At 40.7% G+C, this 70,685-nt stretch overlaps 3 protein-coding genes across 7 annotated transcripts; 1 reads left to right on the forward strand and 2 right to left on the reverse strand.

The window, feature by feature from the left end:
- Nucleotides 1–6,102: 6,102 nt before the first annotated feature.
- Nucleotides 6,103–19,637, reverse strand: Clec9a (C-type lectin domain containing 9A). The gene is made up of 6 exons (XM_055611940.1): nt 19,517–19,637; nt 18,093–18,173; nt 12,215–12,340; nt 8,839–8,990; nt 7,317–7,429; nt 6,103–6,235 (listed from the first exon to the last, which is right to left on the reverse strand). Exons 1-6 carry the CDS (start codon nt 19,605–19,607, stop codon nt 6,103–6,105), a joined length of 696 nt encoding a protein of 231 aa, XP_055467915.1. The 5' UTR covers nt 19,608–19,637.
- Nucleotides 19,638–23,740: 4,103 nt separating this feature from the next.
- Clec1b (C-type lectin domain family 1 member B) lies at nt 23,741–31,271 on the reverse strand. Of its 5 annotated transcripts, none has more exons than XM_055611779.1 (7): nt 31,008–31,271; nt 29,634–29,729; nt 28,237–28,362; nt 27,935–28,086; nt 26,256–26,362; nt 25,828–25,888; nt 23,881–23,950 (listed from the first exon to the last, which is right to left on the reverse strand). In XM_055611779.1, the coding sequence occupies exons 1-7, from the start codon at nt 31,069–31,071 to the stop codon at nt 23,945–23,947; spliced, it is 612 nt and encodes a 203-aa protein (XP_055467754.1). In that variant the 5' UTR covers nt 31,072–31,271; the 3' UTR covers nt 23,881–23,944. The 5 variants fall into 5 exon arrangements, with proteins under 5 accessions (XP_055467732.1, XP_055467740.1, XP_055467754.1 ...); XM_055611771.1 differs by lacking the exon at nt 25,828–25,888 and adding an exon at nt 26,057–26,153 and having other exon boundaries at nt 23,884–23,950; XM_055611757.1 differs by lacking the exon at nt 25,828–25,888 and having other exon boundaries at nt 23,741–23,950.
- Nucleotides 31,272–54,331: 23,060 nt separating this feature from the next.
- On the forward strand, nt 54,332–64,911 carry Clec12b (C-type lectin domain family 12 member B). Its single transcript, XM_055611535.1, has 6 exons — nt 54,332–54,422; nt 56,091–56,189; nt 58,027–58,242; nt 58,694–58,848; nt 59,124–59,239; nt 64,761–64,911. The coding sequence occupies exons 1-6, from the start codon at nt 54,332–54,334 to the stop codon at nt 64,909–64,911; spliced, it is 828 nt and encodes a 275-aa protein (XP_055467510.1).
- The last annotated feature ends 5,774 nt before the right edge of the window (nt 64,912–70,685 follow it).

Raw genomic sequence — 70,685 nt, forward strand, 5'->3', positions numbered from 1 at the left:
CACAAAGATTCTTACTCATGAACCACCACCTAGCCCCAGGAAGCCATACAATTGTCCTCCTTAATTTAAAGAAGCTTTCTCCCTTCTCAGTGTCTGTTATCAGCCTCTGTTTCATGTCTCCGTTACACTTGAAAAAGTGAGAGACACGAGAAAAGAAAGGAGTTGCTACAAAGCCACTCACTGGTGCTTTACGAGTCTCAGAACTTGGAAGGCGGAGGCAAGACATGAGAAGTTCAAGGCAGCCTCAGTTACATCCTGGGGTACGTGAGAACATCTCCTCAAGTGACAGAAGGAAGGAACAAAAGAACAAGAGAGAAAAAAGAAAGGAAGAAAACAGAAATGTGAAAAGCAAGGCAAAAGAAAGAACAGAAGAAAAGAAAGTGGCTTCCTTTTTTCCTAACAGGCAGTTCAAGAGAAACTGGCAGTTGTCCCCACTCCTGTGGGCTATACACAGAGCCACTCCTTATTTCCAGTTCACCCTTTGCCTTTCCTAGGCTTTCAGAGCTGACTTCACCTGCTACACCCATGGACAGCCTTCCAACTGAGATGGTTCTCAATATGTCAATCTTCACTCCTTCATTTGTCTTTCCCCTAATTATGTCTCCTAGGAAAGAGACCATCTCAACTCTGATCTAAGTTAGAATTAATGTCCCTGTACCCCAACACAGAGACTGAAGCACGGGGAAAAAAATAACAAAACAAACAAACAACAACAAAACCCAAACAGTCTTTTTATATGCACAGATGACAGTTTGATTTTTTTCCTCCATCATGTTTGAACCTTGTTAATACCTTTCAGGTACTGAATATTTAATAATCATAAGTGGAAATAATGTGAAATGGGTGAGGTTTTTTTAGAATGAATTTTTGATTTGAGGGGAAAATCAGAAAAGGAATGCTTTTCACACTATGGTAACAATTGCGCTTTGAACACTTGTTCATTGACAATTGGTGGGGTCACCATAAAGATACTGCCTATGAGATTATTTGGGGATGAGAAAGCGTAAAAAGACTTATTGTTTTTCAAGAAGATGGCTTTATTAGTGAAATATCTGAGGAAAAATCACGACATTGAGGTGGATACGTTGGCTAACCGAGGTGTGGTAGACCTCATGATTTCTAAACAGGCGTGGGAAGAGAAATAGAAGAAGTGACATTCACACAGCCGGACCCTGGACGAGACGTAAGTCTCTCTGCGTGATGCCACTCAAGGCTACAAGAGCATCGTGATAGCACCATGTCAACTGGCTTCGCTGGTGAGAGATGAGCCAACAGTAGAGGGCTGGCCCCACCGGCATCAGATTTCACAAAACTGGGAAACATCTATTTTGTGGTGAAATGACAATTAGGTTAACACTTTGTGAGGAAAAACAATTCCGTATTTATTTATTTTCATAAGAATTTGATGACTGTCACTTATCTAAAGGTCACTGGCAGGTGACTTGAGTTTTCTTTTAGATTTCCTTCTAACTAGCTGGAGCATTTCTTCAATGGCAAATGAATCCTGTGCAGGTTTAGTCTGTCAAGCAAACAGAAGAGCATTTGTGGTTTTAAAGCTTGAGGGGTTTGGGTCTCTCTTGTTTTGATTTCTTTACTGAGCAAAATCACCTCGCTTCAGGTAGCTTATTAAAAAGTGGAAATATTTATAAATTCCTGATGCTGTTACTCAAAGTGAAGTAAGTGTGACGTTAGTCTCATAATGCTAATTATAATAGAAAATGTATTGGAAATAAAAAAATATTTAAAAGGGTTTAGTGATCCTTATTTAAATACAAGGAGAAACAAATACAGCATCTGTGTTCATTAAAGGGTGAAAATATCCTCAAAACATTTCCCATAATTAACAAAATAATGTCTGCTCAGTTAAAGTCTAATACAATATTGCAAAATAAGAAATAAAGATAAACCTTCTGCAGAAGGAAATGGTAGTCAGCAAGAGAAAGTCAATAACATTTTGTACTTAATTGTAAACGAGGCCCATGACTCTCATTTACGCCTGGCATTCTGGCCCCCAAGAGGGAAGGCATGTGTCTCTCTAACTAGCATTGATTGGAAGAGTCTAGCTATCTATTCTCATTTGCAGTCTGAGACCTCAAGCAAAGTATCATTTCACATGGAAAAAAGAAAAATAGCATTTGTCTGATATATTTTCTTTTCTTCAGCTTATTCTTTGTCGTTGCCCTTAATCCCCCTTCCCACATCCTAACTTCATACTGTTGCTTACATCATAAACAAACATTTCAAAAGATGAGAGAATGGGTGAGGCATGACAGTGTCTCCACAAACACTTAAAACATAAAAAGTGATCATAAAATGAATTTGAAGGAAAGGCTTGCTGATAATAAAAATTGGCAACCACAAGAACTGGCTTTCCCAGGATGAGGGGGATGAGAAGAGCTTTTTCTAGTCTCTGCCCTGAAGGTAATTGTGAAGAAAGTGCAGCAGGAAGATTCAAACAGAGAGCATGGCCTTTCCCATAGAGTGCGCTCCCTTGGGTACACAATGAGCTATTTCTTTTCCTGAGGATATTGAACACTCTCAGGACTTATCAGCAGGAAACAGGTCAGGAGCCTGGTGACATCAGGAAGTTTGAGAATGGTAATGGGCAGCTTTCACTTGGGGAACACAAACAGATTACAAACTAGGTACAAGAGTTGAGTGGTTGTCCTGGGGCCAGCCTCAATGTTTGGGGGTCAAGTGCGGTGTTTGTAAGATACCCAAAATAAAAGTAGCATGTGACTTAAGATACACAAAACCCATTTATGGAAAGATCTTTAGACTCTAACAACAAGCTTATTATTCCACCAATACTATTATTTCAGTATTTTATTGGTGCATTTACTGTGCCATAATACATAGCAGAGTCAGTTTTCAATTGCAGAGGAATTATTATTATTGTTCTCCACTTAAATGTTGACTCAATAAGATGGATTGAAAGTACCCAATTCTTCATTGGTAGGATTAGGATATGAAACCGGTCCTCTTATGGCTAATTCGCATAAAGAAGGACAGCTATCCTGGGTCACTAGCATCCTGCAGTGAGCACTCTCCCGACTGTCCCATCTGTAGGCTCAGCCATGGCTGCCTGGGAGATTGCATGCAATTGGGTCAGCTTCACTGTAGATAAATCTCTGCCTTGTAAGGACAGCACTGTATACACACAGGCTGGATAACATCTGCGAGGGATGTTTGCATTTGGTTTCCTTGTACTTTTTTGAGAACTGTCAGTGCTTCCCATCCTTTCTCTAAACATAGCCGTGCGACAAGCCTTTGAAGACTCTCAGAGACACAGTGTTTACTGCTAAAAATCACCATTGTTTCTGTTTTCCAGATTAGTATATTTAGCTACCAGCTGCCACCTGTGCGAAAACCAAGCCACCTACAACTTTTACGGTCTGTGGGCTATTTGTTTTCCCAGGATCAGGCAAAAACCAGAGGAATTTTTTTCCTTTTTTGGAGCGTGTGTGTGTGTGTGTGTGTGTGTGTGTGTGTGTGTGTGTGTGTTGCTTCCACCTTTTAAACACCACTTCAAGGTAAATAAACAAAAACAAGAGAAAGACATGATCTTCTCATTGCTACCATAGCCATTGAGAAATGACCTTCAGGTTAAAGGAAGCTTAGTTGCATTTAAATAATTTCAGCTGCCTCTGTAAATTAGGTTTTATTTTTTTAAAAATTATTTATCGAAGTTATGTCTTCTTAATGGGAAGGGAATGATGAAATTCTTGTACCTCTCAGCTTCTTCTTGTCAGAATGAAAGATTAAATGTAGTTCAGCAAATTTTTATTGAGAGGGTACTATGTAGTAAGATTTAGAAATGACACACGGTAGACAGGACTATGATAACAATAATTTGCACATTTTTTCTTCCTGTGAGCGGCAAGCATTTTCATTTTAACTTTCTTGCCTAAAATGTCATTTTCTATAGTTTGCATGTAACATTAGCATAGCATTCTTAAGAAGTATTTGGAAGTGAATCAGATTACAATTTTATATCAGGGAAGCTGAGGCACAGAGAACAGACAGTTGAAAGTCTAGGTTGTTAATCTTGGCAGTGCAGACTGTTTCATGAGCAGCAGGATGGAAAGTCCCACATGTACTGTAGGACATGCTGATACTTATGTCCTGACCATCCCTTCACCTACATGAAGCTCTAAGAGTTCCTTTCCCAGCAGAACTCGGCAGCCCAACGCCACAGACAGAAAGAGGCCTTCATTCCTTCTGAGATGGATCGGAGGAAATCAATGACTACAGCTTTGGGGCAGGAGTTAAACCCTGTTAAATGCTAATTTTATTAAATACGATTAAGTGTTATTGTTAAGAATTGTAATATATTGGGCTTTTATTAAGTCTTTTTTTGTAAGCGTGCTTTTAAATGTTTGTGAATGAATGATTCAAGCTGTCAGCCAAGCAGCCTCTTTACTAACAACTGGCCAGACTGTCCTCACAGCAGTCCAGCAGTTTGGGCACCTTACTCTGAGGACACTCCAGCATCGTCGGACTGTCTCCATCCACCAGCTACCCAAGTAAAGACACAGAGACTTCTTATTTATGTGAAAGCCTGGTGTTAGCTTAGGCTTGCTCCCAGCTAGCTCATAAAACATAAATCAACACATTTATACTAATCTACATAGTTTTTTCCTCTCTGTCTGGCTGGAGAGTCCCGCATGCCTGATTCTTTCCAGAAGTTCGTATCTCTGGGGAAGTCCTGCCTATCCTCACCTGCCTTGCCAATCAGAAGGTGATGGAGAAGGGTGTTTACAAAGCACTGAGACAGGTAATGCTTCGTGCAAATAACAATACCAAAGTTCCATGGCCTATACTCAAATCTCTGCTGGTACAGAAATCAGAATTTGAATAATACAAAAACAGCCTCTACAAAGCGCATAAGAAGATCACCCCAACACTCTAGCTGCTGAAGAATACGACCAACCCATGGCTGAAAACAGGCTCCAGGTTCTACTACTCCCACAGCTGGACCAGCCTGTGGAAGGCAGCATTCTAAGCAAGACAGGTCTTGGAAACTGCAGATAGCCCAGCCTATTCTGCAACTGTGCTCCCTCCGGCCAGAAAGGGAGCACTTCCAACCCTTGGCCCTTGTCTGTTAAAAGAGCTGTTTGGTTCAATGGTGGAGTGTGCCAGGAAACCCCCTCCCTGACATTCCTGATGTTGCAACGTTAGGACCAAGAAAAGACTTCCCGAGTGGTTCTTTCTCACCTCCTTTGCTTGTTATCGTTAGAAGAGTGGGCTGAGCTGGTAACACACAGGGAAGGTACAGAAGCCCGGGGTGCTAGCAAAGCCAAGCAGCACTGGAAGCGACTACTGCTCTGGTGGAGGCAGTACAGACACCATGGCGGTAGAGATGGACAAGAGAACAGCTGAAGAATTCCAGAGAGCAGCCATGGCAGAAAGACTGGGCAGCAGAAGCAGGGAGACACCGAGGAATGGTGCAGTCAGAGACAATAAGAGAGAAGGTAGAAGAGCAAGGCTGTTTAAAGACAGAAGGCTGTGGCAAATCAGAGAGGACAAACAGTGGACTCAGGGAACTGGAAGAACCAAGGAGCTGCCGGTCTTTAGGACCCAGGATCACAGACTACCTACGCTGGGAACTGTAACGCTAGCACCCAACAGGGGCTGATGGGATAGTTCCACATTCTAGACAAGAGGACTGTAACAGTCACTGCAGAGGTGAGTGTCCCATCTTCCTACAGCCATCCAAGAACTATGACACTAGTGGGAGATACCTGTTGCGACTGGACTCCTGTGTGGTGCTGCTTTTACTAATGATCGAGGATTATGAAATCTGCCAAGAGCTGGGGCCGGTGGTGACTAAGACCCAGGGCTATAAGCATTCAACCTGAGCTCCCAAATCCTAGAGCAATAGACTCCTAGTTCCAAAGGTAAGACACTGCAAACCTCTATGTCAGAGGAAAATTACAAACACGGGAGGTCCCTATGCTGCTCACTTCTCTCTAAAGAATATTGCCAAGTGTAAATATAGAGCAAATCTGCTTTCATGGGCCACACAGCAATCTCCTCCTGCCTTTGCTCTTGGCCTCTTTCAAACACTCATGTAACAGAGGAGGCTTTGAGTTACATCTTTCAGACGCAGGACCCAAATGCATTCTTCTCACAGATAAAATATTTCCAGCTCTTGCAGTTATCTGAGAGGAAGTTACGGTCTTTGAGGTATCCACAGAGCTGCTCCGCTGAATGCTTGCTCTTTGTTGGCAACCTGAAAAAGTTAACTTCCCAGGTTAGAGGTTAGACTTGAAAACGACAGTGGTACTTGAAAGGGAAACTCTCCAAAGACGCTGTTGGAGTCACGTTAACTTGCTTTAATGTGTCACCCTCTTGTGGTGGTTTTATCCTCCTTTTAGTTTTACTAAAAAATACGTTGCTGTAATTTAAGCAAAGGTCTTATAAAGAAAACCAAGCCATGTTTACACAAAGCTATGTAATTATCCAGTGTGTTTCTATTGATTCCATTCTCAAAATGCTAAGGTACCTGATGGTGCCCACGAATCTCCACTCCCATCTGGAAACCTCAACATAGAAAGTGCCCAATAGTCACTAGTCTTTTGACCAGAAGGCTCTCTCAGCATTAACAGTTAGAGAAAGAATGTTCTTGATACTTGCATTATATTGCCTGTTTAGACACTTGGATTATGATAAGAATTTTCTAAGGGATAATGGTAGGTGGACTGATAAGGAGGGAGATTTAGAAGCTGTGCAGGATAGTTTTATGTCAACTTGACACAAAAGCTAAAGTCATTTGAGAGGAGGGAACCTCAATTAAGAAAATGCCTCCATAAGATCGGGTTGTAGGCAAACCTGTAAGGCATATTTTCAGTTAATGATTAATGGGCGAGGTCTCAGTCCATTGCGGGTATGCCATCACTGGGATGGTGGTTGTGGGTTCCATAAGAAAGCAGACTGAGCAAGCCATGAGGAACAAACCAGTAAATACCCTTCCATGGCCTCTGTATCAGTTCCTGCCTCCAGGTTCCTGTCCTGTTTCTGTTCCTGTCCTGACTTCCTTCGGTAATGAACAGCCATGTGGATATGTAAACAAAATAAACCCTTTCCTGTCCAAGTTGTTTTTTGGTCACTATGTTTCATCACAACAATAGAAACCCTAACTAAGAGAGAAGCAATAAACCCAAGTCTTAAGTATGTTAGTTATAATTCCAGTCAGGAGCCTGTAAAAGTATCATGCTCCTATGCCTTCTGGAGGAAATACAAGGTACAAAGTAAACGTTTAAAATGTCTTCACATTTCTAGTTTTCCTTGTAATGTCTCCTTCATAGACTTACAAGTCAGAGAGAGAAGAGCTGTCTTGCCAGAACCAAGATCCACTGAGTCCATCTTGAAACAATCCCACCCAGTATTCAGCTTCTCTGAGTGTCCTCATGCTGTAGATAAAATCCTATTGAAAAGAAGATACAAACTGCCAATGAAGAAAAATAAATAACAACCTAAACTACTATGCAATATAAAGTCTGATATTTTGCCTGGTTAGAAATCAATGAGAAATAGTGCTGAAGAAAAAGAGATTACATTGAAGCGCACAGACACACACGCACCCCCCCACACACACACACAGAGGAGTCTTCTTCTGTGTAGTCAGTATGGTGTGTTAAATACTATGGAAAATATATCCAAAATATTTGAGTTTTAATAAATTCAGAGACTGCCAGATAGTATACATTAGAGCAGAGTAAATCTTATGCTGATCCTTCATAATCAAAAGTAAAAAAAGTTCACCCACTTCACTCACCATGTGGATTATTTTCCTCTATATTACACTTTAATATTGTGACATTTTGGAGATTCCAGCCACATCTTATTCTGAGCACTTTTTTTTTTTCTTTCCGGATGAAACATATTTTATTTTGTCATCAAATTTTTTGCAGAAAGTAATTTTGAAGTATTATAATAATACAGTCTAAAGCTTTCTGGTTTGCTGCATAATCTTAACATTCCCCGTTGTTCTTATAAAACTAAACTTCAGTTGGTGACAATTTTGCTAGGGTGAGAAAGGTCTAGCCATGGATCCCACTTTAGATATTCTATTTAAGGGTAGAAATGCTTCCGGAGACACTGCACTGTTTATTTGTCAAGATCCTAGTAAGCGAGGCCAGTAAACTGAACATTTAATAAGAGTTAATAATAATAATTTAATAATAATTATATATTTAATAATAATATATTATTAATACTATATTCAAATAATTATTTAATAATAGCATATATTTCCCTCTATTAAGCCAATGTATTTCATGACATCAGCTCAGGTTTTATTCTTTGTAACTTCTGTTTGTTTTTGAGACAGGATCTTAATACACACGCCTCAAACTCAAGACTCCCCTGTCTCAGCCATCCGTGTACTGGAGTTTCTACATGCATGTGCCATCACATGCTGAGCAGGACTTCAGTTTCCATACTTCTATTTCTTCCTGTGAATTATAAATTATTTTGTTCCCTGCAGCATCAAACATAGTAACTCTATTTAAGAACATCCACAGTTAGGATGTATATGATAGCGGGAGCCTGTCTCAACTCAGTAATCTCTGCGTCCTTCCTCCTGGGTTAACTAAGGCGTAAACAGTCTGCTATCCTCACTTTCTGGAAAAACCAACCTCATTTTCAGTTCTCCAACTGAAAACAAAGGGAAAACAAATTATATGAATCTCTACTTTGTCTCTTTGATATTTATATTAAAAATATACCACTGCTATGGAAAAATTAAGGAATCCTATTTTATGAGAATCTGTACTATTTTAATGAGTAACGTGGTATTTTCTGAACAACATGAAATCATAGAACAGTCTTTACCATTTCTTCTTTGCTCTCTATTTGAAGGAGACTAGCATCCTCTTTTAAACAGCTCTCCTTACTGCCGTTCCACATGTTCCAACTTTTAAAGGCATAGTAACAACTTTTTCCATTCTGAATCCAGTTGAGTGGGCAAGGGGTGCAGTTACTACCTTCAAATAGAAACATTTCCTTAAATGTCAGCAGTCACAAAATTGGCATCCCAACTCCTCCAAAATAACAAAATGGTACCCATGATACAGCACCTACCCCTCCATCTTCTCTGAGGCTGGGAACAATGAGACTTATGTAATTTTCACCTGAAATAGTGCTCTAATAATTAGTTTCAGTTAAAATCAGCATGGAGATGGCTTTACCCAAATCGTTCCTCCTATAGAAAAAAATGGGTCTATTTTTTTTCCCCATGGAGCCATTGGCTGGGCTGAGAAGTAAGCCGTGAGTTTATGTTTTAATTCTGAGACCTAAGCAAGAAAATATTTCATGTATAAAGAAAAGAGTGGCTTGAAACAAGTAGGTATGAAGAAACATGCCTATATAAAGAAACAACGTTTTAGAATTTCACGAGAGCTAAGAATCAGACTTTAATGGTAAGGTGTTCTTTTAAGGAACATGTTGTGGGAAAGAATATACTCAAAACAGCGCAGAGCTGACTGAGAGCTTCTAGCATGGCGTTTAGGAGGAAGGCAGGACAACTCAGAGAACACTGGGTACTAAAGAGTAGCATTCCATGGGGGTTAAGAAACACCTCACTGGTAGTTTTTCAGGACTGAACACTGAGTCCTTTAAGGCTTTTCAGCAACCTGTGTTTGGAATCAGTGCTAATCAACATGCTGAGCCCATGAAGGTCACAGAGGGCTTAGTGTTGACAGGGCATTTGGAAGGCTGGAAAACGGGATGGATTAGCAGATCTCCAAAGCAGGTTATCCCTGTGTTCAATGTGGATGGCTCAGAAGTGGTACTGACTCATGCTTACAATAAATTGCTATAATAAGAATACTCTAGACACTCAGTGACTCTGCAAACATTTTTTTCCTTAAATGTTCAGTTGGAATAAACTGTGAGGACCTTAGTGATGGCACTGAAGTAAAAAGTGCACATTGCTCATGCCAAGGACCCAAGTTCTGTTCCCAGCACCTAAGTTGGGTGGCTCACAACTACCTGTAAATCCAGTTCCAGGGAGAGGTGATGTCTTTGGCCTTCTCTGCCACTTGCACTCACACGCCCCCACGCAGATACCTGCGCACACATACATACTCTTTAAAAATTAACCAATTTTTAAAAGAAAAAATGGTAGATTTTTCTTTTCACATAACTCAAAATGCAACGGTATCTTCTAGAGGAAATTTAACATTCTGAATAAGTCACCATTGAATACTTAACAAACTGTAAAATCAGTAGTAAAACAATGTTAGGCTTAAAAATAATCATAAAAGATAAAACTGAATTAACTTTTTATTAATGAATTTAGAAGAAAGTGAGTCTTGCATTTTATAATAATTTTTATGATAGTCTTATTCCTGAGATCAATTTTTATGCTTTTATTTACAGTAAGAGTCTAAAGCAAGAGCCAAAGTAAATGAATTGCCCACTTTGGAGCTAGAATTGAAAACAGGCCTAGATTTGAGTGACTGGGTGAAATATATTGTTGATTCTTAAAAGCCTAGCCTAGGAATCATACACATCCTGCTGGATCCTGCTCTAAGCTTGGGATAGGTGAACTTTTCAGGAATGTCAATCTTTTTAGCATTTCACTGGAAGGTACAGAAGAGGCTGTCCTACAGAGCAACCAAAATTGTGTCAAGCTTTTCAGCTGTGAGGGGTCAGAGAGTGTACTAGCCTTTAGCAATATGAAGGGTTCAGCTAATCTTTTAGGGACCTGAACTGTGGCCAAACTGGGATTTTTTTTTTTTTTTGACAGAAAAGTATTTCAAGACAGTCTGAAACAGAGCAGGAGATTGTGAAAGATATTCTAATATAGAATTTAATAAGCATGAGGGCTAGGAGTATGGGAGGCACTGGAGAAAAAAAAATGAAGAGCCACCTGAAAGCATGGGTGTGGACTTCCTTGAGGCTGAGCTGCTGAAACTAAAAGATCCAAATGCGGGGACCCCTATATAATTATGGGTACAGGCTCCTCAGAAACAGCCACGAGCAAGTGTCCTTGCATTGGCCCTGCATGCCGTTCTGCTGGCCCTCTAGATTTACATCTCTAAGAAATCTTTGCCTTTTGATAAGGGAGACTATCAGGAGAGGCTTTGGAGGGGCCTTGGGCGGAGTTACAACCTGATAAAGCAAAAACAGGATCCACTAGGCTTGCACAAGGAGTTCAGCACATGTCCTTGCCCTGAAAATTTCTGGTCAGGTTCCTAGAAAACTGTAGGTTAACAGCTGAAGGGAGAAAAGCAGTAGTTAATGGCCCCGGAATCCCGCTTCCCTGAGGTCGAGAGGTTATGATCAAATCCCTGAGTAAGGACCTCTTTGCTCTTTTCATGTGCCCATTATTTTCCATCTTTCAGAACTGTCTTAGCACTCACTCTAAACCTTAATAACCCATAGAGAATAGAATACACAGAATCAAATCTTTTGTGCAGCTGCGGCAGACATTTGGATCTCTACTGAGATCACCTGTTCTTAGCTGGGCATGATTTTTCATGACTGTCATCCCAGCACTCAGGAGGCTGAGGCCAAGGAGTCACTATTGGATTCGGGGTGGAAGCCAAGAAAAGTCACTTCAGAGACACAAGCTTAAAATGCAAGCTTTATTTTCTGCTTGAGCAGGGAGGCAGCCAGTTCAGGATCTGAACCTCCTCTTGGAAGGGAGATTGTACAACATTTTTAAAGGATGGGAACAGGAGCAGTGTGGGCTGTTGTATTGAGCAATCATATTTTGACACTAGGGGTCGAGCAAGGAAGAAAACATGGGTCTTTCCAGATCACCTGATTTCAGGACCTTCGACTCAGCTTTCTGCAGTAATGTCTTCTTGGACTCTGGCCTGGAATCTAAAGTGATAAGGGAACAAGGGAGTGGGCCAGCTACACTTAGTTAACTAAGTCAAGACAGGCAACGTAATTATGACTTGTGTGCCTTAGCTTAGATAACGGATAATCGCAACTTCTCTCTTTACATTCTTTACTGGTTAACAGACAAACATAAAAAAACACCTGAAGAAGTAGGACAGCAGTTGGGTTTCGAGGTCTGGGAATATGAACTCAGTTTTGACCCTGCCAGCAAGATGGAACTTGTTCCTGAGATGGCTGGACCCGGGAAACTGTCCCCTAACAGTCACCACACATGGGAAACCAGCCATACTGAGTTCTGGCCAGCCTAGGCTATATGACCAACAATGCAAAACCACACTGATCCTCTGTCAGTTACCTGAGTGGAGCCATTTTTGTAGCAAGGCTTGGCAGTTTTCCAGCTGCAGAGTTTGGTTTCTCAGTGCTTTGTCCTGTTGGGTGAGTCTTTCCTGCTGATCCGTTACAAGAGAGGAAACCTGGAAAACTGGCAATGGCACATATTCTACGTCAAATACTGATGTATTGCAGCAAAGAAAACTATAAATGAGGTGTGATTTCCTGGTTTTGGGTTTCTGTTTGAAATTTACATTGTTCAAGAATCAAGCACTATGAAGGACACCTAGCAAAAACAAAACAATCAAGAACAAACAGCCTTGAGGCCATCCCTTTCCTTTGCTCACCCAGTCCCACTCCCAAGAGCAGATAAATTTATCAAATTCTTTTTAAAAAATCAATTAATAAATGGGATGAGAGTCTGTTCGTGTGATGGTGAATGTTTGGTTTTTTTTAACTTAAAGTATATTTCAGTGTTCATTCCTGTGCGTACACAAACATCTCTCACTCACCCATTGTAATGGGATAGAAAGTCACTGTGTGGCTGCGTCACGATTTCCTTCAGTAGTTCTTTGGTGCCATTTAAAAAAATTAATTAGATGATTGATTTGTTTGTTTTGCAGGGCTGGGAATTGAGCCTAAGGCCTCGTGCATGTTGGGCAAAGCACTATGGCTTTATTCTCAAATGGCTCATCCTCTTGTATGACAAGGGGGAAAACACTGTTTAAAGGATTTTGGTCTTGGGGCTGGGGAGATAGCTCAGTTAATAGAAATCACTTACTGTGCCAGCTTGAGGACCTTTATTCCCAGAGCCCATATGAAAAACTGGGCATGGTGGTGCAGACTTGTAATCCCAACACTAGAGAGATGGAGACGATTGGATCTCTGGACTGACCTGGCTGGCTAGCATTCTCCAGTGGGTAAGCTGCAGGCCAGGAAGACACCATGTGGCAACAGACAAGGTGGAGGGCTCCTGAGTGATGACACTAAATGATACCCAAGGTTCTCTGTCCTCCACACACATGCAGCCACACGAAGATAAACTGGTATGAGTGTATACACACACATAAGCACACACACAAATCCACACACGTAAAAGAATCTTAGCCTTACCTCATTTTACACATTTGAAAGACATTTTTAAGATGAGTGGCTAGATCAAAAGTTTGCAGACATTTAAATTCCATTCAGTATTTCTAAGTTTCCCCTCCATCTAGACCCTTGTACAGTGTTTCTAGGTTATCTACATTTACAGCCCTTTCTGTTCTTCACAAATGAAAAATAGGTCGGATGCATTTTCTTGTCTGTGAAATGTGTGATTACAGTTTTTAAACACTATGCCCTTCATTGGCTTTCTAGTACTCTCCTTTGTTTCCTTGTGCTGTGGGAATTACCTAGCATGGGCTGAGTGGCACATCTGAAGTTCACACAAGGCACTGACCTTCAAACAAGGTGTGTTGCAAGCTCGTTAATGATTGCAGCTTGTAACTGTCGGTCTGAGAATTAGGAGACCAGAATGTGACTAACTTGTCGGCACTGCTTATTGACGGCAGCATGCTGGATGATGCGCCCCTGGTTTTAATGAGACCCTGAGAGATGCCTTCTGCTAAGTCTGGTTGCCTAGTCTCAGCAAAATTTTGACTTTATGATCAGCAAAATATAAAAATCCCCAGGCAAGACTCCCGTGGCTCCTTAATAGCACAGTATCCTGTGCAAACATCAGCGATTCCTAAACCAACAGAAAAAGTCTTGCTGGGAACAGACACAGGGATCCACACCGTCTCTCTTATTCCCCCTATTTATCTTGAGACAGCACCTCATGTATCCCAGGACGGCCTCAAACTCATCACGTAGCCCAAAACGACCTTATGCTCCTGATGCCCATGTCTCTTCCTCCCATTTGCTGAGGATACAGGTCTGGATCACCACCACTCCTCGCTCTATCCGGGTGGGAGCCTGCTGATGAGAAGCTTTACCGGCAATATCTCTACTTCAGTATTCTTAAGTTGCATTCTTGTTGTATAACAAAGTAAACTCCTTAAATTTCAACAACATGTTAAAGCCCGCTGTTTGTTTGGGTCCTATGAGTCTCTTTTAACAACTAGAGATATTTGTGCCTAGAGTTATTTGTTGGCATATCACATTGAAAATTGATTTTTGGTAAGCTATAAGCTACTGTGTACATTTTGTTAGACGTTTGGCTTGATTTTGGATAATTTATTTGAATGGCTGAAAAATTTTAGTCTTTTTTTTTTGAGACACCATTATTTTATATTTTAGGTTGCACATTCTAGATTAAAAGACTAGAAAGGATATACACAGTGGTGTAGCAGTTAAGTTGGAAAAAAAAGCAGTGGGGTTGTTAGCAAAGATATTAGTGTGGATCTAGCCAGTACTGTTAATTTAAAAATTATAAATAAATACCTTTATGCTAAAACTCCTGGCAATTTTAGTTTTACATGTGAAACTATTGTCTCATGTCCATATTGGTTCATTTCCATTTTGACGTATTTGGGATTGATGTCATTGTAACTATGAGAAATGATGTCAGCACTTTCCCAGATGTTTATGCAGTTTCCCTGTGACATTTAATGAGGAACTCTCACCCACTCTCTCTTAGTTGCCACTCAAAAGTGGCGCAGTAAACTTAACTCACAGTAAACTTCTCATGAACTGACAAAGAGGAAGGCATTGGAGGAACAGAATGGATTACATCAAAGCACCCAGGAAGGGAGTAGAGAATGCTGACACAGGAGGGCTCTCTTCTTCTCCATCCAGGCTTTCCAGACTAGGTGATGCTGCTTCTCACAAGGAGAGCTTCCGTTTAATTAATCCTCCTTGGAAACACGTTACTGGTCCCAGACTAACCAAGAGGACAAGTTTAAGCACCACAACACATAGCTTACCTAGTCTTTTTCATGTAGCTCCTGTTTCATGTAGCTCCTGTTTGCTCCTATTTCAGTGTTTTGCTATCATCTTTTTCACACTTTAAAAAAATATATGTATTTCTTCTGCTTTATTTTCTAGTTCACTGGATTTTTGGTGGTGGTGGTTTTCAGTGCTAGATACAAAAGCCAGATGTGCTCACTAGGCAAGAGCTCTACCACTGAGTTAAAGCCCCAACCCTTAACCTCTTTTCCAGCAAGGTGGATATATTAAAATCTTGGGTTCTGGGAGGGCAGGTAACTCCTGTTGCAAGTTGTTAAAACACACACACACACACACACACACACACACACGAATAGGTGCCATGTGTCTCTATGATTTCAATGGTAGAACCAGATACATTTCACGCATGCATTCCTGTAATAAGACATCTCTACAACAGTGATAATGGATAAGTCCACCACGGAAGCTGCCTGTCTTAATTTTTAAATGGAATTTTGTTCTGAGGCAGCTGAAGATTCATATGTAGCTATAAGAAATAATAGATTCTGTCAGCCCTTAGCCCAATTTCCACCGTATGGAACCATCTTGAAAACTATCTATTTAGGGTCATAACTAGGATATCAGCATTGATAATACTACAACACGCCATTTCTCCATCATCATGTTGATCCTGCCCATTGTCTTTTTACGAAGGTGGCTCATTCCCCTCCTGCCCTTTCTGCTCTTTAACACTGTGCTCTGGTTCAGTGATTTTTGTCACTACCTTGATATTATAGAAACAATACATTTTAAGGCCTCCCCACACCCCACTCAGGATCCTCACCAGGAGATTCATCTGGACAGTTGGCTAATTTAATAGCTGATTGAATTTTTGTTGTTGAAAGGATTTCTTTGATATTGATTACCACATTTATTTAACTATTCATTCACCAAAGGGCACCTTGGTTGTTTTCCTGCTTAGTTCTTACAAGTCAAGATGTGATACCCAGGTTATGTTCAGGTTTTAGTAAACAGAAACTTCTATTTTTCTGAGATGGGTGTTTGGGGGTGAAATTGTTGAGTTGTAGAAAGGTCATGTTTTCATCACTCCCCCTTTCCCCCAGGGGCTGTAGCACTGTATAGTCTTACCAGGGGTGACCGATAATTAAGCTTCCCAGACCATCAAACCTGTGGTCTTTCCGGTTTGTACTTTTAGCTTTCTGGTGTACTGCGCCTCACGGTGGCTTTAACTTGTTTTTCAAATGGCTAAAGATATCGAATCCTGTGTTCATGCTTGCTTGACACTTCCATAAATCCTTTGGAGAAATGTGTCATGTCATTTTTCCATTTTACAAATGAATGGCTTGGTTTTTTTGTTGGGTTCTTAGAGTTTTATCAACTTTAGGTTCACGTATATGATTGGGAATGTGGTTTGCAAGTGCTTTCTTCTTTTGTCTTGTATATTCAGGCATTTTTATGTTGAAGTAGATGCAGCTCATCAGCTTTTTCTTTCATTAATAACTTGGTAGGTGTTAATCTAAGAACTGTGCATATACTTGGAGAATGAATTTTATTTTAATTTTTAGTAACTACTTGGTTTGGGCACTACCTCCAGTTAGGAGTAGAAAACCAAAATTCTTTGTTTTATCATATAAATAACCTGGTACATATAAGGATTGAAAAATATTCTTATTTTTAGAAAGTTGAGCTATACTTTTCATATTCTGATGAACTTTACTGGATAAATGATATTTCAAGTCATTTCTTTGTTTCTTTGTTTCTTTGTTTCTTTTTTTTTTTTTTTTTTTTTTTTGGTTTGTTTGTTTTGTTTTTTCGAGACAAAGTTTCTCCTCTGTAGCCTTGGCTATTCTGGAGTCACTTTGTAGACCAGGCTGGCCTCAAACTCACACAGATCCTCCTGTCTCTGCCTCCCTGAGTGCTGGGATTACAGGCGTGCGCCACCAACACCTGGCTCCAGGTCACTTGGGCTTTGCTTATTACACTCTGGATGGCACGGACTGCATGGGAACAAGTCAGGGAAAGGGAAAGGAGACGTCTTCGTAGAGTTTCACTTTACATAGGAAGCAAACGCTTGACTTTTGTTAGTGTTTGAGTCGTAATCAACTTGCACCAAGTTAGGAATGATGACTGAACAATGCAGTTTTCCAGGGAACTGTACCAAAATACTTGTAAATCTCCCAAACAAAATTATTGAGTATATGATGCCGCATACTGCACTTAAATAATGAGTTAGAAAAAAACAACAACAACAAAAAAAAAAAAAAAAAAACAGAAAAAGCGCAAAGAAAACTGATCTCTCTAGAAGTAGTTTGTAGTAGAAAGTTTTCAAATCAATACTTAATTAGCACATGACATTAAAGAAAATCCAGAAACACAAAAGAATGAGGGGAAAGTTTCAAGTCCATACAGCTTGCACATGATTACTCAAGCAGTGCTGGCTGACATTCAGGTTACATTTGCTGAAATCCTTGTCTACACATGTGCAGGGCACATGTACATATGTGAATCTAATTTGCATATTATTTTTCAAAACTAATGGTTTGAACCCTATACCTGATCTGTTAACCTTCCGCTTTCTTGAGAAAGACCACACAAGTATAGCTCTACATTTATACCAGCAGTTTTAAATAGTATATACATTAATTAATTGCATTCTTTCAGGTGATTAATTTTTTTTATTTTATTTTTTTCTTATCAGTTACATTTTATTAACTCTGTATCCCAGCCGTGTCCTGATCCCTCATTCTCTCCCAGTCCCTTCCTCCCTCCCTCCTCTCCACCATGCCCCTTTCCATCAGGTGATTAATTTTGTCAGATTCTTCTATCTCACTTGTGGCCTTTCTCTTAGTATAAATCTAAATGCCTTTATAGCATTTATGTGCACTCAAATAGTTCTTAAATGATTTATTCATCTATTTACATACATGGACTTTTTACATAATAATGCAGCTAAACATAATTCATAACCCATTTATGTTAACAGGTTACGTTGAAGTTGTGTTTTTGTAACTTACACTTGATGCCCAAGAAAATAGATGTTGCTAATAAGCCCACACAGATCACACAGGAAATCTTCGTCACAACACACCATGTTCCTAAATGTGGAATCAGAATAATGCCATGAGTTAGATAAAGCAGTTGGAAGGAATGGGAGGAGATGATGTCAGAATAAGTGGAAGAAAGATTAGTCCTTCCTACTGGATAAATACAAAGATTTGAAACTCTAATAGGAAAAGAAAAATCTTTGCTTAAATTCTCTCAAATGAACCTTATAGCTAGGGATAAATCGGACTTGGGAAATACCAAATTCAATAGACTTAATAGCATATCTCTCCAATCCTAATTACAATATTATGGCTTTAATAAGCAATTAGATTTATCTATCTATCACCTATCTATCATCTATCTATCTATCTATCTATCTATCTATCTATAATCTATCTACCTATCTAATCTTTTTTAATGATTAAATAGTATCAACCAGACAATGTTGAATTCTTAACATCACATCTTGTCTTTCTTAGCAAGAAAAAAAGACTCTCTTACCTGTTTTTAACATCTGTTGTACATGATTCATTAAAGTATTTTTAATTTTAATGTGTAATTTAGAAAATGAGCAAAAAATTTCCAGCTAATTTTACAACTCTTCCAGGAGGAAAAGTGAATGATGTGGCTTATTACATTCTTCATACTAATAAAAAATAAAATGTATCCTAAAATATCATGATAAGCCAGATAATGTCTTGCCTGTGATGATTCTGGGTCATTCCTGGGACTTTGAAATGATGCTGTATGTGACAAAAGAGATTCTGATGCTAATATTGTATTGGAGAACTGAGATGGAAAAATTAGCCTCAGTTACTTACTTTGTAACAAGTCAGGACTAAAAACTAACAATGTAATTGCTTGGGAAAATATAATAAAACACTCTTAAAGCCCATCCATTTATTTGCTGTAGGATATTATATGTGACATTTAGTTGATTAATTAAAGAAATGACAATAAACATACATAAAAACTTATCTCCTGGAAAATGTTTTGTGCTGTAGAGTTTTAAAAATAAAGAGTAGCCTAAGATGTAAAAACAGGTATTAAATAATGAAAACGTAATTGTAGCAGCATGAGGAGATTTTTTCCAGTTTTTCAATTTTTTCTACATCTCTTAATGTTTGTCAGATAATTTGCTAAGTGTTTTATTCAAAAACCAAAACAACTTAAATTATATGGTTTCTTTTACTTTTTTCAAATTTGAAGCAGAGGATATATCACATTTTCCAAGCCCAGGGCCCTTTACTCACTCTTCCCTGTTGCTGAATGTGTCAGGCCTCCTAGAGTAGTCCAAGGAGGCTATCTCAGTTTAGAAGAAACACCTTGGGGTCATCACAGAAAAAAAAAAAAAACAAACCCAGTTTTCTACTACAAATTTTGAATTTATTACCTGAACATTTGCTAGTAGACAGACACTTCTGAGAGGCCTCTGAGGTTGGACTGTCCCACTGAAGAGAGGTGTATATTTCTTCCTCGTGCATGCCGAAGGTGTTTAGAGAAGTAAAGCAATCTACCTAGGAGACTGACACAAAGAACTCTTGTGATGAGGGGTAAATGGGAACAAGCAAATGAACTGGCTGCCTTTCTCACAGGGGGAAAATGCACCGGGTTTAAGGTACAGCATCATCCAGAAAGTGGAACTTTTGAAGTTGGAACTGAAACATAACTCCTCAAAGGAAGAAATGAGAATGTACTGAACTCAAAATAACTATGGTCAAATTATACTGTTGCTCGGGTTTTCACATGGTAGCAGATGCCGAAGACGAGGCAAACAGGGTGAACTTCTATCTGGTGTAAGAGATGAAGCATGAAGACGAAGCAGGGAATAAAGATAAACACCATCAAACCTAGGCAACCCAAGTTGGACATAGCTTTTGGGTTTCCAAACAAGAAAACTTGGAAGAGATTTCATACCTAAGTTCATTTCCAATCAGCCTATTGATGAGGATGATACTGACTGCTAAGATAAGTAAACTTCAAAACACCGGTCAACATTGTAAATGTTTAGATCTTCCTCATAGTTTGTTTCCAGGGATCCTAGCTGATGGAGCACTTTCTCCGAAAAGGAGCCTTGGTTTCTTTTGTCTTCTGGAACATTGGAGCCATGATGGAAAACGAAAAGAGAAGGTGATGAACCCACGCTTGCTTCTTGGAAGCCATAACTTGAAAGTGCTATAAATCACATTAGCACGTTGGACATGAAGGTTGAGTTTGCTTGGGCAGCAGCATCCAGAGGTGGCTTTACTTTTGGATGAGGAATCAGTTTTTAGTGGACAGATGACCATTTTCATCACATCCGGTGACCACAGCACTGCCACTGAGAAATTTGATCTCTTGGATATCACTCATCTTTAGGCCACGTGTCCTTATGTCCAAAGGCCATTTCTCAATAATTTATAGTCCATACAACTTGCAAAACTGCAGGTTCTGTTTTTATTTTAGCATCTCACTGGATCAATCGTTATTCATCATAAACGGCACACTTAGGAGGTAATGTAAGGGAACTCACTAATAGAACTACAGTTCTGAAAAAGGTTAAGAGAAAAGACAAAGGGGGGAGGGGGAAGTGTGTGACGAACTATGCTCTGCAGGGCAGCTATTAGCCTAAAGCACAAAGGAAGGTCGTCACTGGGACTTGGTGGCCCGCCTCCCTAGAGCCAAAGGCTTGGATGCAGAACATCGGGCTTTACCAAACCAAGGCATTTCGAGAATCTGAATTATACTTCTGATCATGTCCCTTGTGCTCAGAGGCTGTTTGTCCAGAAAATGTATCCATTTGAGTTTAGCGTCCTCAGACACAAGGAGTAGCTAGTAGGGTCACTAGGGACAAACGAAAAATGACCAGCACATTCTCCCAACATTTTCCGTGTTCCTAAACTGAAAACAGAATGACTGGTCTCCAGACAACCCTCTGCATATGCTAAGTTCTATCAGGAGGAGAAAAAGGGGAAGGAACCACCACAGCAAATAATATTGCAATTAACCTCGGCAGTCAGAACTCCATCAGCTGCTGCTCATTTCCAGTTTCTCTTCTCATTTTATCAGCACTGAAACCTAAGCTTGGATAGATCCAGCATGTCCTAGGACAGTCCAGAAAAATTTCTGCGAGGGAGCCATTGGTTTCTCCCAACAGAAGATCCCTGTAGTGCTGTTTCTCCTTTGTTTTAAATATCCATTGTTTATCATTCACCGAGTTTCTAACAACTATGTTAAAGCCAGATCACAAGTATTACCCCCTCACTATAACTCCCTGAAGCAGGAGGGTTAAGTTGGCTGTAACTTGTGGCATAGAAAAGTAGCTAGTTTCTTGCTGAGTGTTTGAAAAGGCAGCGCTCCGGTCATAGAATCTGGGCTGTTCTCATTTCACTATGTGCTTCAGGCGCGAGTACAAAGGGGAAAAGGGGCTTTGTAGATGCAGTCTGACTGGTTTCACCGGCCATGTATGTTTATCTGGGCATTAAATAAGACCCCTCTCAACCCGTGTGTGTGGTAGAAATACATAAAGTTCAGGCAGAGGGTTGATGTTTCGATAGTTTCTGAAACATTTAGTTCCCACTTGGAACTAATTGCAGTTCTGCAAATGAAGGTTCCACACAAGAATCTCAGCCCTGAATCCCCAGCTTCAAAGAAAAAGAGAAAAAAGGCATGACTTCTCATCTTGCACAGCCAAGATCTGGGCATTTAAAATAAAAAAACGCTGAATGAATTCTGTTGCATTTCTGTAGCTCAGAATTCTATTCCCTTATGGACAAGTCTAAAAGAAAGCAAGGTGAAGATTTGCACGTCCACGCTCAGGGCTGTAAAACTAACATTTTTGAGCATCACACAGTTGATGCTCTGATCAATATTTTATATAATTGCATCAAAGATAATCACAGTTCTCTTCTGGATAGGGTAATCCGCCCCATGCATTGGCGAGAAAACAGTGCTCAGGAGACTAAGCCATTTGCCCCAAACCACAGGGGGAGTGAGCGCTAAAGTAATGCTTATGAGAAGGTGCTAAGAACAGACTGCTTACAACAGGGTTCTGAGAAGTGTTTAAAAAGTAGATTTCTGTATCTCTTCAGCCTTCCGAGTTCCACCTAGTGTCATGCCGGCACGTGGTCAGTCTCCACAAAGACCTCAGCTGAGATGAACTGTATTCATGATCCTGCTTTCTCACTAGTTAAACAAAGGAAGCGGTGCGAGGGGCGGGAGCAGGGGAGAAAGTCTGACTTTTTTCTCTTATCCTGTTAGAGGTGCCCGACCACAGACCCTATAAATAACTTCTGGGTTATTCAGCAAACGCCAAACATAGAACTGTCAGGGAAAAGAAGAAACCAGATACAACACTTCTGTTTCTTCTTCTGCCTTCTGGGCACCCTGTGTTGCCAAAAAATATTTTATGGTTTTACAGACCCTGTGAGGTCTCTCTCAAACCCGGTTTCCCTGCGTTGTGCAGGGGGTGACCACTGTTGAGTGTGAAAAGAGGTGAACTGTTGTCTCCCGGAGTCAAGAGCACATAGTGAAGAGCACATAGAATCAGGGACATGCTTGGTGCTAGTCATAGACAACGAACCAATGAAATCCTGGGGACTGTTTCCATACAGTTTCCAGGATAGTTAGTTTTCAGAAGTTTTCTCGTAAGCATACAAATTATACAGATAATTTACTGTTTTTAAAATTTATTTATTTTTTATTCACTTTACATCCTGATTGTATCCCCATCCCTCCTCCTTTCCCAGTCCCACCTTCCCTCTCTCCCTTATACAGATAATTTAAATAATATGGTCTTTGTATAGATACCATAAAATTCTGAAGTTAATTTTTGGCAAGGTATATAAGATAGGTAATATCATCCCATTTTATTTTATTTTAGTATTCTCATATAATTTTATAAAATATATTTTATATATTTTCATGTATTTTGTATTGTTCATATATCTCATATTTTTTTAGTAATTTCATATTCATTTATAGGTATACACACACACACACACACACACACACACACACACACACACACACTTTGGTGTATTTTCCAGCCCCCAAACCATCCTATTTTAAGTATGAGAAAAATGGGAGTTAAACAAAATATAAAATGGCCTCGTTAGCCAGGCACATGTCTTTAATCCCAGCATTTGGAATGCAGAGAAAGATATCTACTATAAATAGTGAGTTCCAGATCAGATAGCATTTCTCTTTCAAAAGTAAATAAATAAACAAACAAATAAATAAATGGAAGATAGGGAAAAGAACTGCTTCATGGTTGCTTTTCAGTTAGGAGGTCATAACATTTAAACTATTGTGCAGATTCCTATCTTTATTATTTCTACCATCCCATGATGTCCTTCTTAACTTAGATATTTTGCACAGTGTTAAGTCCCCTGTGTCCTAATCTAATTTTAATTTTTTTTGTGTGCATATTTGAAGGTGCAGTGGATTACGGCATGCTAAGAAAATTAGGAATGGATGATAAAAAGACAGTTTATGGGAAGTAAAATACTGAAAAGCTGGTGAGCCACTCATGTGCTTTTTTTTTTTTTTTTTTTTTTTAATAGGCAGAAAAAGAATCAGTTATGTGGTCTAAGCATTATACAAAACAACAACAAAATAAGCAGTTTATGGCTGCGGATCTTTTGTCCAGATCTTTTATTATGTGATCAAGCACTCATCTGACATCCTGTCTGTCCTTCTGTTTTAAAGCAGTTGGTCCACTCTTGTTAAGCCAGCCTTCCTCTCACACATTAAATAATGTCTGTCCTCACAGGAAGCTGGATGGATTCTTCTGTTATAAAGATAAGCACAATTCATGTTTTCTCTTGCATTTCCAGAAAGATCAATCCTACAAATGAAAAAAAAAATTAGATTGTACGTTTTTTTTAGAAGTACAAATAGATAAGGAAACACAAGACATGCATGTTTTATTGCTCAAACCAGAGGCTTAGGGTGGATGAAGAAACCATTCTAATCCTTGAGACCCCCCCCCTCTGTCTGTGTCTGCGTGTACAATCTGAACCTGAAAAACTCAGCAGCAATTTGATACAGTGTAAGACAAGGAAGAGGTCAATGCTAAGGACATGGGAGTCCAGAGGGGAAATGCTCATCATGACCAGGCATGCCAAGCAAAGCTTTAGCTACAATTCACTTTGCCAATATTGAATGGAGAGTAGGTCTTACACAAACAGAGAGGAAGTAGGAAGTTCTTATAGAGCCAGCAGCTAGCTGCACAACACAGAAAAACTCTCAGGGGAAAGTAAGGTGACTAAATACTGCAGAGCTGAGAAATAACAGCACCAAGTAATAGATTTAAACCAGACAATTGGAGGGCAATTGTACGCAAGTTTGCCTCTATTCTCTGAATCACTGTTTACAATGAAAGACAAGGAAAATACACTTAATCTGTTTGAAAGAAACCTATAGATACCAACTAATGACTGAAGAGGAGGCAAGACAAGGTTTATTCTGTTTTAAAACCCAAACTTCAATAAGGATAAAATGGTAAGGTGCTCACAGATAAGCAGATGGGAAAATAGCAGGAAGACACAAGTGTGCTGAAATGAAAACAATTTAGTGTGAGCCATTAGAGTTGATTTCACTGAGGAGGCAGCCTTCAACTGGACTTGACCAGCATGGAAAAGTTAGTCACGGAATCTAAAAGGAAAAAGGGAATTTGGCTCCTTGAGAATTTAAGAGAGAACACCTGTTTCCTGAAATATTGTGAGCAAGGCAATAAGGAATGGCTAAGGTTTACAGGAGGTTTGCATGTATTTGTGCGTTCTGGGATTCTATCCAAAGTAAATGTTAAATACCTGTAGGCTTAATTAGTTATTTAAATAGTGATAGTGGTCATAAGTTCTGGACAGAGAGAGTGCAGGATTGCGTAAGATAAACAAAGGGTGTTGAAATTGGTGGTTCAGGGGTCATATTACACACACACACACACACACACACACACACACACACACATACACTAAATAAAATTGAAAATTTAAAAATTAGAGAGAGACAGATCCATACTGAATGAGATAACTCTTCGTTGAAGGCTGCTCTGATGTGTGTTACTGGCCCTCAGGATCTGGTTACACCTATCTCTGTTTTGTAAACCTGCCTAAGATATATCTGATTGGTTGATTAAACAGCTTATACCTGGCCAGGGCAGAATGGGATAGGTGTGGTTAAGGTTCCTACGCTTTAGGGGTTCAAGAGTGGATCATGGCAAACAGATGGACGGGGCAAGAAAGGAGGAGGACTCCAGGATGGGTTCGCCTGGGGAAAATGCCCCATGGGCTGAGGAAGGACTCCAGTAATGATGTGAAAAGGCCCAGATGGAGACTGGGATTATACAAGTACCATGGGATTATGGATGAAAGGTAGCCCAACTGAGGAGGATTAAGGTGGATGGCATTGGATGGGAACTGGGAGATGGAGATGGATGATGAGGTTATCGAGACACTGTAAGTGAAATATCTGCCCAGTACAAGGTAAATAAGGCAATTATAAATCTAACAGGTATCTGTGTCTCATTATTTGTGATAGCAGGTTAAAGAGTACCACTGTGAGAATCTTAGGGCAAATAATAAATAATATGTAGCCAAGAACCTTCCCATCGATTACTTATACAGCAACTGTTAATGAGATGAGGCCATTTGCCCACAATGACATCGGAAGTGTGGAGCCTCATTGTACAGCATTAGAACTGTCTCGTGATCTACAACATACCTGATTGGTGGAGACGCACAGGACAAAAAGATACTGAAAGTAACCCCGACGGTAGTCACTTCTACCTTAAAATAACAAAAGGGTTAAGTTCAAAGCACACAGAATCAGCTCAGGTTATACACACACATACACACAGTGAGAGAGAGATTGAGAGAGAAAGAGGCTGAGAGAGAGATTAGTCAGAAACGAACGGGGGAAATATCAATAATAAAAATGAATCATTACTTACATAAGAGGGTGGGAGGGAGGAGAGAGCAGAACTGCCTGTGAGTGCTCGCTCCTTAGGAAGAAGGTACACAGGACTGACAGCTACAACCCACATTAGGCTAGAGAGACATTTCAACTTTCAGGCAACTTGTATTCAACAAGAAAAGACGTGGGCGTCAAAGCTTTGAGTAATGTCTTTTGGCTGAGCTTCAGACACTTACATATTCTTGTTAAAAACTGAGCTATCTTCCCACATCCAGTCCTTCCTAGAGTTCTGGCGTGACAATCCAATCCAACGGACTGAAGTAGTTCTGTCTGTGATGTAGTCCTGTTAAAAACATATATTCACACAACAGTAAGTGTCTCCACAGCACCGTGGGATGACAGAGACACAATTTCACGATAAAGCCTCAAGCAAACAACTGGGATTACCTGTTATTATCTGTGTCACTAATGGGCTGTTTCTTGTCTAAGATTTCGTTAATTTGAGTTGCTTTGAGATGTTGAAAAGTGGATAGAGTGCATGAGAAATTGTATTAAGCAGTAATATTCTCATATTTCTAGGGTGTTTATAATGTATGTTTGTATTTCCTTCCATTTGAAGATCTGAGTCCCAGCGAGACTTCTAAATACGATTTAAGTGGGGTGAATGCAGCAGCTACAGGTGGCAAGAAGAAATATGTTGTCGATGAGCTCTGCAATCCCCAATATTAAGATCTTGGATTTAATTGACTATCTTATACTTGGAAAATGTTAATTTGTTTGAGTTGGAGAGTTTGAGAGTCTTTTTCAAAGGAGTTAGTAAATAACATGCTTCTATGGGGCTCCCTTTCTACACTGTCTACTTTTAGATAGATTCTCGCTGTGTAGCCCAGGCTGGCCTCAAACGTGTGATCCTAGCCTCAGCTATGACTACATAGGCACGCACCACTGCATCTGGCTCTGACTTACTGTTTCCTAACTGGTTATAATTTATTTTTTATTTAAAGTTAGGGTCTTTCGTTTTGATTGAGTACATAGATTCATGACTCGGAGTGGTTCTGTGTAGACTATTAGATGAATGAACAATCTCTTGGAAAGAGAAGTGAAAGGAAGTTATGTGTTCATTATGCCCTCATGCACCCCAGAAGAGCACATAAGAATCCACTCTTAGAAAGCATCAACAACAACAATTGGTGCGAGCTTGTGGACAGGCCTGTGACACTCAGAACACTCCCTGAAGTGTGAGCCAGCCACCACCTTTCCATTAATTCATTAACCGCTGGTCTTTTCTTTAAAACATAGCCACACAAACATGTATCTACACTGTACAGAGACGCCTCTCTGTGGGATGTGATAGAAAAATCCAACCAATATTTAACTTTAATTTCTTCTTTAAAAAATGATATCACTTCTTCGTTATGTTACAGACATTTCCAGGTGGTGCTGGCCTGGAGTGATGAGGGGAAGGGCATGCTTCATGTCTCCAGCTGATCTCTCAATGGAGTTGATATGCTTGGACATTCTCCTGTTTCAACTGAGTACATTTATTTGATTAATTTAATCTTCAAAGTCCTCTGTGGACCTGGGCTTGCAGCAAGAGGCGGCCAGTCATGCAAACTAGAGTAAGTGTGATGGGGGCATCCCAGGCTGATGCGTCCTGTCTGACCCAACATCCACTTCCTGTTAGCGTGGTACACACAAGTCCAATCCTACTAAGAAAACATTCTTAGAGATGTTTTGGAATATGACTGGATTGAATATTTAAGCTCTGTAGGGGCTTAAATATTCCCAAATTTCTCAGGGGACCACAAAGTGCAAGCCATTAAGAAACACATGAGAAAAAAAAAAAAGGCTCAGTGTCTCCTTTGAGATCTTTCTCCCTGGAGTCCCCAAATGCTTCACAAGGGAGCCTCCTTACCATGGTGCTCTGGCTGGCGGTCTTCACAAGTGTTGCGTTCTGCTGGGCGCAGTACTGCTTGCTCTCTTCCCACGTCAGGTTACGTCGGAAGAACCCATAGCAACTATCTCCATGGTATCTCCAGTTGGTGGCGCAGGGGCTGCACTTGTGCTCTGAAGGGGAGGAACACCGAGTGTGGGGCTCTCAAAAGCTGGCCAAAGCTTTCCCTACGTGGGCAGCGTTCCTGCTCTGGTGCGCCTCCCTCTAGTTATCACGACTGACGTGAAGGGCTTGGAAGGATGAGGTTTCCAAGCCAGGCTTACCGAAACTGCTCTTTGTCTTGAACTCTGCGTGTTTAATCAACTCTTGGCAAAATTTCTTGGCCAGTTGTTGCAGAGTGGCTGAGAGATTTTCCTTTTCGGCTAACAGGTACTTTTGCTGTGTGACCGCTAGATGGAGGGATGAGGTAGATTACACCTGGGTCTCAAGGTCAGAAAGATGATGGTGGGATTCTTCGCTGAGCTTAAACGCAATGAATACTGAACAGGGAGCTATAAAGGGTTGCATTAAAGAACATGTGAATCAACTGGCGATGGGAAAGTCCCGAGATGAAAGACAGACCAGGGCAGCTGTTGGGATAGTTCTTGGACAGGTTTCTAAGCAGGCTTTACAGAGATGAGGCAACGCAGGGTTTTGATTCTGTTCTACGCCTAATGCCATCTAAAAATGCACATTCAGATAACCGATCTAACTGTATAGAGCAGGGCTCTTCATGACCCCTCAGGTCGAAGGACCCCTTCACAGTGATAGCCCAGTAGATAGCCTGCATATCAGACATTTGCATTACAATTTATAACAATATAAAAATTACACTTACGAAGTAGCAACAAAAGTAACTTTATGGTTGGGTGTGACCCCAACCATAAACCACCACAGCCATGAAGAACTGTACTAAAGAGACGCAGCATTCGGAAAGTTAAGAAACACTAGTATAGAAGGTCATTGAGAGGCACAGACTTTCAGTCTGGTTAATTTTGCTGCATGGTTTCTTATTCGCAAGTTCCTTTTACAACATTTTAAATTAAAAAAAATATAGTATCCTAACTAAAACATGAAAAAGTGCATATTATATTTTATAGTGTTTAAAGTGCTTTTGTGTCCATGTGAATGTAGTATAAGAAGTGAAGGCTTCTAAAATATGTTAAAAGCAGGAAAATAAATTACCAACACAAAATTATGACGTGACCTCACAAAGTCTGATGGTTAGATATTCATGAACAGAAAACCAATGTGTCAGAAAACAAAATGGGATGAAAGAGATTTTAAGTATAGAGACTAGAACAAACAAGAGTTCACACAGAAAGACATAGGCTTTATTTATGAAATTAGGAAAGTTGGAGATTGCCTGGGCCTCAGATTAAGCACAGCAGAGATGGAGAAAGAAAGATAGCTTGGATCCATAGCTAGGAGGATCTTAAATGCCAGCAAAACTTTCTGAAGGTAATTTTAACTAGGGAAATTTTAAAAGTAATTCAAATCAGCCTGGGGTACTCTCCCAACTGCACTTTGCTTTGCTGAGGTTCTATCAGCAGCCGCGCCCAGGACAATCGGAGTCGGTGACAGCTGTGCAGAGACAGTTAGGAAGTGTCATATAATATACCAGAAATGCTCGGGTGTTGCTTTCCTACAATCAAAACCCTGGCAAGAAGCCAATACTTACACATGATCCCCAGCGCCACGAGCCCGACCACCAGCCCCAGGGATGAGATCAGCAGAACTAAAGCCATCACACGCCACCAAGAAGGGGTAGGATCACCTGTGGAAGTGAGTGCACTAAAGATGCAGAAGAGGAGGCCGTCAGGCCACCCTGCTTCTGCCTCTCCAGGTTTTCCGAGTGTCGTAAACAGCATTGCAAGCTCTGTACAAGAGAGCAAACTTACATACCCATCTTCAGACATGGAGGCAGGAGGATCAGGAGTTCAAAACCAGCCTTAGCTACAGAGCAAATTCAGTACCAGTCTAGGCTACGTGAGATCCTGTCTCAAACCCCAACAAAACTAGGGCTAGTGAGATGGCTTAGCAAGTAAAATACTAACCACATAACCCAACGTCTGAAAACCGTCCTGTGACCTCCACCAAGGGATCATGGCACATTTACACCTGGTAGCACATACACGCGCACACACACAGATAGATAGAGACAGAGAGAGAGAGAGAGACAAAGACAGAGACACACAGAGAGAGACAGAGAGAGTTAAAAGCAACAACAATCAGTATTGGTGGAGATCTTGCCTGCATTCCCTTGGTGACCACCCTCAGTGAGAATGGCCCACTTTATACCATTCATCCATCTCCATTTCCGATAGCATATTTTCTGTCCATTCTAAAATATAACTGGCTGCCAACGCCACATGTATTTGGGGTTTTTTGTTGTTGTTGATGTTTCTTTTTTTTTTTTTTTTCTTTTTGCTTCAATGTTCACATCAATAATTCCCTTCAGAGGCAACAAGTGAAGAATTACCTCTTTGGGTGGCCAGAAATTTGATGTTTTTAAACAGGTTAAGAAAATATTTTGTTTTTTATTATATAAATGTTTACTTATAAAATGTTTACACTTGGACAACACTATGACCCATTGATTTTTATATCATCTTAATCAGAAAAGAAAGATTTCAGATTACAAAACACTTCCCTTCAGAAAATTTAAAAGCAAAACAAAACAACACAAAACTCATTTTTCTCTAAGCGAGTCATGCAAGAGATTCATTCAGTGACTGCAATTCCTATCATATAAATGGCCAATGGAATTTGTCAGACATTTTAATTTTCAAACTGTCCTTCCCTTAGTCCCAATATCTTCTCAGCCCCCAGCATTACATTCTAACAGACTTAGTACAATGTTCCCTCTTCTGTCTTTACTATCTGTATTCTAGCTATGTCTGTAGAAGCCTCTGTAAGCCACACTTGCATGCTTCAGAGGAAGAATATCATCCAGGAAAACACAAACCAATGTAAGCACCCTGTCACTAGGAAAGAGACAGAGTCGGAGCGACCTGTTTCACTAATGTCCAAATTGCTGACTGAGCCCTCTTACCTGAGCTGAGAGCTGGTTTTCGGGGCTTGATGTTTAAGGTGATATACCCATCTTCATCCTGCATGGCTCCCCTTGAGCTGCAAGAGAGCTCCGAGCTCAGTGACTTCTGCAGAACTCACCCCGTTGTCCACTCTTATCATTCCAGTGCCTGCCACGTGGGAGCCTGCTCTCCCGGTGGTGTGGAGCCCATGTGCATTGGGACACTTGGGTCTTGTTTTCTTTTGTCTTGTTTTTCCAGGAAACCCTTTCATGGAGGTTCAGAGATACGTGGACTTGAACCTAAAAACAAAAATAATAATAACTTGTGGTGAAAGAGTAGATGCGGGGCTCGTTTCCTGCTTTCTTATCTTCAACTCTGAGAAAAGGGATGTTCCATCCTGAATATCCTGTCAAAGAACAAAAGTTCTTGCTTCGTCTTAACCCCAGGAAAGCTCAAAACATATCACGTAAGTGAACTGATTCCTTATGCAAACTCATGAAAACACCAGTAGATTTTTAGCATATACTCTCACTTTAAATCTAATGTCATTTGATTAGATCTGACACAAAATAGATGCTTATAATCCTACATCAGAATGGCCCACTCCGCATTATGATCTAAAAGTCACTCAAGTTTTAACATCAAATATAAGTCATTTTCTTTTTTGAAAAATTGAGGGCTGCACACGAGACAGACCTCAGACTGCTTAGTCCTAGACACTGAAGGAAAAAAAAAATCAAGTAACTTCAGAACTTGTGACAGTATATTTTTCTTAGATATCTGTATTTTAAAATGAGTTTCATGGATTAAAAAAAAAAACCACCTAAATTTCAATTACAGTCTTTAATTTTGAATGTGGTTTTGCTCATCAAAAGAACTATTTACAGAAGGGGTGACGCTGGTTTCGTTTCAATCACAAAGTAACAAGTAACCCATTATTCAACTCTAAAGAAATGGGCTTTACATTGGCTTACACTGACATGAGCTACCACTACCGGAGGCAGAGCTTGGCTAGCCTTGACCAGGTGGTTATTATAAGAATATTGGTGTGGATGTTACCTGTCTTGTCATTAAGGTGGAATTTATGTAATTCTATAGCAGGAATTTCTGCTAAACCTCCATGGCCAGTACAGAGCCTGGCACTTGGCATTTATCTTAGGAATGGTCATATCTCTTCTGGTTTGTTAAGAGAATCCAGTCTCCATGTTTCAGCTTGGGAACATCCAGGGCCTGGTGGCAGGTTGTTGTTTGCCTGTGATCCCTTTGGTGTCTTCCACATGACTTTATTTTATTTTCTCCTTTATCTTTACTTCAATCTGAGTTCTTTGCAATTTACTGAAAGGATTCTGCAGTTTGAAATGCCTTTCCCTCATACCCCAAATGATTTCACAAAGTCAGCAGACTACTCACCCATGGCTGCTGTTGTTTGCATAGCTCCTATGTCAGCCTAACACTCTTGTTCTTCCTGGCAGAGGGTGATAACTCCGTTTTCCAGCAAAGTCTAGGATCAGTTTGACCTCTTCCTTCCGTTACCCATATCTACTTACAAACTGAGTTCAAGTGGGCTTTCTTCCTCTACTGCCTTATTTCAGTGTTTTGTTTACTTAATTATATATAGAAACAATACAATGTAATTGGATTAATAATTTAATTTCAACTTAATGGAGAGAAAAAGGTGTGTAGAGCTAACACTTCCTCGGGAAAGTTTCACTTCACTTTCTTAGAAAGAAAATTAATACCATTAGCAAATTTAATCAGGTGAATTTAATTGAATAGGGACTGTGAGCTCCAAGGTCATAGAGAAAATGTTTTCTTATAAATTAATGTAAGGCTTCAGAAGTAATTAAACCATTCTGGGGTTTTTGTTTTTCTATATGAAGTTAAGAATTGTTCTTTCAAGATCTGTAAAGAATCGTGTTGGTAATTTGATGGGAGTTGCATTGAATCTGTAGATTGCTTTTGGTAGGATGGCCATTTTTCCTATGTTAGTCCTACCGATCCATGATCATTGGACATCTTTCCGTCTCCTGATATCTTCTTCAATTTCTTTCTTCAGAGACTTGACGTTCTTGTTACACAGGTCTTTCACTTGCTCGGTTAGAATTACAGCACAGCAAGACACTATATATAATTTGTGGCTATTGTAAAGGGTGTTTCTTCCCTAATTTCTTTCTCAGCTCATCTGTCTTTTGTGTATAACAGGGCTATTGTTTTTTTTTTGTTTGTTTTTTTGTTTGTTTGTTTTGTTAGTTTTTTTATTTAGCCACCAAGAGTTTCATCCAGCTATAGAAATGTAGAATTTTGGGGGTCACTTATGTATACTATCATATCATTTAAAAACAGCAATACTTTGGGTTTTCCTTTCCAATTTGTATCCTCTTGATCTCCTGTAGCTGTCTTATTGCTTTAGCTAGGACTTCAAGTACTATATTGAAGCGATATGGAGAGAGGGGAAAGCCTTGTCTTGTCTCTGATCTCAGTGCAATTGCTTTAAATATCTTTTTGTTTGGTTGGATGTTGGCTATAGGCTTGCTGTACATTGCCTTCATTGTGATTAGGTATGTGCCTTGTAGCTCTGATCTCTTGAAGACTTTTTAACATGAATGGGTATTGGATTCTTTCCAATGCTATTTTGGCATCTAATGAGATGATCATGTAGTGTTTTTTTTTTTTTCTTTCAGTTTGAATGGTGGATTACATTGATGGATTTCTGTATACTGAACCACACCTGCATGCCTGGGATGAGGACTATTTGGTCATGGTAGATGATGTTTTTAATATGTTCTTGGATTCAGTTTGTGAGTGTTTTATCAAATATTTTTATATCAATGTTCAAAAAGGAAATTGGTCTGGCTCTTTCTCAGAAAATTAGAAATAGTTCTACATCAAGACACAGCTATACCACTACTGGGCATATACCCAAACGATGCTCAACCATACCGAAAGGACATTTGCTCAACTATGTTCATAGCAGCTGTATTTATAATAGCCAGAAACTTAAAACAACCTAGATGCCCCTCAACTGAAGAATGAGTAAAGAAAATATAGTACATTTACACAACGGAGTACTACTCAGCTATTAAAAACAAAGAAATCATGAAATTTGAAGGCAAATGGATGGAACTAGAAAGGATAATCCTGAGTGAGATAACCCAAACTCAGAAAGACACACATGGCATGGACTCACTTATAAGCAGAAATTAGCCATATATTATAGGGCGGCCGCACCATTATTCAGACCTGAAGAAGCTAAGTAAAAAGAAGGGCCCAGAGGAGGCCTTCCTTGAATCACCTCAGATGGGAAAACTGAATAGACAGTAGACGTAGATGAAGAGGGGGAACTTGGTAGGAGAGGATGTGGGGAGAGAAAAGAGTGAATAGGATCAGATGTGGGTGGAGTGGGGAGGGGAGGTGTGAATGCTTGGAGAGAAAAGGAAAACTGAAAGTGGGAACAACTCTGAAACAAGCTGGAAACCTCAACAGGGTAGGTTCCAGGGAGGATGTGGGGATGACTCTATCTGAGCTTCCAAGTAGATGGAGACTGAGGAGGCCACCTTCTAGCCAGGCAGGACTTATAGTGGTGGGAGGAACACACCAATCCACCTATGAAACTTTTAGCCCAAAATTTACCCTGCCTACAAGATGTTCAGGGATAAAGGTATATCAGAGACTGAAGTAATATCCAACCAATGCCTGACCCAAACCTGAGACCCACCTCATGGGAGAGAGCCAACCTCTGACACCATTAATGATACTCTGCTATGTTTACAGACAGGAACCTAGCATAACAGTCCTCTGAGAGGCCTCACCCATCAGCTAATCAATCAGATGCTGAGACACACAGCCAAGCATTAAGCAGGGCTTGGGGAGTCCTGTGGAAGAATAGGCAGAGAGAGTGGAATAGAAGAACCTGGAGAGGACAAGAACGTCACAAGAAAACCAACAGAGTCAACTAACCTAGGCCCATGGGAGCTTATAGAGATGGAAGCACCAACCAAAGAGCATGCATGGACTGGACCTAGGCCCCCCTACACATATGTAATCAATGGGCAGTTTGATCTTCATGTGGGTCCCATAGTATGCTGAATGCATGCTGTCAAGGACATGGACTCTGTTTCCTGCTTTATGATCACTTCCTCCTAATGGGGCTGCCTTGTCTGGCCTCAAAACATGAGGACAAGCTCAGTCCTGATGCAACTTTAGGTTCTGTCACAGGTTGGAGGGGAGGATCTGATTTACTGAGGAGAAGGGGAGGGAGGATGGAGAAGAAGGTGGAAGACTGGGATGGAGAGGAAAGGAAGGAAGGAAGGGCTGGCAATGGGGATGTAAAGTGAATATATAAATTAAAAATAAAATTTAAAAAGTAATTAAACATAATCATTACCTTGCTTTGTTTAAGTTTCCAGACTTTCTGAGTCTTGGGCAGCTGGATTAACTCTTAAAGAGTCCTGTTTATTCTTGTAAACCACCAAGAGGCAAGGCACACTTTACTCTACGGTCATGGAATCATTTAGCATTAGAAGAGGATACATCTGTGGTGGGTAGTCTGGGGCCTCAGAGCATAGGATAATACCCCTTCCGATAGCTGGGGCTAAAGTATTTCTCTTGTTTCTTTCTTCTTTCTCATTGTAATTTGTCACTGCTGTTTGGTTCCTCAGTTACTCCAGCTAAAACCTCTTCTCTCTAGATTTATAGTCGTGTGTGTGTGTGTGTGTGTGTGTGTGTGTGTGTGTGTAGCCTTTATGTGTATTCTATCTTCCAGGCATAGCATTTGGTGTTGTGATCATACAACACAAATATGAGGGACTGGAGGGTCAAAAATTCTCCAATAGCATTTAACCTTAATTTTACTCTATTACATATACTATGAATGTAAGCTAAGCTGTGCTAAAAAAAATAAATAAATAAAACCAAGAAGTGCAGATAAAAGAGATTAACCAAACTTTTCTTCTTTCTTTTTCAAAGTTCAGGGTATGATTAGACATTTCTTAACCACATTACAAAACCTCTGTTTATATGGCTTATTTCCACTTGCATATTTATTTCTTTTTCATTAAAAAAGGCAACAAAAACAAAACAACCAAACCAAACCAAACCAAAACAACCAAGCCAAGTGAAACCAAACCATACCAAAATTTTGCCTTCAGTGTTTCCTTTTGAGACAAGTTGAAATAAAAACTCACCTATTTTCATAATGTAAGAAACACAGTTATAAGGATTGTGTTTATTTTCAGTCATATAGCCAATCCGTATCTCCAGAACGATATGCTCTAGAGGATGATATGCAACTCTGTCAATAGTTGTTAATAAGTAAATTATATATTTTTTAAGAATTGGGGGCTTTTCTATTGTCACATTTCATTCAAAAAGCAGCAGCATCTTTCCAGGTTTTAAATTCTTTTAACTCATTAAGATGTCCTTCAGCATTTTAGTCAGGGTCCTCTCTCTTGATTAGTTTCTTTAGATGTACAGATTTTAGTAGGTTTATCCTATATTACATGTCTATATGAGTGAGTATATACCATGGGTGTCTTTCTGCTTCTGGGACAGCTCACTCAGGATGATCCTTTCTAGGTCCCACCATTTACCTGCAAATTTCATGATTTCCTTATTTTTCATTGCTGAGTAATATTCCATTGTGTAGATGTACCACAATTTCTGCATCCATTCTTCAGATGAGTGGCATCTGGGCTGTTTCCAGCTTCTGGCTATTACAAATAAAGCTGCTACAAATATGGTTGAGCAAACGACCTACTAAAATCTGTACATCTAAAGAAACTAATCAAGAGAGAGGACCCTGACTGAAATGCTCAATCCCCATCCCAAAAAGCAAAGAGGAAGGACATCAGAAGAAGAAAAAAACAGGAAACAATCTAGAAACCTGCTACAGAGGGCCTCTGAAAGGCTCTGCCCTGCAGACTATCAAAGCAGATGCTGAGACTTAGGGCCAACTGTTGGGCAGAGTGCATGGAATCTTATGAAAGTGGAAAATAGTAAGATCTGGAGAGGACAGGCACTCCACAAGGAGAGCAACAGAACTAGAAATTTGAACACAGGGGTCTTCCCAGAGACTCATGCTCCAACCAAGTAGCATGCATGGAGATAACCTAGAACCCCTGCACAGATGTAGCCCATGGCAGTTTAGTGTCCAAGTGGGTTCCATAGTAATAGGAAGAGGGACTGCCTCTGACATAATATGATTGGCCTGCTCTTTGATCACCTCCCCCTGAGGGGGGAGCAGCCTTACCAGGCCACAGAAGATGACAATACAGCCACTCCTGATGTGATCTGATAGACTAAGATCAGAAGGAAGGAGAGGAGGACCTCCCCTATCAGTGGACTTGGGGAGGGGCATGCGTGAATAAGGGGAAGGGAGGGTGGGATTGGGAGGGGAGGGAGGGGCTTCTGGGGGAATATAAAGTGAATAAAGTGTAATTAATAAAAAAAAAAAAAGACGTCCTTCAGGTTTCACTGCTGTCCAGACCTGTGTTTATGGAAGAAGAGGTAGCAGAGCCCCAATTCTCTGTGACAGGGTATGGATATGAAAGGAAGGTGTAGTGGAACAACCTTGTGGAGGAGACTCACCAAGACACAGTAGCGGCATGGGGCTGTGGGAAGGAGAAAGACAATAAATTAGGATGTGTTGGCCACTGTGGACACTACTACATTGTCTTCAAATGAAAATAAAATGAGGGTTTTGCAGCTGATGATCAGGTGTTTTCACTGCCAAGTTAAAGGCCTTTCTTTCCCTGGTGCATTCCCATCCACCATCGTCTCCAGCCCCACTCCCTATCCCTCACCCCTCAGGCTGCAGCACTAAAATTGCCGGCCCACCTTTGTGTTTTGAACTTTGTGCACACACATGAAAATGTTGCTTATCTTGGGGAAATGACAGGATTTCCTGTGTGGGAAACAAAGCATAATTAACAGTCATTCCTTCGTTTTCAGGAACCTTAAACATGGGGACTTTTAAAAAAGTGAGTGTTGTATTAAAAAGTTGCTGAATTTATACTAATTATCAGGCCACTGGGACAGAGCACTTGGTTACCTACACAGAGAAATGAAGAAAGTGCAGTCACCACCTTCCCTGGCACATGCCTAAAAATACTATGTATAGTGTCAGCTGGCAATCAAATGGGGGTGAACAATAATTCTAAAGAAAGGGAAAAATCACAAAGTGTAGAAAGAAACGGAGAGCAATTAATTATCAGCCAAAGAAACATCTGGATAAAGATTTGAGAAGTTGAGTAAGTACGGTGTAGTTGAATAAAAAGTCCATGGCCAAGCCTGCTTTGGGTGGCGCTCCGTGCCAGACTGTACTGAGAGTCAAAGCGCTAAGTCTGCCTTGCAGAGATGATTAGCCAATGCGTTATCCAAACCTGCATTTATTCATCAGTGTGAATGTCCTGTTTTCTGGGGTCGAATGGAAGGCGCAGGTTGTGTGTGAAGGGCGATTGGTGAGCACGCTGATAGACCAGGAGAGGAAGCAGAGAGCATTTCCAGCCTCATCACGTTGTTGTGAAGAGGGCTGGGGAGGTGGTTCAGTGGGTAAAGTCCCTGCTGCCCAGACGTGAGGACCTGTGTTTGATCTCCACTTAAAAACCAGGAACTGTGTGTGTGTGTGGGGGGGGGGGGTGATAGCTGCTTCTATAGGTTTTCATCAGTTATCTTTGCTGAGATATTACATGTATGCAATTTTTACTAATAAGAAAATTATTCAGGCTTGAGAGTGAACGCCTGGGATTTCATGACTGTAGAGTGAGACAGAAGGACGATAAGTTTTCAGGCTGTCTGGACTACACACTGAGATCTTCTTTCAAGCAAAAACAAAATGCACAGAGTTGATTACAGCATAAGTAACTCTGAGTCAGGATTCATGAGTATACCTTGAGAATCAGGTTTCTGACGACAGTCAGGTTTCTAACTAAATTCCATCCTATATCTCCATCCTCTGTCTCCTCCTGGTGGCCATTTTGACTTCTTTCTGATTTTATTTTTCTGTGCTTCCTTTGGGTCTTTGGCACGGTTAGCTGGCTTTGATGTGTTGTTTTCCTTATGTAATTCTGAATTCTTGTGGACACTGTCCAAGCACTAGCTACTCTAGTCTGTTCCCCAGCAGCCTTCTCTGCCGTAGAGTCAACAGAGTGTGGGAATAGAACGACGGCTGAAGAACACAGAGAGGGTGTCACTTCCCACCACAAAAGCTCAGCATTTATTTTAACGCAAATCAGCTTCTAATATTCACCCAGGTTCTGTTGATTTACGCATTGAGTAGGACCTCATGATTGATCGAATTTATATAAAAGAAGCAAGACAAGTCAAAGGTGACTCCAAGTTGTTCGGGGGTTTGTGGCAGAGTTTTAATGTGTGTTGTGTATGTCTCTGTGTGTGTGTGCAGGTGCCTACGGAGTCTCTAAGAGGGTGTCAGATCTCCTTGGAATGGAATTGCAGGTAACTGCCACACAACATGGATTTGAAAAACAAACCAGGTCCTCTCGAAGAGCAGCAAGTGCTCTTAATCACGGAGCCATCTTTCTGGCCCTGTGGCAGAATTTTTAAATTTTTTAAAATTTGTTTTTGTTTTTGCTTTTTTACCATTCATTCATTTATTTAATTATTTTTTAATTATTTATTTATTTATTCATAAAACAGGGTTTCTTTGTGTAGCCATGGCTGTCTTGGAACTAGCTCTGTAGACCAGACTGTCATCAGACTCAGAGAGATCTGCCTGCCGTTGCCTCCTGAGTAAAACCCACCACTGCCCAGCCCATCTAACACATGTATATCATATATTCAAATCATCCAGACTCCTACATTTTATTATCTCTCTCTTCCCCCTTTTTAACCTTAAAATCCTCCTCACAGATACCCTTTCCATATTCATGTCTCTTTGTTTCATTTTTTGACCCACCTTGTTCCACCAGGGCCAGTCATACGACCTTGGGCATTTTAGCTGAGGCTCTGTAGGCACAGAGTTCTTATTTATTGAGATGAAGAAACACACTGGGGAGGGATATTCATTGTTGAGAAATTAAGTTTGAAATATTTTTTTTAGGAATTAAATGTGTTTTCTTATATAAAGTACCGCAATATTTTTTGAAACTGCTCATTTTGTTTTATAAAGTGGTTACAGTGCATAAAATATTTTGTTTTTTTAATTAAATTTTAATTTTTTATATTAGTTACAATTTATTTACTTTGTATCCCAGCTGTAACCCCCTCTCTCATTCCCTCCCAATCCCGCCCTCCCTCGCTCATCTCCTCCCTGCCCCTCTCTAAGTTCACCGATAGGGGAGGTCCTCCTCCCCTTCCATCTGACCATAGCTTATCAGGTCTCTTCAGGACTGGCTGCATTGTTTCCCTCTGTGACCAGGTATGGCTGAACCCCCTAAAGGGGAGGTGATCAAAGAGCCCGCCACTGAGTTCATATCAGAGACAGTCTAAGTTTGAAATGTTAATATATCTAACCACCCTGGAGATAGGCACCAGGACAAGGTCAATGGCTGATGGAGATAGGAAAGAAGAAATGGCCAATGGCTGATTGGAGATAAGCACCGGGATATAATCAATAACTGGATGGAGACAGGCACCAGGACACGGTCAGTGACTGGATGTTCTATCCCTCATCATTGGTCTAAAGTTCATCTAAGAGTGTGTGTAACAAAGAGGGCCAAGAGGTGAACGCTGGCACGTAACACTTCAAAGCCAATCAAAGATGTGTCTTAATTTTCTTCCTACTGCTGTGATAAAATACTCTGAGAAAAAGCAACTTAGATTACAAAGGGTTTAGTTTGGATTTCAGTCTCAGAGGAATAGAATCCATTATGGTGGGAAGACAGAAACAGGCAGAATGTTGGGAATGAGCCAAAGAAACTTATCATCCGTATTATCATTTCAATTTTCAGATTCCATGTAATAGGGAGAAACTAAGTTCAAGGTCCCAGACCCTAGGTGAACTGGAGGTTTCCCAATACGTGAACAGCTTCTGTTGTAAAGAAACAGTTGTCTTAGTCCAGACACCTCAAGAACAACTTTTCCATCTTGCTGGCAGGTCAAACATGTTCATGTTCCCAGGCCCAGGGAGATACTTTTATCCTTATTTATGGAAACTCCCTTGTTCATTCCCTTATGTCAAAATATGATGGGACAATGCTACAGCCCACCCTGCTTCCCCTTGCTTTATGGTTTTCACCCTTTAAATACAATGGAGTCTCCCCTCGGGGGACACAGTTCAGATGCCAAACTGGCTGCCTCCCTCAGCTCAGAAAATAAAGCTTTCATTTTAAGCTTCTGTATCTGAACTGTGTTGGCATACTTATTAAATATTGTTTTATTTACATTTTTATATTCCTTTCTCCCTACTCCACCCCAATCCCTTTCAACTCCCAACATCAGATAAAAGAAAAGGTTAGTGGGAGAAAGGGTGCAGTTCTCTTAGTTGTCCTGCTGGTTAGGATAATCGGTTCCTTGGAGCCAGTCAATTCCTTGTTTCAGAAGATCTTCAACTTCTTGTATCACTGCAACAACAGCAAGAGGAGCCGCAGGGGGGAAGCAGCAGCCGCCTCGTTCTTTCTAGGAGCTCCTCCACTCATTCTGGGCTCTGGCATTTATTCTCTCTCCAGAGTCCGCACAATTAAACTATCTGCAGCTGGCAAAGAGCGCCTCTCAGCGCCCACACGAGGCAAATAGTCTGCTTCTGTGGACCGTCTGAATCAGTCCCACACCCCACACCCGAGATTAAGATACAAGTGAGTTTTTTTCAGCTTCCACCCTGAACACAGCAAGCGTTAGAGAAATGATGAGGTAGTATGTGGAAGATACAGATGAGATTTGTTTTTGTTTTGGAGATAAAAGCTACTGTGCCATATGTACCGAATAACTAGTAGATATGAATTCTTAAAAACTAGAAAATATTAGTGATCACTTAGAGAGAAAACTTACACATTTAAGATCTTTAAATAGCTTGACAGATGAGGCATGATTTAAAGCACATATTGTCATGGATAAGAGCTGGTGTGATTTAACCGTTGTGGGAAGGGGTCCAGCTTATGAGCAGGTGCAGATGCTTTGGTGTATTTGGCACAACAGGCGCAACACTCTTCTGGGTTTTCTAGGATAATAGCAAAGTAGATTAGCAGTGAAATTCAAGGAGAAAGAAAGTAAGTTTGATAATTAAGAAATAGAAGTAGTGAATAAGTTTCTTAGCAAAGATATCACTGAGTAATAAAAGTTTTGAAAATTCTGATTCTAAAATCAGTAGTTAATGTGGTCACCTTTAGCCACCATTATGCAAGAAGGGTGCAGAGAGAAGGGGGTTGAAGGCATGTTGCTCATCTGGGTGCTGATGATGAAGAAGAAAATAAGAAAATGTATAAGAAAATGGTTACTTCCGTCATGGTCTAAGCAAAATTAAGTAGACAGTGAGAATAAACAGTGCTGACAATAAAAAAGGTAGCAGGGTCATGAACTTGATATCCCAACAGACATCAAATCTTATGGCCATCAAATCACCACTGGAGTGAGATGGAGCGATAGGAGTTGAGGATCAGACAACACTGGTCGACGTAGATATAAAGGGTAACTTTCTAGTGGGTGGCTGATTGGTGGCTATGGATGAAGTTACAGGAGATGAGACCCAGTGTATCGATTTAGCAACTCCACAGACACTGAAACCGTTGAGTGACATGAAAGGAGCAAGGCCAACAGGAGATTTAAGGCATCTGGCAAGGTAATAAGGAGAACATGGGATATAGCTCAGCAGAATAGCTGCTCCTCTAAAATGCTCAAGGCCCTGGGTTACAATACCTCAAAATAAACAATTAAGTTAATTAACAACAAAGGAGTAAGGAAGGTTATCGTAGCACTGGGTAAACGATTGCACAAGGTGTTTTGAAAATGTAACTTCTTTCTTTTGTCATTTATTTATTTATTGGTTTTTCGAGACAAGCCTTGACTGTCCTGGACTCACTTTGTAGACCCGGCTGTTTTTGAACTCACAGACAACCGCTTGCCTCTGCCTCACACAGTGCTGGGATTACAGGCATGCCCAGCAAAATGTAACTTTTAAAGTGATCAACAGAGATGCTGAAAATTTGTAGGTTAGAAAGTATGTACTTTCTAAATTAATAAAATGACAAACTAAGAACGGATTATATGGATTTATGGGGTCATAAAAACAGAATGTCTTCAGGAGGCAGGATTCATTTTCTTTCTGGGAGAAATTACCAGGGAGCAGGAGATTCCTCATCATTTTACTAAGCGTTATTTCATGTAGGATAAATGAAAGTGTCTTTCTGTCTCTGATGACTTTAAGGTATGTGAAAGAGTCGTGTCAATGAGAACAGACACTCAGTCTTTGTAACATTTAATGAAAATAAAAGACCAGAACAGAGACAAAAAAAAAAAAAACAGTTTCATATCATATCTATAGTCACTTATTTGACTTAAATTTTCCCCCTTTTGCCATTACCTTTTTACATAGAATAGTAACACATATTTGTTGTTTCTGAGCAGTTTGTGGAGTTGTGTATTTTTCTTTGTATTGTGTGTGTCCTTGTGTGCTGGTGCAGGTGTGTGCGTGGTTGGGTAGGCTTGTGTGGGTAAGAGGTCATCCTTGAGTGTTTTTTTTTTTTTTAAGACAAGGTCTCTTACTTGGAAATGGGGCTCCACGGTTGAGGATCTTCCTGACTCCTTCTCCTCTGTGTTGAGATTATAAGTGCACACCCCCACACACCAGGTTTTACGTAGGTACGGACAATCAAACTCAGGCCCCTGTATTTTGTAACTCAAAAGTTTGTAGACTGAGTTACCTGTCCACCTCTGTCATGCAACTTGGAGCCTCCAGACACTTTGATTGATCACCCCATCCATTTTAAGGATACACCGGAAAAATCATGAATGAGCAATGTCTGAACATTCATGCCTGGAGACTGTGCATAGATGTTGCTGACGAATACAGTATAGCTGTGTCTTCCTGTTCCCCCTGGGAAGTGGGTAAAGCCCATTCTGGAGACCTTTTAACTAATCTCATCTTTACCCTGTCACAGGTCCTGGAAAATCCTAGATCACCCCAAATCACCTGAAAATGTAAAACACACACCAAATATAGACCACATATTTACATAACAAAAGTGTCTGGTATAGACACTTTATCTAATCTCCTCATGCCTCTGTATAAACAAAAACTTTGGATAAGATTTTTTAGTCTCTTTGCTCAGATATGGCTGCTCAGTCTTTTCTTGGAAGGGCTGGAGCTGTGTCTCAGGGGTAGCGCTCTTGGATGGCCTAATGAAAGACCTGGTTAGCAATAGAAAGAAACAATATTTTCTTGGTTTCTGTGGTGGTTCGAACAGGAATGGCCCCCACAGGCTCGTACATTTGAAGGCATCGTCACTACAGAGTGGCACTACTTGAGCAGGAAGAGGAGGTGTGGCCTTGTTAAAGGAAGTGTATCACTGGGGGTGGATGTTAAGGTTTCCGACCAGTCTCTGCTTCTTCGTCTTTCTCTCTCTCTGTCTCTCTCTGTTTCTCATTGTCTCTGTCTCTCTCTCCTACCAGTAGATCTGCATGCAGAACTCTCAGTCTCTTGAGCACAATGTCTTCCCATGGGCCACCATGCTCCCTGGCATGACAATAATGGACTTAATCTCTAAAACTGTAAGCAAGCCACAATCAAATGCTTTCCTTTAAGAAGAGTTCACATGGTCGTGGTGTCTCTTCACAGCAATAGAACAGTGACAAAGACAGGACTTATATGAGCTTTCTACTGCTGACAAGTGACCATATGCTTAGCAGATTTCCAGTGCAAATGTATTACAGATCTGTAGATAAAAGTCTCACTTAGGTCTTGGTCAAAACTCAAGGCTGTTGATAGGAGTGCACTCCTTTTGAACATCTTTAAGGAGAATCTGCTTCTATACCTCCCTTCTAGCACATGTTCTTTGGGTTCTCACTGCCTTTCTCTTTCGCCAATCAATAACTTATTTAATATTGTCAAAAAACTCACTGATTATCCAATAAAAGTTCGTCACTATTTGAAATGCTTAAGGATTTGTGATTTCATTAAGTATATTCAGGTAATAGAATATAAATTCCTTCATTTTTCTTATAAATTGTCACATTCAGAGAGACGTCCTTAGGGAATATTATACCCAACACAAATTGCTAATAAAAATTTATTTCCTTATATAATATGCTAAGTCTTATATTTTTTAAAAGTATGGAATAAAGGCGGGGCAAGATGGCAGCACCAGGAGGACTCTCATTCTGAGGAGCAGCACAGCACGATTGTCACAGTGACCAGCAATCAGAACTCGCGGCCATAAAACACAAGTGATTGTGTTTCACAGGTGAGAGGATACCCCACGGTGGGGGATTCAATCAGCTTTAACTCACCCAGCTAAACCGCGGAAGAGATCCTGGTTCCGCCAGGCGCTTGGTCGCCAGCCCAGAGCTACACGCCAGCATGATCTGGTCACTGTCCCAGACTGAACTGTGGGCCCACATCACCACAGACTGGATTTTCCAGTCGAGGGATAACCCCACGGATCAGGAAACGATTGGGACTGACCTTAGGTCACCCAGACATCCCCTGGAAAAGACTCAGGTTCCGCGGGCGCCCCAGGAGCCAGAGCAGGGGACCCAGGCACCTGTACAGAGCCCTGCCTGCGTGCCTGATTCGCCGCCTCAGATAGAACTGTGGGCACCAGGGCACCAGAGACTGCGTTTCACTGTCAGGTGCAAACCCACAGGGAGGGAAATGGCTGGTCTGATCTCAGAGCACTCAGCCGACACCCCCACCCCCAAAAGGTCTCAGGAAAAATAACCCAGTTTAGGCAGCTGCCAAGGCTCCCAAAGGCCAGAAAGGCGGAGCCACAAGCGGGCATGTGTGCCTGTGGGTTCTACTCGCCACCCCAGACAGAACAGCGGTCCCCAAAGCAAAGACTGGGTGTCTCTGGCAGGAGAAAACACCCAGCGGAGGGGATCATCAGGTCTAACGCTCAGGACACCCAGCACCAAAAGACTTCTGGATTCACGCAGACTCTAGGCTCTAATGCAGGCAGGAGCGCTGTGCTCAGCCGCCATTATTCAGTTCCCCTAGGGCACTGGGACACACAGCTGCATCCTCAGACCTACAAAAGCCAGAGAGCCATTACAGCAGCCCTCAGATACTGTGCCAAGGATCAACCAGTTATCCCTAGCTAGACTGACAAAACTGTGGGAATCCCTGGTCCTTCAAGAGGGCTGCACCCACAGCGTCTGGATCAGAGCAGTGCCTGTAGCTGCCATCCCAGACAGGGACACACAGCTTCTGGTCCAGAGTGAGGCACCCAGCCTCCGGACCAGAGCAGCGCCCCCAGGCGCCAACTCAACCTAGGTGCACATTCTCCAGGCCCAGAGAGGAGCAATCAGCCTTTGGCCCAGAGACTTGCTGGGCGCACCTCTCACTTTCCCAGACAGAACTGTGTGCCCCAGGATAACAGACTGAGTTTCCCTGTTGGGAGAAAACCCCACAGCTAGGGAATCAGCAGGTTCTTCAAGAGGACTGTACCTGGAAATTTAGTGTGCAGCAGCACACTAAATTTATAACAAGAAACCCAGCAGTGGGGCAGCTGTCTTGAGAACTTCTATGGGTAAGAGGAGATCCCCCCTGCCTAACAAAGACCAAAGCTACTACTCAGGGCTATAAACCTGAGGTGAGCAGTAGCAATTCCTGAGAAACACTGGCCATACAGTGACCATAACCAAAAAAGCAGAGGAGGACTCCTTCAGGAAAAATCATCTTCTGGCCAAGGGGATTCTCCCTACCTCAGGACTCCAGGAAGCACAGAAACTAACAGCCAACACCTAAATCAGCCCAATGGGTAGAGGTCAGCGTAAAAGCTCAACCAACAAAAGACAGCAATATGGCATCTCCAGAACCCAGACATCCAGGGGCGAACAGCCCTGGACAACGCAGCATAATGGAAAGTCAAGAAGATGACCTTACATCTATGCTGATAAAGAGGATAATAGAGGAAACAAATAAAATATGTAAAGAATTAGAGGAAGATAAAACCAAACAGATCATGGCTATCCGTAAAGAAATGGAGGAAGTTAAAGACAAGCAGATTATGGCCATCCATAATCTGAAGAAATACGGGAAGATGCAGCCAAACAGCTTGTGGCCTTCAGAGAAGAAATAATTAAATCACTGAAAGAAATAAAAGGAACAGAGTTGAAGGAACTAAAGAAAAAGAGGAAAATACAATCAGACAGGTGAAGGAAGTAAACAAAACAACTCAAGACCTGAAGATAGAACTGGAAAAATTAAAGAAAACACAAATGGAGGAAATAATGGAAAGGAAGAATTTAGGGAAGAAAACAGGAACTACAGAGGTAAGCATAACCAACAGACTACAAGAAATGGAAGAAAGAATCTCAGGTGTAGAAGATACAATGGAAGAAATCGATGTATCTGTCAAAGAAAATGTTAAATCCAAAAAATTCCTGACACAGACCGTCCAAGAAATCCAAGACAATATGAAAAGACAAAACCTAAGAATAATAGGAATAGAGGAAAAAGAAGACTCCCTTCTCCAAGGCCCAGAAAATATTTTCAACAAAATCATTGAAGAAAATTTCCCCAAGTTAAAGGAGAAGCCAATAAGGATACATGAGGCCTACAGAACACCCAACAAATTTGACCAGAAAAGAAAATCCTCCCGCCACATAATAATCAAAACAGTAAGTATACAGAACAAAGAAAAAATACTAAAAGCTGCAAGGGAAAAAGGCCAAGTAACATATAACGGCAAACCCATTAGAATCACACCTGACTTTTCAACAGAAACTATGAAAGCCAGAAGGGCCTGGACGGATATCATGCAGACCCTAAGAGAACACAGATGTCAGCCCAGGCTACTATACCCTGCAAAACTCTCAGTCCTCATAGATGGAGAAAACAAGATATTCAATGACAAAAACAAATTTCAACATCTACACACAAATCCAGCATTACAGAAGACACTGGAAGGGAAAATACAACCCAAGAAAATTAGCTTCTGTCAAGAAAACACAGGAAATAATTAACCTTACTACAGTAAAACAAAAACTAACCAAGCACACAACCTTATGAACACAGCCAACATCAAAATCAAAGGATCTAACAGCCACTGGTCATTAATCTCTCTCAACATCAATGGACTCAACTCTCCAGTAAAAAGACACAGATTAACAGAATGGATACATAAACAAAACCCAGCAATCTGTTGCATACAAGAAACACACCTAAGGCACAAAGATAGACATTACCTGAGGGTAAAAGGTTGGAAGATGACTTTCCAAGCAAATAGACCCAAGAAACAAGCAGGAGTAGCCATTCTAATATCTGATAAAATAGACTTTCAACCAAAATTAATAAAAAGAGATGGGGAAGATCACTTCATACTCATCAAGGGAAAATTCCACCAGGAAGACATCACAATCCTGAACATCTATAACCCAAATACAAGAGCACCCACATTTGTAAAAGAAACATTGATAAAATTTAAACCACATATAGATCCCCACACATTAATAGTGGGAGACTTCAACACCCCACTCTCAACAAAGGACAGGTCAACAAAACAGAAATTAAACAAAGAAACAATATCTCTGACAGAGGTCATGAATCAAATGGACCTAACAGACATTTGCAGAAGTTTACACCCAAACAAAAAAGAATTTACCTTCTTCTCAGCACCTCATGGAACCTTCTCCAAAATAGACCATATAGTTGGTCACAAAGCAAGCCTCAACAGATACAAGAAGACTGAAATAATCCCTTGTATCTTGTCTGATCACCATGGAATAAAGCTGGACTTCAACAACAACAGAAATAGCAAAAAGCCTACACACACATGGAAACTAAACAACTTGTTACTAAATGACAGCTGGGTCAGGGAAGAAATAAAGAAAGAAATTAAAGCCTTTCTAGAACTCAATGAAAATGAAGACACAACATACCCAAACTTGTGGGACACAATGAAGGCAGTGCTAAGAGGAAAGTTCATAGCACTAAGTGCCTTCAAGAAGAAATTCGAGACAGCTCATTCAAGCAACTTAATGGCCCACTTAAAAACCCTAGAAAAAGAAGAAGCAGACACACCAAAAAGGAGTAGACGGCTAGAAATAATCAAACTCAGGGCTGAAATCAATCAATTAGAACCAAATAAAACAATTCAAAGAATCAATGAAACCAAGAGCTGGTTCTTTGAGAAAATCAACAAGATAGACAAACCCTTAGCCAAGCTAACTAAAAGGCAGAGAGACACCACCCAAATCAACAAAATCAGAAATGGAAAGGGGGACATAACTACACACACTGAGGAAATCCAAACAATAATTAGGACTTACTTCAAAAGTCTATGTGCAACAAAATTTGAAAATCTAAATGAAATGGACAATTTTCTTGATCGATTCCACTTACCAAAGCTAAATCAGGACCAGGTATATCAATTAAATAGTCCTATATCCCCCAAAGAAATAGAAGCAGTCATCAAAAGTCTCCCATCCAAAAAAAGCCCAGGACCAGATGGCTTCAGCACAGAATTCTACCAGACCTTCAAAGAAGAGCTAACTCCAATTCTCTTCAAACTATTCCACAAAATAGAAACAGAAGGAATATTACCAAACTCATTCTATGAATCCACAATCACCTTGGTACCTAAACCTCACAAAGACTCAACAAAGAAAGAGAATTTCAGGCCAATCGCTCTTATGAACATTGATGCAAAAATACTTAACAAAATACTCGCAAACCAAATCCAAGAACACATCAAAGATATTATCCACTATGACCAAGTAGGCTTCATCCCAGGTATGCAGGGGTGGTTCAATATACGGAAATCCATCAATGTGATCCACCATATTAACAAACTGAAAGAAAAAACTACATGATAATCTCCCTAGATGCTGAAAAAGCATTTGACAAAATCCAACATCCATTCATGTTTAAAGTACTGGAGAGATCAGGGATACAAGGCACATATCTAAACATAGTAAAGGCGATATACAGCAAGCCTATAGCCAACATCAAACTGAACGGAGAGAAACTTAAAGCAATCCCACTGAAATCAGGGACAAGACAAGGCTGCCCACTCTCTCCATATCTCTTCAACATAGTTCTGGAAGTCCTTGCTAAAGCAATAAGACAGTCGAAGGAGATCAAGGGGATACAGATGGGAAAGGAAGAAGTCAAATTATCACTATTTGCAGATGATATGATAGTATACATGAGTGACCCCAAAAACTCTACCAGGGAACTCCTACAGCTGATAAACACCTTCAGCAAAGTGGCCGGATACAAAATTAACTCAAAAAAATCAGTAGCCCTCCTGTATACAAAAGACAAAAGGGCTGAGAAAGAAATTAGAGAAACAACACCCTTCACAATAGCCACAAATGACATAAAGTACCTTGGTGTAACCCTAACTAAGCAAGTCAAAGACTTGTATGAAAAAAATTTCAAGTCTCTGAAGAAAGAATTAGAGGAAGATATGAGAAGATGGAAAGATCTCCCATGCTCATGGCTTGGCAGGATTAACATAGTAAAAATGGCTATTTTACCAAAAGTAATCTACAGATTTAATGCAATTCCTTTCAAATTGCCAACACAATTCTTTATAGACCTGAAAAGAAAAATTCTCAACTTCGCATGGAATAACAAGAAACCGAGAATTGCTAAAACAATCTTCTACAATAAAAGATCATCTGGAGGTATCTCCATCCCTAATCTCAAGCTGTACTATAGAGCAACAGTTATAAAAACTGCATGGTACTGGCATAGAAACAGAATCGGGGATCAATGGAATTGAACAGAAGACCCAGAAATAAACCCACACACTTACGGACACCTGATTTTTGACAAAGATGCCAAAACCATACAATGGAAAAAAGACAGCATCTTCAACAAATGGTGCTGGTCCAACTGGATGTCTACATGTAGAAAAATGAAAATAGATCCATACTTATCACCCTGCACAAAACTGAAGTCCAAGTGGATGAAAGACCTCAACATAAAACCAGACACATTAAATCGGCTAGAAAAAAAAGTGGGGAATACCCTAGAATTCATTGGTACAGGAGAAAACTTCCTGAACAGAACACCAACAGCACAGGCTCTCAGAGCAACAATCAATAAATGGGACCTCATGAAATTGAAAAGCTTCTGTAAAGCAAAGGACACTGTCATCAAAACAAAGCGACTGCCTACAGATTGGGAAAGAATCATCACCAACCCTTTATCTGACAGAGGACTCATATCCAATATATATAAAGAACTAAACAAGCTGAAAAGCAAGAAACCAAGTAATCCACTTAAAAAATGGGGAACAGAGCTAAAGAGAGAATTCTCCGTAGAGGAATATCGAATGGCAGAGAAGCACTTAAAGAAATGCTCAACCTCATTAGCCATTAGGGAAATGCAAATCAAAACAACCCTGAGATTTCACCTTACACCCATCAGAATGGCCAAGATGAAAAACTCAAGTGACAACACATGCTGGAGAGGATGTGGAGAAAGGGGAACCCTTCTCCACTGCTGGTGGGAATGTAAACTTGTATAACCACTCTGGAAATCAATCTGGCGCTTTCTCAGACAACTAGAAATAGCGCTTCCTCAAGATCCAGCCATACCACTCCTAGGCATATACCCAAAAGAGGCACAAGTACACAAAAAGGACATTTGCTCAACCATGTTTGTAGCAGCTTTATTTGTAATAGCCAGAAGCTGGAAACAGCCCAGATGCCCCTCAACTGAAGAATGGATGCAGAAACTGTGGTACATCTATACAATGGAGTATTACTCAGCAATGAAAAATAAGGAAATCATGAAATTTGTAGGTAAATGGTGGGACCTGGAAAGGATCATCCTGAGTGAGTTGTCCCAGAAGCAAAAAGACACACATGGTATATACTCACTCATATAAACATACAACATAGAATAAACCCACTAAAATCTGTACATCTAAACAAACTAAGCAAAAGAGAGGACCCTAACTAAAATGTTCAATCCCCATCCTGAAAGGCAAAGAGGATGGACATCAGAAGAAAAAGAAAACAGGAAACAACCTTGGAACCTGCCACAGAGGGCCTCTGAAAGCCTCTGCAGTATAGACTGTCAAAGCAGATGCTGAGCCTGATGGCCAACTGATGGGCAGAGTGAATGGAATTTTATGTAAGAAGTGGGAAATAGTAAGAGCTGGAGGGGACGGGAACTCCACAAGGAGAGCAACAGAACAAGATAATTTGAACACAGGGAACTTCCCAGAGACTCACACTCCAACCAAGGACTATTCGTGGAGATAACCTAGAACCCCTGCACAGATGTAACCCATGGCAGTTCAGTGTCCAAGTGGGTTACATAGTAATGGGAAGAGGGACTGCCTCTGACATAATCTGATTGGCCTGCTCGTTGATCACCTCCCCCTGAGGGGGGAGCAGCCTTACCAGGCCACAGTAGAGGACAATGCAGCCACTTTTGATGAGAACTGATAGACTAAGATCAGAAAGAAGGAGAGGAGGACCTCCCCTATCAGTGGCCTTGGGGAGTGGCATGCATGCAGAAATGGGAGGGAGGGTGGGATCGGGAGGGGAGGAGGGAGGGGCTTATGGGGGGATACAAAATGAATAAAGTGTAATTAATAAAAAATTTTTAAAAAAGTATGGAATAATTAGAAATAAACACTGCCATTAAGGCCCCTGTGAATTCTATGGTTAAGTTGGTTAGTTTATCCAGGAAGAAAGAACCCCAACTAAGATAATACCCCCATCAGGTTCCCTGTAGCAAAGTCTATGAGGCATTTCCTTGATTAATTATTGATGTTGGATTGCCCAGGACCCTATGGGAAGTGCCACCGCTGGGCTGCTGGTCCTCAGGCGTGTAAGAAAGCAGGATAAGCAAATCCTGGGAATCAAATCAGTAAGCTGTACTCCTCCATGACCTTTTCTTCAGTTCCTAATTCTTGGTTTCTGACTTGAGTTCCTGCCCTGCCTTCCCTTTATGATGGGCACTGAGCCTTAAGTTAAAATAATGGTTTCTTCCGCAAGTTCCTTTTAGTTATAGTGTTTTATTACAGAAACAGAAAGCAGACTAAAATGGTGGCCAATAAATGGCTGTGTGTGTGTGTGTGTGTGTGTGTGTGTGTGTGTGTGTGATAGTTTTTTTTAATTCTGTCATAGCCAGAATGCCATTTACTATTGTTGACTATTGTCTGCTTCATTGTCAAAATATTTAGTGCTGCAATTTAAATCATTGTACAGTGGCCTTGTTCCAATTTAGTTGGAAATAAAATCCAGATATTATATGTCTAATTTAGGTAAAGTAGGTAAATTACATTGTCAAACTTTTTAAAAGAAATATAAATGGATGGTAGCTTAAAGAAGCTTCAGGTCCTATGACTGGCTAGACATCCTTCAACCAGTGTACACACAGATATCTGGCTATTTCTTTGTTGTTTATGGCTGTGAACATGCCAGACTTCATCCTCTGGTCTTTTAATGTTTAAAAAATAGTGTGGCTTTTGTAAGAGTTTTGGCTGTCCTGCAGGACAGTAACTGTGATTTTTCCCTCAAGCTCAATGAAACCAAACAAATTAGAAATGCCAGCATGTCTTTGCCTCAGTCTGCCTGCTCTCGATCACTCTCTCAGTACGGTAAGTATTGAGAGTATTAAAAAGTCTGTGCTGGATTTTCGCTCGACCACACCAGCAAGGAGGAGACTCCTTCCAATACCCAATTTAAGCATCCTGTAACTTCTTTCCCATAATTCAACACCACTCCATTGCCAGGTCTTTGTCTTTGTGTGCATGTATCTCTCTCCATCACACACACACACACACACACACACACACACACACACACTTTTTATTGCACTATTCAGGCATATGTAACACAGCTCTTCCTATCTGACTCTGTTTGGCATCTAGATCTAGTGTAGGATTAAATAGCTTCACACACATGGAGAGAAGAAATGTGGGCTGTCTATTCTTTCTCCAAACACTCAGAGTTCCCTAAGGATCATGGGAATTCCAACATGAAGTCTTAAATTCTGCTTGCCTACAAACACACCATCTTGCCTCCGCAACAGGGAACAATGCAGTACAGTTAGAAGCTGGCAGCATTCTAATTCCTAAGGAAAGTTTCTGATTTCTCTCACTTTCATGACAGAGAATTTGACTTTCATTGTGTCCTTCCAACAGAGGAGCAGGGAGTGTCTTGTGTCAATTATCTGTCTGGGTAAAAAGCTCCTGGCCTTGAAAAGTAACTGCCCGAACTGGGCCTGAAGATATTGCAGCATTAATTTATAGAATCACTCTCTCCTACGATGTCTGATAAAGTGGCATATGCAACGCTAACGCTTCAGGATTCGGCAAGAGGGAGAAGCAATCAGGATGGCAATCACCTAAGAAAAGAAGGTAAGAGCTCAGAGAAAGCATGCTGTCACCTTGGAAATGACCGGTGTTAAGTGCTTTGAGATGCAGGCATTGACACTGAAGGGAAGGAGAATCTGTGCAATAAAATCCCCAAAATAGACACAAACAGTCCTGGGCTAGGTCATCAGAGTGAGGCTCCTTACGAGAATACACGGGGCTTTCAAGACCAGTGTGAATTGTGTGGAATCAGTGTCATGAAGCTATTCACTGTGGAAGAAAAGGTTAATGGATCTGTCAGATATTGGGTCTGGGAGTGAGAGATTTCTATTTATGATCATCCTCGATTCTTATGCCTTGCTCGCAATGCTAGAGAGATGTTCTTGCAAAAGCCAAAAGGGGTTCTAAAATAAGTGTAGGGACCTTTGCTGATATGCGACATAACTAGCTGAAGGGAAAGAGTCGAGTATAGTTAATTCTGAAAAGAACATGAGCTGGCTTTTTTTCTTATGCTGTTTTTAACTTAAGATCGTTGGAACCCTAAGTATAATTCAGAGCATTTATCAATATTTATAGTTATGTAGTTATAAAGTACGTAATATCACCCTTTTTGTAGTTATGTACATGGAAACACTGAGTCTCGAAGGAGCTAGGTAGTTTGTCCACATTTATATAAGTTTGTGACAGACTCAGTCTTTCAATGTCAGCTCATTCCTTTATGTCTGCCTTGAAGAAATGTCAAGTTCTAGGGCCAGACATTAATTCTATGTATAAGACTCTCTCCTTCATTTCCAAATGTTGCATCACAGTTCCAGTGGTTATCCTGAACCATATCATATAATTGCTTTCTTCTGCTCCCTGGATTTGCCTCCCTCTCTCTCTCACTCTCTCTCTCTCTCTCTCTCTCTCTCTCTCTCTCTCTCTCTGTGTGTGTGTGTGTGTGTGTGTGCGTGTGTTAGGGGAAGATACAGAAAACAGTAATGAGCACAGATTTGCAGTGTTTATTAAAGGGGAGGTGATTATGCATATCTATTTTGTTATGTCTTGTAATTCTCCCTCAAACCAAACCTTTGAGAAAAGGGGTTGTCTGACCATCCTACCAATGCTACTGTACTCATTGTGGGAATAAAGGAAGAGGAAGGTGACAGATTTTTTTTTTTTTAAAGACAAACATAGTCCAAGAATTCCCTGCTGGTTCTCTAGGCTATTCACAGATGAGACAATACATTTTCACCCAGAATTAATTTGCTATTTATCATATAGAAAACAGGATAAATAATGACATAAGATTATTCTATCAGGATAGTATTGCCTTTAAAAGTACAGTCTAACTTTGTAAAGTAAGATAGAGCCATCTCCTTTTGGAGATTTGTGTCTTAAAAAATAGGGTCTCTTCTATTGTCCACACCATTCCAGAGAACTCATCTCCACACCTCAGTCATGAAATCAGTGGACTTGAAGGAGAAAGATAGAGACTGATGTAAAACAGACAAATAAAAACCCGATTAAGAAAATTTCACTCTTGCAAGGAAGGTGGGAAAACAAAGAGCTGAAGAAGGGACCTCAAAATGCTTCATATTAGGAATTTTCTAAACACTGACGTTAAGAAATCAAGGAAAAACTTAATATCTAGAAGCTCCCTGCGTGAGAGAACTAACCCCGAAAGTAACAGCATGCTGTGCTTCTGTTTGCTCATGCGCTGTTGGTATCCAGGACACCCAGCTCAAACCCCCATTTGGCGAGGAGCTGCTTTGAGCCTGTTGACCATCTGCCTGGTGCTGGTAATGGGGCTGGTGACCTTGGGGACTATGTGTAAGTACATTTGTATTAAACAAAAGAAAATCGATTAGAAAGCTCTTGTGTAGCATGTGAACCCAGGAGGGATAAGGTACTAGCACATGGAATTCTCTGATCACGTCAGTTATCCCGGATCCATTCCATTCTCCACCACCCCTTCACGGCAAACTAACAACGGGCGTATTTCACTGCTATGGGAATTCTATCCCACAGTCATTTTTGTCTTTTGATGAACTAAATCACACCGTGAGGACAACCACCTTTCTTTTCTTAGTTATTAGTTAAAACGGACAAATTCCTTTCTAAGCAGACACACGCGTTTGTTACTCTTAGCGGAAAACAGGAGAGCAATGGGGAGATGGATTTGCAGAAGGGTAGGGCACTTCATTTACCTTGAAGCTTAGCAGTAGCTTAGCTCAGTCTGCTCACCCATGACCTTCCTGGGGTAGAGAAAATATCTGAGCGACTTTCGTGAATGAGGAGAATCACATAGACGAGGAAGAGAAGGGTGGGAGTTATGTCACACCTGCCGGCCAGAAAGGAACTATCCATGTGTCTTACAGTGGAAGCCACTCCCTAGCAGAATCTGAGAGGATACTCTCTCATTCACGGTGCAGCTGCAGGTGGCCTGGGTGGGGCGTGTGGTAGCGGAAAGCCGTCCTGAGGACGCGTAGATGATAAAGTATGTGGAGTAAAGAGGATTGATTTGATCAGAACTTACCTTCAGGAGCCTTGTAGTCAAAAGAGTTTCTAAGAAGATACTGTGTGAGTTACTGTTTCTTGTTGGTGTGGCAAACAACTTCAACAACAAGAAGGCAGGTTAAAGAAGGAAGGTGTCTTTTGGTCCATGGTTTAATTAAGAAGGGCTACAGTCCCTCGTGGTGGGAAGTCACAGAGACTGGCAGTCAGAGAGCAGCAGGAGGTGAAGGTCACGCTGCTGGTTTCCTACTTTACTCTCGGGTTAGGTCCTCAGCCCAGGGGACGGAGCTGCCCACATTCAGGGTAGGTCTTCATATTTCAGCGAAATGTGGAAATGGCTGCATAGGCACATCCAGAGGTTTGTCTGCTGGTGATTCTAAACCCTGTCACACTGACGATAGAGATCGATCATCACAGATGCTAATGTCCGCTGTGATCTATTCATTTAGTTCCTTATATAAAAGAAGTCAATGATAGTTGTGATTTGGACATATAGACACTGACTAATGATTTATCTTGTTCTTTGGGAAATAAATCTGATATTCCTGTTGAAGCAACAGAGATTCGGTAGATGCGGTTAGGAGAATAAGTGGCTTATCTTCCAAAAGATGCACACCCCAATACAAATTAAAGTGGAGTGGTGTTGACTCACCAGTAAATGCACGGTAATTTTTTTGCTGCAGAAGTTGTTACACGCACTATGCACTGTGCTAATGGTTCAGTGGAAGAGCTTAATGAAAATAAAGATGTTTTTAAGTAGATGCATGGATCCACAACTAGAAATGGTTGGAGTGGTCTAAGATCCAAGACCAGTCTGGGATTATTGGCAAAAATGTGTAAAGGATGAAAGAAAGACAAGAGAAGAGAAGAGAGAGAAAGGGAGTGTGAGCAGGACAACTTCATTTATGAGGGAAAAAGAAAGAAAGAGAGGGGAAAAGGAAGGGGGAAAGAAATAAATAAAGGGAGGAAAGAAAAAGGGAAGTAAGAGAAAAAAGAAAAAAAAATGAAGGGGGAAGAGGAAGGAGGAAGAGGAGGAAAAGGAGAAGGAGGGAGAGACGGGATCCCTGGCTGCCAGAGGACCACACTCTTGCGTCAGCCTTGCAGCCTTCCCAGAGTGGCGGGTCACCTGCGCTTGTCTTGTTATGTCTTGCAGTTTTACAGATGTCTAATGATATTAATTCAGATTCAGAGAAGTTGAGTCAACTTCAGAAAATCATCCATCCACAGCAAGACAACCTGTCTGAACCACTGAACAGCTCCAGGAAGGGTCTCACAGAGGAATCTCTCCAGTCCCAGATCTCAGCCCTCCTGGAGAGGCAGAGGCAGATGGCTATCAAGCTCTGCAAGGAATTCCTCATCCACACTTCCGGTAATTTGATTTACATCTGCAAAAAAGCCAGATCAAAGCTGTCACCCTGATCAAAGTCCCCACAAGCAGCACCTAGGTGTTAGGTCTTTCAACAATCTCTTGACCGTGCTACCCTAAATGTACAGAGGACAAGGAATTACAGATGTTTCTTTAATATTTTGGAAAACACGGGAGAATTTTGTAACCATTTCCAAATGCTATCAGCGGGAATACTTTAACCTCTCGTGTATTATTTCTCAGTCCTCTGGCTAAGAATATTAAAAGGCTGAACCTGTAAAGAAAATCCCCATGGTCCAACCCCAACTCAGTTACCCTGCTTCCACAGGGTCCTGGCACGGTATGTTTCAGGGTGTTTATGCTCCTGTCTATGGTTTGTGTACATAACTTGGTTTCGAAAGGCTGCTATAGTCTCTTCACCCACCTGTACTTTTGAATATACTTTCCTTTGCAGACCATAAACGCAATCCTTGTCCCAAGGCATGGCAATGGCATGGAAACAGTTGCTATCATTTCACAATCAATGAAGAGAAATCCTGGAGTGACAGCAGAAAGGATTGTACTAGTAAAAATGCCACTCTGGTGAAGATTGACAGCATCAAAGAAAGGGTATGGTTGACTCTCTGCCAGCAGCTACAGAAATTAACCACACAATGAAAAGCAAATGTGTGATGCTTCTGTGTCACGATAGGAAATGTGTAGGTTTTGAATGAGAGCTATTAAGTGAATTAAGGAACTGAGCATGGAACCCAAGACCCAGCATATGCTAAGAAAGGAATATACCTCTGAGTTATATCCTCAACCATCAGATGAATTTAATGATTTAATCTTTCCTCTGCAAATGGGCACATGGGCCTCTCACTTGTTCTTTCTCCTTCCCCCAGGATTTCCTTGAATCACAGCCATCACTCACATTTTCTTTCTTTTGGCTGGGATTGTCCTGGAACTCTGCTGGCAGAAACTGGCTGTGGGAGGATGGCTCGTTTCCCTGTCCAACCCTGTAAGTATCTAACTGTGGGGAGTGAAAGATCAAGCTTTCCATAGAACTCTGAGAAAATTGATGTAGGTTGAAAGAATTATAAACACAGATATGAAAAAGAAGTACACTGTTTAAAAGGAGAGAGAGAGAGAGAGCTTTCGCATGGAATATACATTGACACTGGTAAGTAATTCCATCTATTTGCAAATTCAGAGCAATGCACTGCTGGAGGCCAGATCCAGCTGCAGGTCCAGGTCCTGAGTCTGGGAAGGGGCAGGAGTAAAATGACGACACTGACTGCCTGTTGACTTTCAAGCAAGTGGTCCCAAATAGCTCAAGCCGTCTTTATACAACCACAATCCTGTTCACCTGAGCAGTGATTAATAACAGTGGTTATTTTATTTAAAGAAATCATAACATCAGCACCACAAAAGCCCCTCATTACAAAAAAACCCCAACAGTTTCCCTTCCTCCTTCTCTCTTCCTGCTGGGTCAATAACCCCAAACATATTTTGCACTACAAAGCACAATTTCAGTAAGGAAAAAAAAAATGTCTAGCTAGGCATATTCGTGGACACGAGCACAGAACCAGTTGGCAGCAAATGTAATTACATAGTTATGCAAGGTGAAAGACATTTGTGGGTATAAGTCCATTCATCAAATAGCATCCCTCTATAACAGTGCTCTTTAAATTGCAGACAGAGACGTGTCCATAGTACCAAGCAACCTTTCCTGATATGCACTTATCAATTTCTGGTACCATCTTTCTAAGAACCACTTCTTAAAAGTCTCTATTAATCAAACACAGCTTCCTCATTTTTTAAGTCTCTGCTGATCAGACATAACTTCCCCAATTTCTATGATCAGACCTGTCTTCCCCATTTTTTTTTTTTTTTAGTCTCTGTTGAACAGACGAAGCTTCCTCAAAACAGTTATGCAAGCAGGACCCATTGCTCTCCACAACTCGCACAGGCTTCCTCAGTGTGACTGCCGCTACTTCTCTAGGGACGTGATTACATGTCCCAAGAGACCCAGGATTAATGGTCACATCCGAAGGATCGAAGGATCGATAGAGATGAATAGAGAGGAAATGAGCGTTTTACCCCTCAAAAGAATATTGAGAAAAACACAGAACCATCCCAGGACCTTCAGCCAGCTCGATCCTCACTTTGCCTGTGACTGACAAAGTGAAACTAAATATTATTATGAGTATCAACAGCATTGCGAAAGCAAAGAGCGCTTGTAGTGCATGCGATCTAGGGAACAAGCATAGAAGCCAACAAAATTCACCACAGGTCCTTGCCAAGTAGGACAGGGCCTCTAGGGATCTTGTCCCTTGGACAAAGGGTTTTCAAGGGCCTTGCCACTGTGGAATCCCATCAGTGAAGCACTCATATACAGTTCCCTGCAGACGTCGCATGGCCAATGGACTGAACTTCATGTGCCTCTTGGTTGTTTTCCTTATTAAGGATACATATTAATTCCTTATTAACATACATATTAACTGCATGCTCAAAGTACTTTGTAAATATAAGCCTTTGAAGGACGCACTTCCATATTCCCACAGCATAATCAAAAATATTATCACAGAGATATTGTGTGGTTAGTCTAAGATTGTCCAGCTCAAATGTGATCATATCAAGGCCGAGCATTTTAGGCCACCTATTCATCCACTCAGCTATTTCGTTTTCCATCCTTTCAACCTTCATGAGTGGTGTTTGTCATGTAAACACATACTCAACCATATTTGCTCATAGTAAGTAATTGTCAGCCGTTTTCTCACAGAAGGTAAGTCAGCTTCATGATGCAGGCCCTACTAATCATATCACATGGCAAATGTCCTACGCAAAATCTGCTGCCGTGTAGTCTCAATGACAGTGTTGAAAGTACACCTCAAATCTGTACAACTTGGGAAAATGAAGCTTTGCAGTTATTTAAAGCTATAACAAAACAAATCTTTTGTGTCTTTAAAAGTCTCTTTATATATTCTGGATATTAACCCTCTGTCCAATGTAGGGCGGGTGAAGATCTTTTCCCAGTCTGTAGGCAATTGTTTTGTCCTGTTGACGGTGTCCTTTGCTTTACAGAAGCTTTTCAGTTCCATGAGATCCCGTTTATTGATTGTTGATCTTAGAGCCTGTGCTGTTGGTTTTCTATTTAGGATGTTGTCTCCTGTGCCAATGAGTCCATGGCTCTTCCCCACTTTTTCTTGAACAAATTTAGTGTGTCTGGTTTTATGTTGATGTCTCTGATCCACTTGGACTTTAGTTTTGTGAAGGGTGATACATATGGATCTATTTGCATTTTTCTACATGTAGACATCCAGTTAGACCAGCACCATTTGTTGAAGATGCTGTCTTTTTTTCTATTGTATGGTTTTGGCTTCTTTGTCAAAAATCAAGTATTCGTTAGGTTTGTGGGATTATTTCTGGGTCTTCAATTTGATTCCATTAATCCACCAGTCTGTTTCAATGACATTACCATTCCGTTTTTATTACTGTTGCTCTATAGAACAGCTTGAGATCAGGGATGGATATACCTCCAGAATATCTTTTATTGTACAGGGTTGTTTTAGAAATTCTGGGTTTTGGCTGTAAGTCTCTGCATCTGCTTTGATCCCCTGGTTGGTGGAGTCTTTCAGAGGACATCTATGGTAGGCTCCCATCCTGTTCCCTCACTTCTACTGCTTCCAGTGTTTATCCTGTTTTCCCTTCTGAATGAGAATGGAGCATCTTCCCTAGGGGCCTCCTTGTTGTTTAGCTTCTTAAGGTCTATAGATATGTCTATATATGTCTTAAGGTCTATAGATATGTCTATATATGTCTATTATATGACTAATATCCACTTATAAGTGAATATATACCATGCATGTCTTTCTTCTTCTGGATTGCCTCACTCAGGATGATCTTCTCTAGTTCCATCTATTTGCCTGTGAATTTCATGATTTCCTTGTTTTTAATAGCTGAATACTATTCCATTATGTAAATGTACCACAATTTCTGTATCTATTCTTTGGTTGAGGCACATCTATGTTGTTTCCAGATTCTGGCTTATTACGAATAAAACTGCTATGAACATAGTTGAGCAAATGTCCTTGTTGTATGGTTGAGCATCTTTTGAATATATGCCCAGGAGTAGAATAGTTGGGTCCTGAGGTAGCACTATTCCCAGTTTTCTGAGAAAGCACCAGATTAATTTCCAAAGTGGTTGTATAAGTTTACATTCCCTCCAGCAACGGGGAAGGGTATCCTTTTCCACATTCTCTCCAGCATGTTTTGTCACTTGAATTTTTTTTCTTGGCTATTCTGATGGGTGTGAGGTGGAATCTCAGAGTCATTTTGATTTGCATTTCCCTGATAGCTAAGGATGTTGAACATTTTTTAAGTGTTTCTCCGCCATTTGACATCCCTCTTTGAGGATTCTGTTTAGGTCTGTTCCCCATTTTTTTTAATCTATAATTTTTACACTAAATGAGGGTTGATATCACTAGTATCTTTCTTCTTCTATCCTACAAGTACTCAGTGATCCAACTCACTCTGTTTTACTTTTTAATGTGTGTCATCAACATTTCCTAAACTGAATTATAACCATTTTATTTTTGTTCAAAGCTGCTGGGATTCATCTTTGGCTCACCAAATAATGATATGTCTATTCTTTTTCTCCCTAAATATCCATTTTCCAAAGATTTTTCCAGAACTTTTTCTATTTAAATATATGTCTCCCAGGCTCTTATCATCCTTGCTAGCCATATTTTGTTAGTCTATTTTCACACTAGTAATGATGGCAGAAGGCTCACTCAAAACAATACAGATAAAAACGACAGCTACTTATTTAAAAAGCAGAATAACTTGGGGGGTGGTGTTCACAGTTGACCCCAGGAGAGGAGGGATGCTAGACAGAGACCTTCCTGGAGTAGAACCACAGCACCATGGAAACACATCCCACTTCCTGGGTTAGAATACACATATCTCCTCTTCTATATAAATACTAGTCAGTTTTGCTTCATCTGCTGGCTCCTGTGAACATGTGGAGGAAACAGCCCACGGTTCAGGGTCAGAGCCTGTGCATCATGACCCTAGGTCATGCAGCTGTCAGATACCCCAGCTCCCTACACCCATCTTAGAGAGACTGTGCTTCAGGCTTATACAGTGTCTTTCTTCCACGGGTCCTGAATACGTTCTTTCTGACTAAGATACATTCAAGTAGAAATATTTAACAAGCTTATCTCTGACGAATAAAGTAGCATGGCATCCCAGAGTGCATCCCTCGATAAAGGCAGTGAGTGTAACACAGAATTAGGTTGAGCATACATAATTTTTTAAGGACAATGTTTAAGGGTTATCATTAAAGTTGAGCCCAAAAGCTGGACACAATTTTCTCATTGCCTGAGCACATCATTTCCTCTCTCAGACTCGTTTTTCCTCCAGTATATATGAAAGCATACATAATTACATTTTTTTCATAGTAAAATGAAATAACTTTTTATATAGTATGACTTTATTTTTCTAGTTTTTGTACTAAAAATTGAACTATTTAAAAAAAGATCTATCAGCTCTAATGTAACCTGCACTGGGTAAATTCCATTTGTGCAGTTCCATATTACAAGCGGGAGTAGTAATTCCTGAGCCAGAACTCAAATATTCTTTTTATTTAATTGACTTTTTTGGTTGTTTTCAAGACAGGTTTCCCTGTGTAGCCTTGGCTGTTCTAGACTTGCTTTATAGATGAGGCTGGACTCAAATTCACAGAGCTCCACCTGCCTTTGCCTCCCTGAGTACTGGGATTACAGCTCATGCCACCATGCCTGGCTCTAACTTAATTGAATTTTATATAGTATATTCTTATCATGGCTTCTTTTCTCTCATCTTCTTTAAGATCCTCCCCACATCCCCACTCATCCAACGTCACATTCTATTTTTCTCTCTCTTTAGAAAGCAAACAGGCCAATAAAAAAATGTGAGCAGTGTCAGGCATGGGTTCCCTCTCATGGAGTGGGCCTTAAATCCAATAAGATAATGGTTGGTTATTCACACAACTTTTGTGACACTATTATACTAGCATGTCATTCAGAGTTAAATTTCTTCTTCTTCTTCTTCTTCTTCTTCTTCTTCTTCTTCTTCTTCTTCTTCTTCTTTTAATTTTTTAAGATTTATTATTTATACAGAATTCTTCCTGCAGGCCAGAAGAGGGCACCACATATCATCATAGATGGTTATAAGCCACCTGTGGTTGCTGGGAATTGAGCTCTGGTTGCTGGGAATTGAACTCAGGACCTTTGGAAGAACAGCCAGTGTTCTTAACCTCTGAACCATCTCTCCAGCCTCCTAAATATATTCTTCTTAAAGAAATGTTTTACCTAGGATCTCGATTAACCTGAAATAAAGAACTCAGATGTGCTGGCATTATCATTCCTGATACTTTGTAGAGGAAGCAGTCTCACAAAAGCATAAGGTTTTTCCTCTAAGGGTAACTGAGAAAACTAAATTCTCCTTAACTTTCATATATAGCAATTTTAATGATTTTTAAATCAATTGCTTTTCAGATTTAGTGATAAGGAACATGCCAAGTTCAATGGATCCAAAGGGTGTGCTTACTTTGAAAGAGGGAATATTTACATTTCTCGCTGTAGTGCTGAAATTTCTTGGATTTGTGAGAAGACAGCCTTCCTGGAGAAGATTGAAGATTTGGTCTGACTCTTCTAACTTTATCCAGAAGTAAGGGCCTATTTCACACTCATGCAAGAAAGGAGGAAGCTATGCTATTTGTGCCAAAAACCAACTAAAAAGTGACTGTGTACTTATACTATTCCACAGACAACCCTGATTCACAGAACATTCCCTGCTTTTGTGATGTTCTGATTACTTGGGTCTTAAAATGATCCTGAGTATCCAGGGAAAAACATGCCATCTCAGTTTGTTGCTCAATAAACATTGTTTTACATAGACTGGGTGATATTTAAATATTAACCACCAGACCAACATAGGCCACTGTTTTGGATGTAAACATGTTTTTGTGTCATCCCAGGTGTGACTGATTCAGTTTGTCCACAGCAGCAGGCTATTTGCCTCATGAGGGCTCTGAGAGGGTTCCTTGCCAACTGGCATTTGTCGAATTCTGAGGACTTTGAGGTTTATGATAGCCCAGAGAAAGAAAGGGCAGAATTAGTTCTGAGGACTCTGAGGAGTATAAATATGATAGACTAAGGGAAAAAGGGGAACCAGCTTGGAGGAGTCAGAGGTGGACAGCTTGCTGCTCTTGCTGGCTTGCTGGTTTGCTGGTTACCTGGACTTCTGCATTTCCTGACAACGGATACTGGTATTGCCCCAAAAGAATCCTATGACCCTACCCAGCAAGAAGAAGTAAAGATGTCTATGTCCCCTTTCCCTTACAACCTTCTTTTTCCCCTGTCTGGGATTGGGGGGATGGAAGGGAGGTATAAGTTTTAAGAAACCCCCAAATAAAGTAGGGTTTGAAAACCTAATGCCTACGGGCCACAGTAGAGGAGCAAGTTCCAGGAGACCCCTGTTATGAAGGCTGCTAAGTGATGTATGTAGGTCTGAAGGAGCCCAAGATAAAGGACCTGTATTGCTATATTGCTGAATTAGAACTATTTTAGTATTTTTTAGTGCATCTGTCTGAACCTTTGTTTAACAGCTAATTATCAGCTTCCATGTTCAAGGTAACTCTGCTCTGTCTCCCTAAGAAACTATACTATCAATTCTTATAACTCATAGCCTACATAAAATAGGATTAACAGTGTGTCTTGTAAATGCTGTGCTTATTTCCTCAGATGAGGGAATAAGAGTCATTTCCATCCTTTCTAGCTCTCTCTTAACTCTTGTTGGCTTTTTCCCCTCACCTGTTTGGCCTAACCTCCTCTCCAAGTTGACTGATTCAAATTGACTTCTCTTACTTCTGACTGAATTTTTCTGCCTGGCCTCAAAATAGGTTGGCAATATGTTTTAATCTTCTGGCTCCTTCTCAATCTCTGGGATGTACTGTCTTTACCTGTGTCTGGCTTGTTCTGTCTGTGACCTTTCTCTGTAAAACTGTCTCCGTAAGAAACTCTTGGTAAAAACTTTCTCTCCTTGTAGCACTCTTAAGTAGCTACCCTTTCCTGTTCTCATCTTGTGCGAGTTGGGTGTGTCTTATTTCTGACTCACTCCGTCAAATCTTTCTTTGATTCATCACTTTGTCTGCCCCTCAATTAGATGTCACTTTCAAACGTGGCTGCTTCCTTCTATAAACTAACCTTACTGTCATTGTTTGATATTAAAGTTGTGTACTAAGGTCATTTCTGTATTCCAGTCAGATCATACTGTGATCCCTAGCATGAAGGAGAGCACCAGGTAAGATGATCAATTCTCACTCAGAAAGGCAAAGAGGATAGACATTGGAAGAGGGAGAAAACAGGGAACAGGACAGGAGCCTATCACAGAGGGCCGCTGAAAGACTCTACCAAGCAGGATATCACAGCATATGCTGAGACTCCTAGCCATACTTTGGGCAGAGTGCAGGGACTCTTATGAAAGAAGGGGGAGATGAAAGACCTGGAGGGGACAGGAGCTCCACAAGGAGAGCAACAGAACCAAAAAATCTGGACCTAGGGGTATTTTCTGAGACTGATATTCCAACCAAGGACCATGCATGGAGATAACTTAGAACACCTGCACAGATGTAGCCCATGGCAGCTCAGGCTCCAAGTGTGTTCCCTAGTAAGGTGAACAGGGACTGTCTCTCACATGAACTCAGTGGCTGACTCTTTGATTCCTCCCCACCCCCACCCCCCGTGAGTGGGGGACAGCCTTACCAGGCCACAGAGGAAGACAATGCAGCCAGTCCTGATAAGACCTGATAGGTTAGGGTCAGATGGAAGGGGAGGAGGACCTCCCTATCAGTGGACCGGGGGAGGGGCATGGGAGGAGATGATGGAGGGAAGATGGGAAGGGAGGGAATGGAGAAGGGAACTGCAGCTGGGATACAAAGTAAATAAACTGTAATTAATAAAATAGATAGATAGATAGATAGATAGATAGATAGATAGATAAGAAATCCGCCGCCCCCCCCCCAAAATGTAAGTGCACAGCATCTACCAATTCTTACTCAGGGCTGAACCACAAGTGAAATATACATAGATTGAAACAGTAGCTATATTTTTCTGTTTCTCATCTGTAGGTAGGTTCCTGTCACTGCTCTCTCAAAAGTGGAATAACTCATTAAACAGCAGGGCCCTGTATTCGACCCCCACACATTTGGGCTTCTCTTTATGCTTTTCCTCCATCCCTAACCAAAAAATCTGCTATTTATAAACTAATCATCTTTGCTTGTCATTCTGTTCCCATAAAGAGGTGATCACTTTTGCCTAGCATCTTGTATCTTCTCACGCCTATCTCATGGTCACTCTGACTTTATACTTCTTTGAAAAGAAATGTTGTTGAGTCTCATAGAGACTCTGGATTCTGATAAGGACAGACCATCCATCCCATCCTCCCTGCATCTTGCTGTCATGGCACTATCCCCAGAAGATTTTACAGCAACGAGGTCATTATGATGCATCTGTTCCTGGAGACCCACAGCCTTTTTTTTGTATCAGAACACACCCGCTATATTTTATTGCATCCCAATAATTGCATTCTGAGATGGAAATCACTTGCAGGAATTTTCATTTTCTCTGTCCCCTGATAGGTTGTAGAAAGATAGCGAGGTGTGAAAGACAGGTGAATGAGTGATAGATATTTGGAGACCATGTCTCCGAGCTACAGGATTGGATGCCTGGGGAGGAAGGACTGGAAAATTTTAAGGTTAATAAGCTCTGCAAAGTTTTGTAGGATCACAGTCTGAGTAATTTCCTGAGCAGACAGGTAGTATAAGTGACTTTTCTGTTGCTACGGCTAAAACACCACGGCCAAGGTGACTTCTAGAAGGAAGGGTTTCTTTGGGCTTGTGGTTCCAGAGTGATATGGGTAGGCTTGGGAGAAAGCAGAAGGCATAGCGCCACAGCAGAAAGCTGAGAGAACATGTGTTTAACTGAAAGCACCACAAAGCAGAATGAACCAGAAGAACAGTGAGGCTCTACCCTTGCAGTTCACATCTCCCACTGACTTACTTTCTCCAGCAAGGAAGGCTGCACCTCACAAACTGCCCAAAACAGCTTGACCGCCTGGAGGACAAGTGTGCAAATGCCTGAGCTGATGGAGAACAGTTTCATTCAAAGGCCAATACGGACAAAACTCCTGGGGCTGGTGTCAGAGTACATGCTCTCTCTGCAGCCCTAGCAAAAATACTTCTTATCCAGGGAACCCTGCACAGGGGAGACAGAAGGAGTGTGGGAGCCAGAACACATGAAGGATAGTAAAAGAACTAGGCCCCCCAAATCAACTGAACAACGCTTATATGAACTCACAGAGACTGAAGTAGCAATCACAGGGCTTGTACTACATGGGCCTGCACCAGATCCGCTGTGTATATATCATAGCTTTCAGTTTAGTGTTTCTATGGAACTTCTGAGTGGGTCTTTTTGACTCTTGTACCTTATCTTGGGCTCTTTTCCTTGTGATGTTTTTGTTTTATCTTGTCATATTTTATTTTGTCATGAAAAATTAGTGAAAATAAAGTTTATGTTTAGGATATTAAGGAAACAATAGAATGACATGAAATAAGGCTGAGTATTTAATTTGCACCATCAAAGTTGTGATAGATATAAAAGTAGCATGAGGCCAATAATAAAGAATACTATAATCTAATGTATATATATATATATATATATACATATATACATATATATGTATATATATATATGTATACTATATTGATTAAAAAATTACTTCTTTTGTTAAAGTAGCAGCCAGAATACCCTAGCCTGCTTTACAAGCACTATAAAATAACAATCAGGCATTAAAACTGCGAAATATTTCCTGAGGACCATGGGTGCCCAGACTGTTCTTAGCTCACAACTGACTGTTGATTTAATTTTAAACAGTAAGCTCAGGCACGCCTTTGTCTAGCTTAACATATCAACTTGGGGTATGAGGATCCTCCATCCTCCTGCTGCTCAACAGGTGCTCTATCTATGCGTACTGATGTGTTGTTATGCTTTGTGCAAGCCTGGATCCACTTTTTCAGTTCGTTGGCACCTCCCACCTTTGCTGGTTGGTTCTCATAAAATGTCTTTTTTCTAAAAACAGTTTTACAGCCAAGCAAGATAATGAAAGATCAAAAAAGGCACAATAGCAATGATAATTTTGGTGAATTTTCTACTGTAACCAAAACAGCATGGTACTGGCATAAAACAAGCACAGAACGCAATGTACAGGATGGAGAACCTGGAGCAAATATGCAAGTTTACAGTCAGTTTGGTTTGGGTAGGAGACTGTGTCTTCTGTGAATGATGGTAGGGAAGCCAGGTCTCTATCTGCAGATGCTGAAGCTGCATTTCTCCCTCTCCTTTTAGTCAAATCAACTCCAAGTGAGTTAAAAAAAACAGACATAGGACTAGGAACTAAAATTACTGAAAGAAAACATAGGAGAAATGACTCAGGACATTGTTCAGAGAAAATAATTTTTGGATATGTTCTCCAAAAGCACAGGTAAGAAAGACTAAGGAGACAGGTAGAGTTTTGTTGGGTTTAAAGTTTTGTTGGGTGAAGAGAAGGCCTGCAGAACCAGGGAAGTTTCCATAAAATACACTATCTAATAAAGGATTATGACTAAAAATATGCAAGGAACTAAATAACAACTCAATAACAAAATAAAGCAAATAATCTATTTATAAATACATCTCATATAAATGGATAAAGAAAATGTGATATTGGGACATGGGGAGAAGAGAAGTCAAAGTTCTGTGGACAGGGAAGGGAGAATGAAGAAGTTGGCTATGGGAAGAGTTGTGGTAGAGTGAATATGTTAAAATAGTGTTAGAAATTCTCAAAGAATTAATAAAAATACTACTAAAAAAGTCTGAGATAAGAAGATCACTAAGAGTTTGAGACCATCCTAGCCTAGACTATATAGAAAATATAAGGCAAGCCTTTTACAACATAGTAAAATCCTGTCTTACAACAAAACAAAGTACCCATCAATAAATAAGTAAATGAGAAAATATAAATTATACAAACAATGAAATATTATTCAACATAAAAATGAATGAAGTGCTGACATTTGTAAGGAATGAAACATGAGTATTATGTTAACATGAGTGAAGCCAGAGTGTTATGTTAAATAAAGTTTGTTAATCAGGTATGGGAAACCAAATGTCTACCAGAGAAGGTGGTACATACCTTTAATCCCAGCACTTGGGAGGCAAAGGCAGAATGCTCTCTCTGAGTCCTAGGCCAGATTGGTCTATAGAATGAGTTTCAGGATAGTCAAGGTTACACAGAGAAATCCTGTCTCAAAACCAAAAGAAGAAGAAGAAGAAGAAGAAGAAGAAGAAGAAGAAGAAGAAGAAGAAGAAGAAGAAGAAGAAGAA

This window comes from Psammomys obesus, unplaced genomic scaffold, assembly GCF_907164565.1.
Source record: "Psammomys obesus unplaced genomic scaffold, mPsaObe1.curated_primary_1811, whole genome shotgun sequence".
In the NCBI taxonomy this organism is placed as follows: Eukaryota; Metazoa; Chordata; class Mammalia; order Rodentia; family Muridae; genus Psammomys; species Psammomys obesus.

Coding starts and splice junctions, on each gene's coding strand:
- Clec1b (XM_055611756.1), bottom strand. CDS start 31,071: ATGCAGGATGAAGATGGGTATATCACCTTAAACATCAAGCCCCGAAAA. Junction 28,363..29,633: donor CGTGGCGCTGGGGATCATGT/GTAAGTATTGGC, acceptor CCCTCCATCTAG/CGGTCACACAGCAAAAGTAC. Junction 26,363..27,934: donor CCGCCAGCCAGAGCACCATG/GTAAGGAGGCTC, acceptor TGTTTTTAACAG/GACTACATCACAGACAGAAC.
- Clec12b (XM_055611535.1), top strand. CDS start 54,332: ATGTCTGATAAAGTGGCATATGCAACGCTAACGCTTCAGGATTCGGCA. Junction 54,423..56,090: donor CAATCACCTAAGAAAAGAAG/GTAAGAGCTCAG, acceptor GTTGGTATCCAG/GACACCCAGCTCAAACCCCC. Junction 56,190..58,026: donor GGTGACCTTGGGGACTATGT/GTAAGTACATTT, acceptor TATGTCTTGCAG/TTTTACAGATGTCTAATGAT.
- Clec9a (XM_055611940.1), bottom strand. CDS start 19,607: ATGCACGAGGAAGAAATATACACCTCTCTTCAGTGGGACAGTCCAACC. Junction 12,341..18,092: donor TATTTTCTTGGGCATCAAGT/GTAAGTTACAAA, acceptor TGCCATTGCCAG/TTTTCCAGGTTTCCTCTCTT. Junction 6,236..7,316: donor AGCTCTTCTCTCTCTGACTT/GTAAGTCTATGA, acceptor TAACTTTTTCAG/GTTGCCAACAAAGAGCAAGC.